This window comes from Lagenorhynchus albirostris, chromosome 2 (genome assembly GCF_949774975.1).
Source record: "Lagenorhynchus albirostris chromosome 2, mLagAlb1.1, whole genome shotgun sequence".
Lineage (NCBI taxonomy): Eukaryota > Metazoa > Chordata > Mammalia > Artiodactyla > Delphinidae > Lagenorhynchus > Lagenorhynchus albirostris.
This window is the reverse complement of record NC_083096.1, coordinates 78,695,271-78,765,571: the sequence shown is the minus strand read 5'-3', so window position 1 is coordinate 78,765,571 and position 70,301 is coordinate 78,695,271. Positions and strand designations below refer to the sequence as shown.

General features: G+C 43.1%; 8 protein-coding genes across 8 annotated transcripts; 4 read left to right on the top strand and 4 right to left on the bottom strand.

The window, feature by feature from the left end:
• Positions 1–28,891: 28,891 nt before the first annotated feature.
• LOC132514427 (histone H2B type 2-F) lies at positions 28,892–30,568 on the bottom strand. The gene has a single exon (XM_060139100.1). It carries the CDS (start codon positions 29,630–29,632, stop codon positions 29,252–29,254), a length of 381 nt encoding a protein of 126 aa, XP_059995083.1. The 5' UTR covers positions 29,633–30,568; the 3' UTR covers positions 28,892–29,251.
• A 166-nt stretch (positions 30,569–30,734) lies between these two features.
• LOC132515465 (uncharacterized) lies at positions 30,735–50,687 on the bottom strand. Its single transcript, XM_060141879.1, has 4 exons — positions 50,178–50,687; positions 49,773–50,121; positions 36,015–36,239; positions 30,735–31,150 (listed from the first exon to the last, which is right to left on the bottom strand). The coding sequence occupies exons 1-4, from the start codon at positions 50,580–50,582 to the stop codon at positions 30,735–30,737; spliced, it is 1,395 nt and encodes a 464-aa protein (XP_059997862.1). The 5' UTR covers positions 50,583–50,687.
• On the top strand, positions 36,022–43,172 carry LOC132514428 (histone H4). The gene is made up of 2 exons (XM_060139101.1): positions 36,022–36,430; positions 43,127–43,172. Exon 1 carries the CDS (start codon positions 36,025–36,027, stop codon positions 36,334–36,336), a length of 312 nt encoding a protein of 103 aa, XP_059995084.1. The 5' UTR covers positions 36,022–36,024; the 3' UTR covers positions 36,337–36,430; positions 43,127–43,172.
• A 995-nt stretch (positions 50,688–51,682) lies between the features above and the next one.
• LOC132514426 (histone H2A type 2-A-like) lies at positions 51,683–52,405 on the bottom strand. The gene has a single exon (XM_060139099.1). The coding sequence runs from the start codon at positions 52,235–52,237 to the stop codon at positions 51,794–51,796; it is 444 nt and encodes a 147-aa protein (XP_059995082.1). The 5' UTR covers positions 52,238–52,405; the 3' UTR covers positions 51,683–51,793.
• Positions 52,406–52,494: 89 nt separating this feature from the next.
• LOC132515989 (histone H2B type 2-E-like) lies at positions 52,495–53,078 on the top strand. The gene has a single exon (XM_060142373.1). The coding sequence runs from the start codon at positions 52,537–52,539 to the stop codon at positions 52,915–52,917; it is 381 nt and encodes a 126-aa protein (XP_059998356.1). The 5' UTR covers positions 52,495–52,536; the 3' UTR covers positions 52,918–53,078.
• Positions 53,079–59,967: 6,889 nt separating this feature from the next.
• Positions 59,968–60,676, bottom strand: LOC132514423 (histone H2B type 2-E-like). Its single transcript, XM_060139096.1, has one exon. The coding sequence runs from the start codon at positions 60,481–60,483 to the stop codon at positions 60,103–60,105; it is 381 nt and encodes a 126-aa protein (XP_059995079.1). The 5' UTR covers positions 60,484–60,676; the 3' UTR covers positions 59,968–60,102.
• On the top strand, positions 60,436–61,337 carry LOC132514419 (histone H2A type 2-A). Its single transcript, XM_060139092.1, has one exon. The coding sequence runs from the start codon at positions 60,834–60,836 to the stop codon at positions 61,224–61,226; it is 393 nt and encodes a 130-aa protein (XP_059995075.1). The 5' UTR covers positions 60,436–60,833; the 3' UTR covers positions 61,227–61,337.
• Positions 61,338–62,303: 966 nt separating this feature from the next.
• On the top strand, positions 62,304–62,848 carry LOC132514424 (histone H3). The gene has a single exon (XM_060139098.1). The coding sequence runs from the start codon at positions 62,438–62,440 to the stop codon at positions 62,846–62,848; it is 411 nt and encodes a 136-aa protein (XP_059995081.1). The 5' UTR covers positions 62,304–62,437.
• The last annotated feature ends 7,453 nt before the right edge of the window (positions 62,849–70,301 follow it).

Below are 70,301 nucleotides of genomic sequence, written 5' to 3'. Positions count from 1 at the left end.
CTGGGAAAATAATTGCAATAGATCAGCGTCTGGAGTTAGTGGTTTCTGGACTTATGTTGGCTTTAAAACATTTACATATTGGAGAAGCACAAGTCTCTGACAGGGCTTGGAAATTAGGAAGCAAGGATAAAAATGAGTCACTGTGCTGGTATACCTGTCCTTTTGACTTTTCAGTTTCACCAAGTCAGTTTCCTAGCAGCTGGGGTAAAGGCCACCAAAAGGCCCCTGTAGGAAGTTCTCTGGAAGAAACATTCTGAAACTTGGTCTTATGGGAATTCTTAGTAGTAATGATCAGAGGTTTCCTAGAAGCACAGAGGTCTTCACACAGGGACAATTTTGGGTTCCTCAGGGGAGAATTTTCATCCTTTAGAGGGAGCTGGGTCCTACCTGCAGTTCTCTTCCATCCCAGACCAAGCTCCAGAAACAGTGGGCTGCTTAATGTGCTGGAATCTGTGCAGTCATTGACTCCAGGGTGTGGACAGGTGGCTCCATTTCTTTGAAGAATCCTGGTAGATGAAGTCGTATGACCTGCTGGTGGTTGTGGGAGAATCAATCTCATGAATTACTGGATGTGTTATGATCTGTGAAGAACACCTTAAACTAAGAATACTGGTGCTTCAATAGCAAGCATTTTATCTCCCACCTGAGTGACCCAAGTTTGAGTGCAGGCCAAAATTTACAACTGTTTTTCTTCTTTCTGCACCATAGTGGCTTCATTACTACCTCTATTAAGTCTTTATTGCAAAGGCAAGTCTCATCAAACATCCAACAGGCAGGGGCAACACAGTCCGCTGAGGTAAGGGAGGGAAATGGACAGTGTTTTGGGAACAAAAATTATTAAAGACCGTTTCTAAACAGTAACGTGACAGCCTTGGAACTGGGATAGGGCTATGATCATGGAAAGATTAGTGCCTGGCATGAGTTACACAACTGTTCCTCTGGGGTGCATCTTCCAAGGCAGGAAGTAAGTTTCCGTGTGTTGCTGGGACATGTAACATTTGGAGCTAAAATCCTTGCTACACTCATGTGTATAACCTCTGACACCATGACATCACCTACTAACAAATGAGTGTCCTAGAATATGAGGAATAACTTTACTGTGTTTCTATCTTTGGAAGTTAGCTTTGGAAAAAGATCAGAAGATTTCCCTCCCTTGTCATGCCTATATTATTCTGATTTTCTCTTGTCATGATGCATGTAAATGTACCCCAAGAGATTTGAGGAACATAGAGGAAGTCTCACCCTCTCCTTTAGGTTGCCATTCCATAAACTTTTCTTGAACCTTCTGTATGTTACACTGGACCAGAAAGATGAGGAATTTGGCCAATAAAGACACTTCTCTCAACAGGTTACTGTACAGGTCACCACAATATCACAAATGGTCAAAATCATACATTAAGTTAACTTTTGGAACCTAGTATCTGAGAAGTCAATTGTTCATTTTGAATTCTAATTATTTACCTCTTCTAACAGCCTATCAGACAATTACAGTCAACAGAGGAATATTCAGAACTTCTGACTTAGTTGGGCATGGCAGATACAGAACAAAAGCTGTTTAGAATGAGAGAGAAACTGAAGGGTAGCTCTAGAAAGTGCTAAAGGCAGTCAAAAGCCAATCAGCTAACAGTTAACAGCATAACTCCCTAACTGACTGACCACATGGCCACTCCTCACAGATGAGACTACATCAAGTGGTAATGTGGACAGTTCACCTGCTGAAACCGAGAACATGTCCACCTTATCTCTATTCTGTCCAAATCTGCCAGCTCCAGAAGGCTGAGAGTTCAAGAGAGTGTAAGACCTCTGCTTCTTTGGTACATGCATAGGAAACACAGGAATTTAGGGGTTAGCCAAACAATAAGGATGGGGAAATTGTCCTCACCAGTTTTGGTGTTCTGAAGAGACAAAATTAAGAGGGAGGAAGGGATAATGTTTGAAGTTCGGTGGGGTGGTGGAAGACTATTCTGGTCCAAATACCTCCTGCTATTGGCCCAGTGATAAGTGAAGCAGTTGGCCTCAGAGAAGCCACATAAATGAGCATTTGATTTACTATGGGAGGCAGAGACGAAAGAGCAGCAGGAAGCTGGACAAGAGCAGGCAAGGAGTTTGGCACTGGCACTGCCATCCATCCATCTGCATGCCAGAGACAGTGTCATCCTGGGTTTTTCCCTACAGTCTCCCCTGAGCCTGGACAGTTAATAACCTAAGATTTGCCTAGGGAAGAAATTCTGAGGGCCTGCTGTGGCATGGGAATCATCCTAAATTATAAGATGACTGTAATTACATACACAAATTTTAAAGATAAGGTATCTTTAAAGATTTATTAGTTTATTATGCCTTTATAGTTGGAGGGTGAAGAAGAAAATATCAAAGTTCTTTGTCTAACAAAATGACTCATGGAGATTAATTTATATATCATTACCCATAATAACCAGTTAGCATAAAAGGCAATTAGAAATGGATGGTTGTATTCCACAAGAGACATATTCTGAAATCATGTTTTTTGCTTTAAAGTCTATTAATGTAGCTACTTTTTGGTTACTATTTTCAGTAAAGCTTGTTTTTTCTCCTTTTGTTTTCAACCTTTCTGTCACTTCATAGTTTCAGTGTATCTCTCGAATACAGCATATAGTTAATTTTTAAATCCAGCCTAGCAATATTTATTTTTTACTGTATAACTTGATCTCCTTATATTTATGTAATTGTTAATATAATTAATTTAAAATCTATCAGCTTTATCTTTTTCTATTTGTCCTCTTTGTTCTGTGTTTCTGTTTCTCTCTTGGGTTTTTTTTTAATTGGTTATCTTTTAAACTATTACAATATTATGTTTTTTATTGTTTTATATATACTTTGCTTCAATTTTTTCCTTCTAAATTTTTAATTGTATTTCACTTCGTTTCTATCCTTTTTGTGATTAGTTTAAAAATTACAATCTTAATCCTTAGTTTATCAAGCATAGTAATAATTATGACCCTTACTGTCATACTGAACAGTGTAAAGACCTTGGGATACTTTTATTATATTTAGTCTCACTCTACGTATATGCTGTTATCATTTGTTATAGTTCTAAGCATTTTTAAACCCCATAAGACTTTTTATGTATTTTTATATGGCCAATGTTAATTTAGATTTATCTATGTATTTACTGTTATCTTTCTCTTTTTTTGTGTCTGTCTTTCCATGTGGAATCATTTTCCTTCTGCTTGAGAAGCATCGTTTAGAGATTTCTTCTGTATGGGTCCCTGGTGAAGAACTGTTTCAGCTTCTTTTCTCTGAAACAGTCTTTATTTTTCTTTAATTACTGAAGACTATTTTTATTAAGTATAGGAGTCTAGAAACAGTTACTATCAGAACATTGAAGATATTTGCATTTGATTTTTGCTTTTCAAAAGTCAGTCAATAGTCTAATTGCTGCTGATTTTAATGTAACCTCTCTTTTTTCTCTGGGTGTTTGTATAATTTTTGTCTTTGTTTTTGATTTTCTGCAATTTTAGTGTGATCGCTCTAGTATTGATGTCCCTTTATTTACCTTGTATGGAATTGGTTGGCCTTCTAGAATCTGTTGGTTTGTGTGTTTCATGTTGTCTCAAACATTACTTCTTCTAATATTTACCCTGTTTTCTCTCTCTTCTACTTCTGAGACTAACTAAAAACTAAGGTAGACCTTCTCACTCTATTTGCTATTTTTTCACTTATGTTTAATATTACTTTTTTCCTTCTTGTTCTTCATTTTTAATTTTTTCTTCTTCCCAATCTACCACTGTACTAATTCTCTTTTCAGCTATGATTGCTCTCCTGTTAAATTCTTCCACTAAGTTTTAAATTTTAGTTATTTTGTTTCAGAATTTCTTTTTTTTTCTACCAAGTGAAGAAAACGTTTCCAGGAAGAGGGAAGGATCAACTGTTGTTGATAGATTAGATAAATGTTGATAGATACATAAATGAAGGTAAGAATTGACCACTGGATTTAGCAAAATTAGTCATTGGTGACCTTGACAAGAGCAGTTGCAGGGGAGTGATGGAGATAAAAGCATGATTTTAGTAAGTTCTAGATCAGAGACTGAATATGCAAATGGACAATAGCCAGATAACAAATAAAAGTAGAACTCTGACCCACAATTTGTAGTAACCAGCCTAGAAAACCGACCCATTATCTACACTAACCAGCCCAGGAAGTCAACCTACTATCTATAAGTCAGAGTTGTAGAAAGTCAACCATTTTCTCAGCAAACAATCCAGGAAGCCAAACAAAAACCCTTGTAATAATCAGTCCCAAATGGCCAGGACTTGATTAATACCTTTAATTTTTGTCCCTGCTTCTAACTTAGGACCAACCAGAGAAGGCCAAAAATGTACCTTTAACCAGTCATATAGGACATCCTGCTTCTACAGCTGGATGCTGGAAGCTGTTAGCCTGCCTACAGCTTCCCCATGCCAGCAGCCTCCAATCACAGCATACCTGAAGCCTTCCCTTTTTTCCATAAAGCTTTCCCAGTCTTCTGCTTGCCTTTGAGTTTCTACTAAACCTAAAGGATGGTGGCTGACACCTTTGCTATAGCAAGTTCTGAATAAATAGCTTTAGCTTATTCTCATTTGGATGGGTTTATCATTTTAGAATTTCTGTTTGACTCTTCTCTAAGTCCGTTTTGTCACTTTTTATAATTTCCATTTTGTGGTTAAAATGTTAAACTAATAAAAAAACAAAATGTTTCCCCTTCTGCATGACAATTTGACCTTTAATTAACCTTCTAGGTCTGTTTTCCTGGAATCTTGGGGTGAAATATCAACTATATTACTAAAATACATTGCATGATAAAAAAAAAGACTCCTGATTGACACCTGGACTTGGAAAAATAAGCATCTGGCGAGAAGGTATACTTTGAGCTTCCTTGAATGCAGTGACTCTTGTAACTTGCATAAACCTTGCATGGACACTGGAAACTACGTTATTGTTACCTGAAAACTGGGTTCACCTCTTGGTGAGTGCTGAGTCAAAAGACAACCGAGCTAAAGACTGAGAGAAGGAATGGTTTGTTGCTTGCAGCAAGTAAGGAGAATACCAGGGATCCTTCCCAAAGCAGTGTCTCCCCTCCCAAGACAGCAAAATTGGGGAAGTTTTAAGCTAAGGGTACATGCATATTCATAAAGGGGGTTGGGCATTCAACAGGATCCAAGCTTTAGTTTATTGAAGTCAGGAGGGTCTGAAAAGGCCAACCTCATCATCCCTTAGGTTCCTGTTGAACTGGTGGTTGAGCTTGGGGGGTGGGGGGTGGTAGGGAGTGTTAAATTCTGCAAATCTGCTCAAGAAAGTGCTTCAGGCTAGTCTTTACCATAGAAACAGAACTGGGAGTCTTTACAAATGATTTATTATCTTTGCTATTGTTACTTCTCTTGCTTGATAACAGTTTGTTCTTTTGTTCCCTTAAGATCATTATTACTGAGACCTGTTCAAGGGCAAGCAGTGTGGCCAGGCTTAGATCACAAAATGGCTTAGGCCAAAAATGGCTTCTATTATGTCAAGAAAGCCATGCCTGGTTTTCTTTCTCCAGGGACCCCCTCCACCCCCCACCCTATCTGCTTACACTGTGAAGTTTTTGCAAGAGATATTGGTTCCTGGGACCTGGAGTTTCAAAGCCAGGGTGGCTCCACTATATCTTTTTCCCTTACACCTCACCCTTCATCTGTCCTGGAATGGAATGTGAGGGGCAGAGAACCAAGATAGTATCTCCTGGGTGGCAGTGCAGACTGCTGCAAGGACTACTTCCACAGAAGAATAATGCCTGAGATTGCCCTGCCAGGAAGCTGTAGTTCTTATCTTTTATCTTTCTGAGTAGACTGGTGCCATGTGTGGCCTATGAAAGTCTTGTGATTCTGAATGTTTAGTTGAAGCTAAGAGAACTCCCCAATAGGCAAAATTCTTCCAAATTTTCAATTAAAACAAAATTTTCTATTGAGGTATAAGAGATATACAACATTATATTAGTTTCAGGTGTACAACATAATGACTCAATATTTTTATATGTTGCAAAATGATCACCACAATGTCTAATTAACATTGATCACAGAATTTTTTTTCTTATGATGAGAAATTTTAAGATTTACTCTCTTAGCAACTTTCAGATATGCAATACAGTACAATTAACTGTAGTTGCCATGCTATATGTTACATCCCCATGACTTATTTTATAATTGGAAGTCTGTGCCTTTTGACTCCCTTCACCCATTTTGCCCACCCCCCACTCTCTACCTCTGGCAACCACCAATCTGTTCTCTGTAACTATAAGCTCCGGGTTTTTTTCTATTAAGATTCTACATAGAAGTGAAATCACATAGTATGTGTCTTCCTCTGTCTGACTTATTTCACTTAGCATAATGTCCTCAAGGTCTATCCATGTTGTTGCAAATGGCAAGATTTCATTCTTTTTTATGGCTGAGTAATATTCCTCTGTGTGTGTGTGTGTGTGTGTGTGTGTGTGTGTGTGCGCGCGCGCATGCGTGTGCGTGCACTGAATTTTCTTTATCCATTAATTTGTTGATGGACACTTATGTTGTTTCCATATCTTGGCTATTGTAAATAATGCTGCAGTGAACATGGGGGGTGCAGGTATCTTTCTGAGTTATAGTATTTTCATATTTTTCACTTGTTTCATGAACAATGTAGACATCATTGTTTACAGTCTTTATGATAACTCCAATATCTCTATTATTTCAAGGGTCAGTTTCTGTTGCCTGATGTGTCTGCTGGTTCTCATGCATAGATCTAGTTTCTTTGTTTTCATTATCTTTGAATATGTGCTACATGTTGTATCTGAAAAAACAGTTTTGTAATAATTTGAGACTTACAATGAAGGCTTTCCTGCCAGGCACCTGGGAACACTCCCAGCCTAGAACAAGCTTAAACCAAGTAAAATGTGTGAAAGATGCTCTAAAGTTAATTGTATTACAGAGGGGATGTTTCATTTCTAGTTCACCTTCATCCTAAGATTATAGCCATTTGGGGTCCTAGCTTTTGATAGGAATGCGTTTCTGGTAGACACCCCAACTTATGCAGAGCCTGATCTTTTATTTCTGCTCTATTAGCCACAGGAGGCTGTCACACCAAATTTGCAGGATCAGGAAGTGCCCTTAGCAAAAAATGTGGCTTCTATTCTTGTATGTCTCTGGCTTCCTGTTTTTCCTTACTTTAGACCTGGTGATTCTTTATCGTCTAATCATCACCTTAAAATACGTTTTCTGTATTTTATCCAACACTTATTTGTTTTCAGAAGGAAGGTTAATTTAAATATTCTAGCCACTATTACCAGAAATGTATCATCAACTTTTAAAATATACTAAATGCCTCAAAAAATAAGGTCATGTTTTACTGCTATGGCTCTTAAATCTAAGTTGCTAACACCACAAGACGGAGTACAAATCACAGTTCAACCATTGTAAAAACTGTCAGACCACTACAAATACAGATTTTATTACAGAAAATTACTACAGAATTTTCTTTCCCCTCTTTTTCTTAACTCATTCCACCTACCAGTCTATTCTGGGCCATGCAATCGAAGGCTTCAGTCTCAAAATCTAACTTTTTTTCCCTATGGATCCTCCAGATGGCAATCCTATACATGTTCAGCCTTTACTTTGGATAAGAAAATCAAGTCACATCATTTAAAATTAAACTGTTTTATTTTTATTATGTAATTAAAAGAGTGTAGTAGACAGATGCAAATGTATATGTTGGCTAGAAATTGAGATAAGTTTTCACAAGTGAGAATCAAGGATGCCACCATAGAACCATCAGCCTCAACTTCACTTGTCTGAATAAGATGGCATAGCCTAGTTTCACCACAACTGAGAGCACACTATGTGGCATTTTCCAGTGTCCTTGAAGTTTTTCGTTACCTACCAGAGGACAGGTCGTGTAGAAATAACAAATGGTGCCAGGTTCCAAGTGCCTTCAAGTGACAGAAATAAAGATTTAAATAAACAGAAGCTGAGTCGGCCAAGGAAAGTGGCTCTGCTGTCAAAGGACTCTAGAGTACAAAAGTAGAGGGTTTACTTAGGATTTCAAGGAAGCGATAGAGAAATCTTCACCAGTTTTTTTTTTTTTTTTTTTTTTCGGTACGTGGGCCTCTCACTGCTATGGTCTCTCCCGTTGTGGAGCACAGACTCCGGACGCGCAGGCCCAGCGGCCATGGCTCACGGACCCAGCTGCTCCGCGGCATGTGGGATCTTCCCGGACCGGGGCACGAACCCGTGTCCCCTGCATCGGCAGGTGGACTCTCAACCACTGCACCACCAGAGAAGCCCATCTTCACCAGTTTTTATCCTTGAGATCCTTTTGGTGGTTGTGACCCTACAGTGGGATAATCCTAGGATCGTTTCCAACCCTAAGGATATCTTAGGACCCAAGAAACCTAATTTCTGGCAATTCTGACTATCATAAAGCCTATTCAATAAGTCATTATCTAATGTTGTATCTGGAAATTGTTATTACTATTGTTTCCTATTTGAATGGTCATCTCATTTCCTGCTTCTAAATGATATCTAGAAATAATGGCTTAGAACCACATTCTCAATTTTTAAGTGAAACGTAGTCTCTGGAGACATCAGACACAATAAAATACTCCCTTAAATGACAGTGAAGTTTATGGACTGGGAATCAGGAAAGCAAGAGTGTTCTCTTAGGAGATAGAGAAATTGATAGAGCAATTGAAATTATGCCATCCATAATTATGTGCTATGTAGGAGGGAAATTCTTGCCTTACCTAACCAGTAGATGGAGCTACCAAGATGAAAAATAAATTTTGATCTGGTTTAGTTCTTTTCTGACCCATATGCTCTTGAAAATTTGAAAACATTTCACTCTTTTTTCTTTTTGTGTTTCAACGTAGATAGTTTCTTTTGATTTATCTTTAAGTTCATTTTTTTTAAGAAGATGTTGGGGTAGGAGTTTATTAATTAATTAATTTATTTTTGCTGTGTTGGGTCTTTGTTTCTGTGCGAGGGCTTTCTCTAGTTGTGGCAAGCGGGGGCCACTCTTCATCGCGGTGCGTGGTCCTCTCACTATCGCAGCCTCTCTTTTTGCGGAGCACAGGCTCCAGATGCGCAGGCTCAGTAGTTGTGGCTCACGGGCCTAGTTGCTCTGCGGCATGTGGGATCCTCCCAGACCAGGGCTCGAACCCATGTCCCCTGCATTAGCAGGCAGATTCTCAACCACTGCACCACCAGGGAAGCCCTTTAAGCTCATTTTTAAGTCAAAATCTTTCAAATATTGGCAGTTTCATATGGCTTAATATAATAGATTAACCTAATGGGCAAAATTCAGATTTGCTTATACACAGCTTAATAATATTTTTTTTAAAAAAAGACTTTGCCAATTTACTTACATTGACAGTGTGTAAAAGTATCCATTTTCTTTCATTCTTTCCAACCTGATATTATCAATAGTTTTTACAAACCTGAAGAGGAGGTTGTGGGAACTCGGGGGGCAGTCTTGTGGGACTGAGCCCTTACCAGGTGGGGTCTGTGCTTTGAGTAATTAGTATCAGAATTGCTTAATGTGGGGGGAAAACTCATACATTTGGTGTCAGGAGTGTTGTGAGCGGAGGAAATAATTTTTTTCTTTTAATATGTGTGAAGGAAAAACCACCCTTAAACTCACTTATCTTGGGGAAGAGGGTGCCAAGAGATCTGACACTGGAAATGGCCTTTCCCCATGTGAGTCTTCTGAACTGAACCAACTGCCATCTATCCGAGCTAGGATAACAATATTCCTAACCAAAACAGGGAGAATAGTGATATGATCCCAGGAAGTCCTTGTACTCCTAGACGTCTAATCTTATCTATTTCATTTGGTCTTATAGTTCATAGTTATTGAAACTGTAGAGACAGAACTGAAGACTGGGCCATGTTTGGGGCAGTGATGTCTCTAAGATCAAAAGAACCAAGACTTGGATCTAGAAGTGAGTAGTGGAAAGGGAAAGTATATGGTTGTAACTTAAGAACCATCTCCATCCTCCCTGAGTTAGTAGTTGTCATCCTCTTACTTATGCTGCTCCTAAGAGATTCCATTCAAGCCTTTGTGGCTCAGCAGTGGGCACAAACATAGCTCTTCTCCTTCCAGAATAGTGTTCAACAGAAAACCTTGACATAAACCATGCATTGTATCTATATTATGCCATCTTCATGGAGTCAGGTGAGAAGGCCAGAGGATCCAATCTGAAATGCTGTGACTTAAACAGGGTCTTTATTGAGTTCTAATATAATATCTTAAATTATAGTTGTAAAAAGAAAAGTCTCCCTCTGTCCCTTTTGACTACAATAAGGCTGTGCTTACCCTCTGAAAAGTCAGAAGAAGATTAATACAACATTTACTGTTATCAAACCAAATGAGTCCGCTCACCCACACGCAGTAAAGCCAATCTACTGACACTGGGTTGTGGTGAAGGAAGGTGCACCATTTATTGTAAGGCACCAGACAAAGAGTCTGGGACAGCTAATGCTCAAAAATCCTTAACTCCCCTATGGGTTTCAGGGAGACATTTTTAAAGGCAACGGGAGGGAGGGGAGTCGCAGGGTGTGTGATCAGCTCTTGCACAATTCTCTGATTGATTGATGGTGAAGTAGCAGAGCTGTGTCACAGGGGTTAACATTATCAATCCTCAGGCTCCAGTAGCTCTGGGGGCTACAGTGCTCATGGTCATCAAGTAGTTAACTTCTTCCATTTGGTGGGGGTTTTAGCATCTGTAAAACAACTCAGGAAATGTGCATCAGATACTGTTATCTATATACTTCAGATAAGAACTAAAGATTCTGTGACTGCCATATGGCCAATCTACTGTTTAAATTCTTATCAGTTCTCCTGGCCCAACTGCTATTTTTGCCACTACATGTTCACATCCTCTCAATCATTAACTCTTGAGTCAGGCTTTTGTGACTCAGGGGCGGCCTGGGAGACTACAGCTTTTCTACAAAAAGGAGGCAGGCAGAGGACAAGGTGGTGAGGGGTGTGTCCCAGGAAAGTTCTATAGGGTCCTGCTCTGTTACGTGCTAAAGAATCTGGAGTTCATTTCTGAAGGTGACAAGGAGTCACCGAAGAATGTTAAAGGGGGAGTGAGTGACTCTCCCACTTACCAGCTGCGTGGCTCTGGGAAAGCCATCTCACCACTGTGAACCTGAGTCTCCTAATGGGTAAAATAGGGATAGATGCCTATTGTCTGGGGTGATGGCAAAGAATGAACTGGCTCATGACCATGAGGCATCCAGCTCAGCCCTGGTATGCAGCAGCTTCTGGGCAGCAGATTAGATTCTGTGTGATCCCTCCCTGTGGAGAAGAAGCTTTAAGGAGGCCAAGCAGGGCTGTTCTGTGGCCCAAGGTCCCTGGTGTGGGATTTGTGGGTGAACACCTTTGAGCAGACTTCCTTCTAGGGCACTGGGAGGACTCCATCGAGGCTGTGCTAGCTGTGCTAACTTACCTCTTGGAGCAGCAGAAGCTGAAACCTTTTTTTTTTTTTTTTAAACACAAGAGAACTCTTAGCTTGGGGTTGGAAACCATCTGCTTTCTTCTATTGGTGAGCTGCAAATTCTAATGATTATAATCTATCAAATATCTACAGAGCACCTATTAATACCTGGAATCTTCTGGCTACTGGAGATATGTCAGGGACCAAGACAGACAAATTTCTGCCCTCATAGGCCTTTCATTCTAGCGGGAAAGGCAAATAAAATACAAGTAAAATGAAACTAATAAAATTTTGGGTAAGTTGTAATGAGTGCCTTGATGGGAAAAAACAAGGATCTGAGTGAGAGAAGAATCGAAGTAGAAAGTCAGGGAAGACTACACTGAAGAGGGGACATTGGAACTCAGACCTAGGGGAAGAAGAGGAACTAGGGTTGCAAATAAGGGAGGGACCAGGAGGAAGCTTTCTGGGTGGAGGGAAAAGCACATGCAGAGGCTGGGAGGTGGGGAGGGGCTTGGTCTGGGATGGGAATTGAAAAACACCAGTGTGCCTGTGTCAAGGGGAGCACGGGGGAGGGGGACTGGACATTCGGAGAGACAGTTTGGCTACATATCACAGGGGTTAAGAATGCAGGCTTGGGGAGTGAGTCATATTTTCTCTGCCACTCATTAGCTATGTGATCTTGGACATGTCACCAACCTCTCCAAACCTCAGTTCTCAACTGGAAAATGGACTCAAAAGGAATACCTGCCTCCTAGGAATATTGTGGCTATAAATGAGTAAATACTTAGCAGAGTGCCTGGCACATAGTAAGTGCCCCACTCCTGTTAACTATAATTATTATTAATAAGTGGAGGGCGGGTTGGAGCCAGACAGACTTGTGTTGAAAACTGGCTCTGCTGCATGATTGCTTTGTGCCATAGAAAGTAAGCCTCCATGCCTTCTGTCTCCTCATCCCCCTGGGGGGGGGGTAGGTTATTATGGGGATTATATGAAGTGATTTATGTGCAGCCATCCTGAAGGTCTTACATGTTTTTAACACAATGCTCTTTTCAGAATAGCTGAGAACAGTTATTGAACATTTAACATCCCATTATGTATTTTTAAGAATGTTTTTGTTTTTCTTTTTGAATCTATGGTCAAATCCAAAATGTAAAAAAAAACATATACAGTTAAAAATCTCCTTCCATCTTGGACTCCTAGCCCTCTGTCTTAGTCTGTTTGGGCTGCTATAAAATAATACCATAGGCTGGGTCACTTGGACACAACAGAAATTTATTTCTCACAGATCTGGAGGCTGGAAAGTCCAAGATCAAGGTGCCTACAGATTTGGTGTCTGGTAAGAGCTCAATTCCTGATCTATAGATGACTATCTTCTTTTTGTGTCATCACATGCAGAGGGTGAGGGTGCTGTCTGGGGTCTCTTCTATAAGGGCACTAATACCACTCATGAGAGCTCCACCTTCATGACTCAACCCTCACCAATGGCCCCACCTCCTAATACCATCACTTTGGGAACTAGATTCCAACATATGAATTTGGGAGGAAACACAAATATTCAGTCTATAGCACCTTCTAATGTCCTTTCCAAAAGATAATTACTATTGGTTGTTTTCTGTCATCTCAGAGACTTTTATGCTTTTATAGGCAAATAAAGGGAGACATCCTTCCCTCTCTCTCCCTTTGTACAGAAATGTTAGCATAATATACACACCATTGCACCTTGCCTTTTTCAAATAACTTATCAGGAGTAGTATTTGCTCCAGAGCTCCTCAGCAGGTCGATCAAGGCTGTCAGGCCTTCATTGCAGTCTGATTTCTTCCTCTGCCCAATCCTATGTCCTCATTCTTCCTTTCACAAGGGTTCATCCCTAATAATCACCTTGTACCCTAAACTCTATCTCAGCCTCTGCTTCCAGAAAGTCCATCCTGAGCATTTTGTATGCCACTGCAACAATTTATAAAGTCTTTGGAGTCTTATAAGACTGTTCAAATAACACTTCTAGGGACACATTTATTTTAACAGAGAACAAAACAAGTTGTTAACATTAGAAAATATGCACCACGGCTCCACTGCACAGGAGAATAAGCTTGATATTCCTGTGAATGTTTTTGGTTTAAAACCTTATCAGATCAGATTTTTTGAGCTGGTTTATGATGCAAAATGTTCTCTCTCCCTCTGTCTGTAAGGGAGACGGAACATCTTCATTTGTTTCTAATTGTACTTTTATGAATTATGAAGGCTTGCATTTTAAGGTCAGGGTTTGCAATTTCACTAGTTAACTCTAGAAGCAAAATGCAAGCCTGCTAATTTTATCTGTAGAATCAAGAAATGGGTCAATAAGATTTTATTCAACACCGGTGAAACAAGCACCATACAGCATTTTATTCTACAGTCACCACCACTCCCTATTGTCACACATATGGATTGCTTTACTCACCAGCATAGGTGTCCCCCAAGAGTATATGAACCCACAGGGATATATAAAGATGTTCTAACAGGTACATTGGCAATGATAGTTTAAGGGAATCAACCCCCAAACATCAACTTCCATAAGCACTCTTTCATTACATTGTGCAGCCTGAGAACATGCCTGTTGTAAATGCTTGAAGCTGGTTCACCTTTTCCACCTCCTCTTTCCCACTCACCCTTCTCCCAGTTTACAAAAGAAAGGCATATCTCTCACCCATCCCAAATCATGATACACTACCCTGGGGATAAAAAAAAATCTCTGAGTGTACCAAAGAGACAAAGGAACTATAAACCAGAGGTAAGTTTTTGTGTCTTTCTCTATTTTATACTTATGGGTGTTAGGGGCAAAGTCAGGTATTAGAAATGGATATGTTAGCCCATGTTGAGATGTTCTGAGTCCTAGTATACTGTAGAGAGGTAGGGCAAATTTCATGACAATTTTTATTTAAAGACCTTGCCTCTTGCTCTGTTATTTAAAAAAAAAAAAAAGATGCTTGGCTCTGAGGTGAAAGTCTTCTGAGAGCAAGGCAAAGAAATTGTAAGTAAGAAATACTGATAACAACCGCACCTTATCTAGGATAACAAACATGCACAGCTCTATACCTGGTCTATTCATCTATGAATTAGGCTGTATAAGAATAGGCTAGGATATGTTAAGGCTCAGACAACTCCAAAATCTCAGCACCTTATACCAACAAAGTTTTGTTGTTTATATTACACTAGGGTCAACTGAGAGGGAGGAAGAAGGCCAGTTGTTGTGTCAGAGTGAAAAGGAGTTCTGGAGCATCTCAAACCAGAAATTAAATGCTCCAGCCCAGAAGTGACACGCAACACTCCCACTTCCAACTCACTGGTCAGAAGTGGTTACATAGCTCCACCCAAACACAAAGAGGATGTAAAATCCTAAAGTAAGCTAAGGCAAGAAGCTGGAAATATTGTGAGAACAGCATAAATGCCATCACAAAGAGTGATATGCAAAAAGCATGCTGGGAAATATCAACTAACTTCAAAGAGCAGTCTTCCTGCATTATCACCATCCTGAGTAAAGAGGTTGATCTCATTCATCCATGACTCAGTCTGTTTCTCAGCTGAACAGTCTGCATGATTTCAAAAAAAACCTGAAAAGCCCTTTTACTTCTAACAGATCAACATTATATCTTCAAGTAAAAGGAATGTATTGAAGGTAAGTTGGTGTTTTCCATTTTCTGTAACAATTTAGAAGGGATTGTTTCATTAACTTTTGCCAAAAAAAAAAAAGAGGGTACTAGATAGCGTAAATCCATATTTATATTTTTACTTGGTTGCAAATCTGCTTGTTATCACTCATCAGTCATTTCTCTTCCTAACTGGGACGTGTTAGTAGATTCTATTGTAAATCAGCTACTTACCAACGGTCATTAATACACTTTTTTAGCTCCACACTTACTGGCTAGAACCGGGCTCCCGGATGGACAGACCACGGCGGTAGCTCTCGGATCCGTCGCGGCGGCGGCGTTGTGCGTATCCCACGGAAGGCCACTGGCGCCACCCTGTGGTCTTCTGTGCACATTGCGACCTTAGCTCTCCACAGAAGCTGCAACCGCCAGTGCGCGCGGGCCCAGCGGCGCGGAGGCTGGCCGGGTGCACGCTTTCTGCAACCTCCCCCCAAAGCCCCGTGAGAAATACTTGCTTCCTCAGAGCCGGCAGGGGCAAGAAATTAGCTCTGGTCAGGTCGGCGGCAGAGGCGGCGGGCGGGTAGAGGAGAGAAAGGGGTTGTGAGTGTCAGATTTGCCCCGGTACCCAAAAAAGCACCCAACTCGGGGGCTGCCCCTTCATATCCGACGTAACTGTTTGCTTGGGGCCGGCAGGTGTGAGAACCCGACTCCCGAATGAGCTGGGTGGGCACCTGCAGTGGAACGGCTCAGCTGAAAAACCCATTCGTAGGTCAGGGGGGATGGAGGGAGGGCTCGATCTTGCTCACGGACCTGGCGGCGGCGCCACCCCACGGGCGCCTGTTGCGGTTGCAGCCTCGGCTGCCGCCTAGCGCAGGTGCTGCCGGGAGGCGCGGGGCGCGCGGGAGTTTGCGCCTGGCGGTGGCCTCCGCGGAGGCCTGGTTAAGGGGGCCACCGGAAGGGGAGGGTCGCTGGCTGTCTGGGCGAGACCTCAAGAATAAAGGCGGCTGGAGGCGGTGGTAGCAGCAGGGAGGGAGCAGGTGGAGAGTACGAGACGGCTGTCCAGTCAAGCCCTGATGAATTCCTTGATGGTTCCACCACCATCAAGAGCCAGGAAGGGACCCCGGGCCGGCAGAACCTGCAGGCCTGTGGGCAGGGAGCCCCCAGGCCCTTCACGGGCTGCTCTGAAATGCATTTGGGAACCATGGAGCTTCTCCCTCAAGGGTCCAAGCCCTGTCCTATCCCGGAAGACAAGTTTCCAGGACTGAGAACAAGGGCCCAGAGGGGATTGATGCAGCTGGCTGGGAGAGAGGAGGAAGGTGGGGTTTTCCTTCCTTCGCCCTCAGACTCAGCAGGGACAACACCCAGGGCCTGTTGGACCTATCGAGGCTTCATCTTAGAAGTTTAGAGCTTCATCTGAGAAGCTCCTGGGCCCATCCTGTAATCCCCAGGTCTGTTCCAGACCTACGCACAACTCTCCAGAGTAGACAGTTACGGAGCTGAACAGGCAACTGGGTGTGAGGAGAGTGGTCGTTTCTCACCTTCCAGGCTCTGTAGGATGAGCCCTAAACTCATTTGGGGACCACAGGAGCTTCTACAAGAGTCCAGGCCCATTTCAGAACACTCAGAAGCTTCCTAGCCTGAGAAGGAATCACCAAAGTGGATCGACTGGTTTTGGGCAAAACAGGAAGAGTTGGTTCCATTCTGGGTCTTTCCTGGCTCCCAAACTCAGCCGGGAGCAAAACCAGTGCCTACTGGATTTAGAAAATTTCCCCCAAGAAGTCAAAGATAGCCAGACCTATCCTGTAATTCCAAGTCTAAGAATTAGACACTGGAGGCATAGCTGGCTGGAAGGTGTCTGGCAGTCCTCACTGCCACCAGAGTTAGTTGGAGACAGACCCTCAGGGGTAGTAAGGGGACAACAGTGGAAGCAAGAAAAAGTTAGGAATTCAGGGGAGAGATAACGGTAGCTTGGACTAACGTGGTAGCAGTAGAGGTGTTAAGTGGTGGTATTTGGAATGTACTTTGTAGGAAGTGTAAAAAAAAAAAAGCTTGCTGATTGATTACATGTAGGGAATATGGGGAAGAGAGGAATCAGGTACAAATCCTAGATTTGGGGCCTGAGCAATAAACTGACTCCATAGATTGAGCTGGGAAACAGCAGGAGCAAATTGGTGGAGCAGGGGAGATAGGAGTAGCAAGAAGCAAAAGTTTTGTATTGAACATCTTAAGATTCCTATTTGACATTTAAGTGTAACTGTTGGGAAAGCAATGGATACATGTGTGGAGCTCAAGGAAGGATCCTGAACTAGAGATAAACTTTTGAGAATCATATATATGTGGTATTCAGAGCCATGGGACTAGAGAGACAATCTAAGTGGAAAGTACAAATAAAAAACAGAAAAAGATCTCACAGCGATAATAGTATAAAAAATGAAAGACCCTAAGAGAGCTGTATATTAAGGTTAGCAATGGAAAGCAGGATGTCAAAAAGAAAATGCTAGTAAGTTGAAAATCTGGAGCCCCATAAGGTCTTTTAGGTATTGACTTCTTTGTTAATGCACACTGGCAGTAAAATTGGAGCCAATAAAATTGTTTGCTGCCCTTTATTCCTCATATCTTTGTTTGTTTCTAAATATGGGGTCAAATCCCCAAAAGGGTAAGAAGTTCATCTTCCTGTCTTCCCCTTTCAGCTTCTTGTCACACTAAGCACGTATTATTCCTTAACCCTTTGGCTTAGGATACGAAAGAATAAATTCTGGAGAAGGAGCATGTGTGGAAGGGAAAGATGCCAAAACACGGTATGTGAGTTAAATGGAGATAGAAAACCTCTAAGAAAGGCTAGAAATAATTGGTTTACACATCCTGGAGAAATAAATTCCCCAAATATGGTGTATTCTGAAAAGATAATTTAATTTTGAGGAAGCAATGGCATGATCTCCAGTGAAACAGCAATCATCTGGAGTCTGGCTGTAACTTTGAGGACAACTTCTGCACGGGCAGGAAAAAAGCCTTGAAGAAAAGAAATAGGTATGTACAATGGGATTGTAAGTATCATATTTATTTTAGAAAATAATATTTTCTAACTTTAAAGAAATAATTTCTTGAAATTTCACAGGCTTTGGGCACAATAAACTAGAATTCAAATCTTAACCTTACACTTAATAACTCCTTGTGTTGCAGTTTCTTATCCCAATTACCTCTCTTTCTACTTTGAAATCTATATTCTGGCTCATAATATCTAACTTTTATGGATTATTTTTATGTACCAAATACTCTTTCATTTGCCTTGCAGGGGTTATTTCGCTTAATCTTAATAATATTTGTTGCTCTCATTGCCCCATAATATTAGTAGGTGGCTTTTAATATTTTTCCATTATCATGATCAATTTATATAATAAGTATTGTCTCTTCCCCCAGTGTCTGGTAAAACTGTCTGGGCCTGGTGCTGTTTTTAAGGGTAGATCTTTGCCTATCTTTTCAGTTCCTCCTATAGCTAATTTTTTATTCAGGTATTCTACTCTTCTTAAGGCAACTTTGATCATTTGTATTGAAAAATGAGTTGTCTACATTTGTAAATATCTGTATCAAAATATACATACCATTTTAATACTTCAATATCTAATTTTGCTGATGTTATTTGTGTAATTTTTCTTTCAATATTAAATTTACCAAAGGATTAACTTTTAAATTTTCTTTCAAAGAACCAGATTTTGGTTTTATTGATTAATTCTGTTTTGGGGAGAGTGGGGAAGTATGATCTATTCCAATGATTTCTATCCTAATTTATTCCTTCTACTTTCCTCAGGTTTTATTGTTCCTTTATTAGCTTTTAAATATAAAGCTTAATTCATTATTTTTAAAAGTTCTTATTTTCTCATAAATGCATTTAAAGCTATGAAGAGGTCCTCTGACTTCTTCATATAGGTTTTAATATATAGTGCTCACTTTGTTTATTTCTAAATACTATATAATTTTTATTTCGATATCTTCTTTAACCATGTGCTTTTCCCTAACAGTATAGATCAAGGAGAGTATTTTTAGTTATTTCATTGCATTATGATTAGTAAATATATCTTGTATGGTTTCAGCTTATTCAACACTTGTTGAGTTTTCATTTGTCATCTCACACATAGTCAGTTTTGAATCAGTATTGCATGTGAATTTCAGTATAAAGTACTTTTTCCATTTTGGATACAAGATGGTATAGGTATAATCTTATACTTATGATTACTTTTGTTAACTATGTTCTTCAAATCCTCTATATCTTGAAACAAGTTTTAGTCGACTTGGTCTTTTAATTCTTGAGCAAGATGTGTCTGTGTTAACATAATCACCACTATGATTGTTGACTTATTAGAAATCTTTGTTGTATGTACACGCGTATGAGTCTATGCATGTGTGTGTACCTGTGTTAGGTGCAAACAATTTTTTTTACACTGTATAATTTAAAAGCTTTATTTCCCCTCCCACAATTAGCAAATGGGTTTCATATTAGTTCAAGTGGAATTTTTCTTCCTACAATCGCCTTTCAAGTGCAAACAATTCTTGATCACTGCTTAATGGATTTCTGCTTTTCTGAATATGAAATATCCCTCTTCTAGTGCTTTATAGTCAGCTTTTATACATATACATTTTGTATATACATATATATTTAAACTTACACTTTTCTAACAACTTCTAGAATAATATCTATATCCTCCTCCTAAATATAACATAAATATTAGTTAGCTTATTTTATTTCTCGCCATGTCAATATCATCTGGAATTTGAAGTCCAGATTTTCTTTTCAATTTTTTAGGATCTACACCAAAGGACGTATATATTTGAAATCACTAACAGTTTTGAGCTCTTGTTTCTTCAAAATAGTAGACAAAATGCGGAGCAGAAACCATACATGTAAAAAACTCTGTAATCACAGTTACGTAAACAAAAATCTTAAAATCCAAACTTGAATCAGTAATCAAAACAGAGGGAGATTTCAATACATGATGGATACAATAAATTAATGCTTCTTGTATGACCCAGGATATCACGAACAATGTCACCTGTATCTCTAACTTCACAGTACTTTGTATCTATCATTTATAGCACATTTCTTTTTAAATTTGTATTACAGGTAACTTGGTATATGTATTATATTTCTTTGTTATTTGAACCTTTTCTGCTTCATTTATTTCATCTCTCTCCTATCACCTGATTTCTAATTTCTCAATAAATTTATTTAATTATGAAATTAGGTGGGTGAATAAATACCAAGTATTCTAAGCCTTAAAGAAATTTTTCTAGAATCTAAACTTATTTAGACTTAGCAATATATTTTACTGGGCACATGGCCCCCTTCTGGTATCGCACATCTTCCCCTTAGAATCTTTTCTGATTCTTGCAGGAATACAACTCCAGAAATTCTTTCAGGGAGGGTCTGAAAAGTCACCCACACTTAGATGATAGTTTGGCTGGATATAGAAATTTAGTTTCAAAATTATTTTCCCTAGATTTAAAAAAATACCGATTGTCTTCTTATATCCAGTGTTGTCCAAATGAAAAGTCTGACATAATTTGATTTCTATTTCTTTGTAAGAATTTTCTCTGGGTGTTTCTAGAATTGTCTCCTTAACTCTTGTGTTTTGAAATTTTATTGCCATGTCTCTAGGTTAAGATACTTTTAGTTCATATCTATATGCTCTGCATTTAATGGGACCTTGCAGTCTGAAGATATATATTCTGTGAAAGTCTCCTTTTCTTTACTTCCTCAGGACCACCATGTATGACACTTGGGTTGTGCACTGCACAACTGCAGGGGATACCATTCACAAAGATTATAATTTAAATGGTGCTCCTGAAGCTGTGCAGTGTACAATCAGCAAACCTTATTTGGTAGACCTGTATTTTATTTTTTACATTATTTCTATTCTCTCCTTCTAAACTCCTACTGGGTGAATTTTGGAACATCTGAATCTATCTTCCATGTCATTTAACTTTTTTTCATATTTTCTACCTTTATATCTTTTTATACAGCATTGTGGGGGGATTTCTAGGCTTCATCTTTCAGCTCCCCTATTTTCTCCCAGTTGTATTGATTCTATTCTGGACTCAGTCCTACTGTTGAATTTTTGTGTCAATAACCAAATTTTAAATTTCCAAGATGTTTACTGTTTTTGCACTCTTCACTCTTAACCCATTTGCCATCTTTTTTGTCAGTTTTCTATCATTTAAGGAATTTGGGGTGCAAAATGGGAAGAATGCAACATATGTTTGGGACACTATCTTGAATTAGTAGATATTTTACTGTACATTAGAGATGAAAAACTTCCATAGCACTCAACAGGAGTTCCCTACTATCAACGGCAACTAACAGTTATTGAAATGTTGTGTCAAGCATCAGTCTAAGAATTTTTATATGTATTTACTCATTCACCTTTCAAAAAAACATTATAAAGTAAGCATTACTATTATTCTCAATTTAAAGATGAGGAAACTAGGGAATTCCCTGGCGGTCCAGTGGTTAGGACTCAGTGCTTTCACTGCCAGGGCCCAGGTTCAATCCCTGGTGGGGGAACTAAGATCCCACAAGCCATGCTGCACTGCATCCCCCCACCAAAAAAAAAAAAAAAAGATGAGGAAAAAGCATAGAAGGTCCAAAAACTTGCCCTAGTCACACCACTGATAAAGAGCAGGGATGGGTTACAAACCAGGTGATCTGTTTTATGAGCCTGCGCTCTTTACTAATACAGTGGCATACTGAGAAGATTTTAAGAACACATCATCCTTCTACGCTGTCAGATTATGTATTTACTTTGACACCTCTGTGCTGTTGTGGGGCCCTGCTACATGGTTATCCACCGACTCAATCTAGAAGACTCAGTCATGCTTGTAATTCATGTACATATATATTACTGTTTTCTCCTGTCAGGAAGAATAGTCAGAGTTGTTTTGTTTTACTCTTATAATCGTTGGGACTTTGCTATTTCCCATTATAAATGATTTGCATATGCTAATCCAGAAAGATTTATCTATTATGCCCCTTCCTGCCTAAACACATCCCACAATCATAAATGCAATGAAATTCCCTTAGACAAATGAAAAGATTCCTTCCTTTTTTTTCCCCTAGGCTAAGAATTGAAATTCCATTTCTACCTTGGTTAACTTTCCTGCTAATCCTAAAATTGTGTTCTCTATGCATACTTGCTGTTTCTGAAAAAAAATTCACTTAAGAATAATTTCTGGGGACTTCCCTGGTGGTCCAGTGGGTAAGACTCCATGCTCCCAATGCAGGCGGCCCGGGTTGGATCCCTGGCTGGGGAACTAGATCCCGCATGCATGCCACAACTAAGAAGTCCGCATACTGCAACTAAGAAGTCTGCATGTGGCAACTGAAAAAAAACAAGATCCCCTATGCCGCAACTAAGACCTGGCACAGCCAAAATATATAAAATTTAAAAATAATAATAATTTCTGTTGCCCAGTTCCTTGATATTAATGTGAAAAAATTGTGAAAATCAAAATTCAAATATTTAAAAAGACATCACAGGAAAAGTTCCCTACAAAGAAGCTCATATAAGCAAAATCATTCTTATTTGATTTTCATATTGCAGCAGGGAGGAGAAGGAAGAAGCCTACGAAAACAAGGACATGCTCCCTCGCTAGAAGTAATCTTATGGTTGATGCATATACAAGTTAATCAGTATGCCTTTCTCCTGCTTATTCTACATGTTATAATAGGGGTCTTGAGTAAGTAGACATGCCAAACTATAGGAAATATACATCTCCAGAGAGAAATTCAAGTAGTTTAAGGCCCATCCCTAGGATTGGGAATTTTATTAAGAACACTGAACAACCTTTGTCCAGGGTTATATCTGTGGTGTGTCTGAACTCTGTTTCACATTCCCTCTTGGCCTAAGGAGTTTTCCTTCAATGCATTTCAAAATGATAATCCCACTAACTGGAAACTAAGACCTACACAAAGCTCAAACATCATTGCCAACAACAACAAAAAATAAAGCTGATATCTTTAGGTATTTTCTGTTCCCCTGAATGTTAAAAACACTGATATCAAAAGAGTGATATGGATTTTCCCCTACCTTCTGATAATTTAAAATTATTGCCTTTGATCATGTAAAACAACAGAGATACATTGTTCCTTATTTCATTTCACAAATCTGCATCCTCCATTTTTTGCTACAAGAATTCCTTCTTCTGGGTGCCTTGTGCTGCCTCAGTCCCAAGATCAACTGAGATCTTGATCTGTCAATCTCTCTCTCTCTCAAAATACTCAGCCAATCCCAAGCCATTACCTCTTTACCATCCTTGGGACAATACGGTCAGCATCCAGGCTTGGATCCTTCAAGGCAAAATGCTAAAGAATTGCTCAAGCTCTATGAGTTCTCTTACTTGGCTCTCTGTTTCTGGTTTTGGCCATCTAAAGCAAAGTTCCTTGGATTGGTTGATAGTGATACTCTCTAGATTCTTATGCTTCTTTTTAGCAGAACCATCTGAAATATCTCATCTATTGTGTAATGAGTTCTTGGTCAAAGAAAAGAAATATTAAGGTCTTGGGACTGCCATCTTACTTGTTTACCACTCCTTGGACTGTAGTTTGAATAAGAAAGTCTTATATTCTTGGGGAAACTTTCATCCCTGAATAGTGACAGGAACAGGAGGTTCATCTTGAAAATACTGAGAGGAAAAACATGAAGTACATTAACAAGCAGAAATGAAGAACTCAGAAGTCATCAACCTGACTCCACCGAGCCCATTTTTGAATTTCTAATTAAACATTTCCCAAATATCTGCACATTCTCCTTTTGGTTATAAGGTGTGTCCTTCTCTGTGCTACCTGATAGTATGCCTACATCATTTCTATTCATTTGGCTTGCTCTTGTGTAAATCCTCAAAATTCAGAGCTTTCAACTCAGAAATCAGAAAGAAGTATTGAGATGAAAGTATTTCAATTTTTTCTGAAAGCATTGATGGGAGGTATTGCAAACATCATCTGATATATATTTTTAAAGGTATTTGCCAAAGATTATATTGGTCTTTACAGAGCACTAGTAACAGACACTAGAAATAAGGTCTTTTATTATTTAATTCATTTTTTTCCCTTTTGGGACACATAGCAGATACTTAAAGATTCTACAGTGTCAGAGGCCCAACAAGTAAATTGTGGCATTGCCTTCTTGGATGTTTTTAAGATAAAGAAGGTCTTACTGCTCTACTGCAAGATGCTTAGGGAGTTGACTCTCAAATCACTAGAAATCTCTTAAAGCACAACTTGTTGGGAAGGAAATGTGCTCTGGAGGTACAAGGGTGCTCGTGCAAGTGCCTTCCCAGCCACAATAATGGGAGAAACACTGATCGAATATTTGCCATGTTCCAGCTGCTGTACTAAGTGCATTAAGTACATTATCTCATTTAATCTTCACAAGTCTTGAGGGTAGGTTCCATTATTTTTCTCGTTTTACAGATGAGGAAATTGAGGTTCAGAAGAGTAAAGAAACTTTCCCAAGGTCATATAGCTCTTAGGTGGGTTAGCTGGGACTCAAAGCTAATGCCCATCACCACTACAGTACACTGCCTTTCAGCCAGTATCTTTTGACTTTTATAATTGGTTTGCTATAAGGGGTCCATGGCTAGAGACCAGGGGCTGGACTGTGACATGATAAATGTATGTTTGATCTCTTCCCCCAGTTTCTAACACAGAGCTCCTAAAACTCTTGTAATTCCCTGAGTGATAGGGGTGCTAAGGACATCATTTGTTCTAATATTTGGTCTTTGACCCCAATTCCTGACATAGAGCTCCTAAATCCCTTGAAATTTCCAGGGTAATAGGAGCATATTTTGTTCTAATGAGACGACTCTTGGTGGACTCCTGGGGAGTTCAGGACAGGGGCTGGTCACCAGAAAGGCCAGGCTATGATTAGAAGATTGAAGCTGTTAACCCACACCCCCCATCCTCCAGGGAAGAGACAGGGACTGGAAGTTGAGTTAATAATCCATCATGCCTACTTGATGAAGCCTCCATAAAAACCCCTAAACTATGAGATTCAGAAAGCTTCTGGGTCAGTGAACATATCCACATGCCAGGAAGCCACATAGACACCCCAATTACACGGGGACAGAAGCTCCTGCACTCAGGACACTTACCCTATGTACATCTTCATCTGGCTGGTCATCTGTATCCTTTACTATATCCTTTATAATAGACTGGTAAATGTAAGTGTTTCCCTGAGTTCTGTAAGCTGTTATAGCAAATTATTGAGTCTGAGGAGGGGGTTGTGGGAACTCCTGATTTGTAGCCAAGACTGACAGAGGTGTGTGTAACCTAGGGACCCACTACTTGTGATTGGCATCTGAAGTTGGTACAGGGGGTGGAGGGGCAATCTTTTTGGACTGAGCCCTTAACCTGTGGGGTCTGCACTAACTTCACGTAGTTAATGTCAGGATTGCTTGGTGTGGAAAACCCACATACTTGGTGGCCAGAAGTACTGAGAATAGTAGAGGAAACAAAAGTTTTCCTTTACTCTCTTACTGCTTCTGAGTTAGTGTAGGTAAGTATCCTTAAATACCCAACAACTTACACTATGAAGCTTCTAAACTGATTTGTGGACCATGGTGTCTGCAACTTCACCTAGACCTTCACTCCATATTGTGCTGTTCCCCATTCAGAGGGCAAAAGATTTTTAAAATCATTTTTTGTTAAAGCCAACTCTTAGAGTTCTGCATCTCATAAATCCAATCCCACTGCCCTCCCTCTCAACCACTCCTTCCCTCATCAATCTATTCATCCCATCAGTATTTACTGAGTGCCCACTCTATTCCAGGTACAGCTCGAGATGATGGGCAAAGTGCAGTGAACAAAACAAAGTACCTACCTTCTTAGGACTTACTCTGAGAAGGTAGGAGGAGAGTCAGACAACGTATTGGTTGGAGAACAGTCTAAATTTTTGTGCCAAATATTAAAAAAAAAAGTGGCTTAAATACAAGTTTATTCATCTCTCACGTCCAGGGTTAGTAGAACAGTTCTGCTATTCTCATCACATGGCTTCTGTTTCTGGGCCCAGAGTGCCTGCCATTGTATCTGTAACCCAGCCAGAGGAGAGTGTAAAAAGGCAAGGGCAGTACATATCTATTCCTTTTTAGGACACAAACTAGAGATAATATGTATCACTTCCATTCATATCTCATTGGCTCAGAACTTTGTCTTATGAACAAACCCAGATGCAAGAAAAACTGGTAAATTAGCCTTTAACTGAGAAGCCATGCACCCATAAAGCAGGGGGTTAAAGTAAGGAAAGAAGAACAGCTTTTATGAGTAGCAGTCTCTGATTCAGTAATAAACAAATAAGTAAATAAATACATTAGTATTCAGATGATACACGGAAGAAAATTTAGCAAGGTATGGGGACAAGGAGTACCAAGAAATGGGGGGAGAGAGGGAGGTGGGCTTGCTATCTTACATAAGTCAAGGAAGAACTGAAGAGTAATGGAAGTTTTGAGCAGAAGCCTAAGAAATGAGGAAGCCAGTCATATAAATATCTGGGGGAAAAGCTTTTCCAGAAGAAATGGCAAGCACAAAGACCCTGAGATAGGAGGGCCTTGGTGTATTCGAGGTAGAGCAGGGAGACAAGTGTGATGAAACAGAACAAACAAAAGGGAGAGTGGTAAGAGAGGAGGTGGATGTGGGCCATTGTATCAGTGTGGACCTTCTCTCTGAAGCCATATGGGGATTTTCAGTTGGGCAGGATGGTGTGGGACCTTCTCTTTGAAGCCATATGGGGATTTTCAGTTGGGCAGGATGGTGTGGGAGTGACATGATCTGACTTAGAGGTTTCAGAAAGTTTACTCTAGCTGGTTTGTGGAAAATAGAGTGAGGGTAGAGGCGGAAGCAAAGAGACCAGTCAGAAAGTCATTGCAAATACCTGGGAGGTGTGATGGTGGCTTGGAGTGGGAAGACAGCAGTGGAAGTGTCGAGTACGGTTGGATATGGGACATGTTAAGCCAACAATATTTTCTGATAAATTTTACTTGGGATGACTGAGAAAAGGCTTATTCCCATGCTTTACTATAGTCATACCCTCTGCAAAAGAAAATGAATCTCACAGGGAACAAGAAAATAAAATTTCTCTCAAGCTAGGATCATGGTGAACAAAGAAAGCTTCAGCAGGTTTGAGATGCTGGGAGCCAAGTACAATGTGACTTAAATTGCTTTGCGGGCAAGAGGGTGGGACAGCCAGAGCTTTCCAATATAATGAAAAACCCTAAAAAATAGGCTATGTGAAAATTTTAAGTTTAAAGAGACATATTAAAGTGAAAAGAAAATGTTACAACCTGGATGAGGAGTACAGAAATAATGACACCGAGTCACAGAATTTAAAGGGAACGATGAAGAATTCCATTTTACAAAAATCAGATGATTAAAAAGTTGAAAGATGTTACAGTGAAAATTGGGTAAAACTAAAACTTAAAAACAACTTCCCAGAGGATACTTGATATATTGGTCGCAAATAAAATTCCAGGTGCACTTCATGGACTTGGGAAGGAGAGCACCTGTATATCCCCATCACCTAGCACAGGGTCTGGCACATGTAAATTCTCACTTATAGAGTGATTTTTCCTACCATAGAATGTGTTGTATAATGATTTCTTTTCTTTCAACTAGAAATTTTAGATTCTCAGTTGAGTCATCTTTCCCTGGTCGCTTGTCTGATAGTCTCTAGGGAAAGATGACTCACTGAGAATCTTAATTTCCCAGTGAAAGAAATCACATACAGCCCACTTTATGCAACTTTTAATTAGATGTAAATTCGAACTCCTACATTACAAATGAATAAAATTCATTTTAAGCATTTAAAAAATTCATTTTAAATTCCCCCAAGTTTAACCAGGAATGGCTTAATTTCAAAACTCGACTGTCAAGTGAATTGGAAGCTAAGACTTTTCCTTTTGCCTCAAGGGTATATTTTATTTGGTAGAATATCCAGCCTTTTTCGGGATTGGTCTTGAGTTATGCAAGTTTTGAACTGAGAGGGCCTTAGAAATTCATCCCACATGTTAACTGCCCTTTTGTACACCATGCCCCCAAAATCTATTCTAAAAATATACACCTGAGAACACTAAAAACCACCTCACCAGTCCCCCACCTCCAACGGGACCTTATCAGGGAACTTCAGGAGAGGCACCTGGAAGTATGTTTCGCAAGCTTGGAGGTGGGCCTTATAACCAGGAGTTACAGAACCAAGACAAGGTCCTTACCCTGGAGAAGATAATTTTCCTGTGGAGGAGTGTAAACAAGCACAGTAAGTTAAGTGCTGCTCAGTTTTCACCAAAAGCAGGGTAGGAGTGGGGAAAGGTTTGACCTAAATGAGGATTAAACCCAGAAGGGAAAATATACTGAAGGAAGGGAAGTCTTTGGGCACTGGGTCTCTCAACCTTGGCGCAAGGGTCAACATCATTCACCAAATAATTCTTGGTAGTGGGGGCTCTCCTAGGCATTATAGGATGTTTAGCAGCATCCCTGGCATCTACCCACTAGATGCCAGTAGCGCCCCTCTCCCCAAGCGATGACAATCAAAAATGTCTCCAGATACTGCCAATATCCCATGGGGAGTGTGATGGAGGGGGTGGGGTGGGAAATCTATCTGGTTGAGGGTAACGGGGCTAGGTAGGCCAACGTACTAAAGCACCTGGTGATGTTGAAAGTTTGTGACAGACACCTAGAGATTTATGTTAAAAACAGATTAAAACATTAAGAAACAGCGGCAACTGGGGAAACTATAGGGCTATCTGTACACTAGAATAAAATGAAACCCAACTCACTTACTAGTTTAATAAGAGACAGCCCTTCCCCGCTCCTCCGTACCTAAGCTCCCATTGAAGACTCAGACTAGGTAGGAACCACCTTAAGGACCAATCACTTGTTACCAGCGACATGACACATACCACTAGGTGGCACCACTGGACCATGGGAGGTCCTAGATTTTAACAGGGCAACCATTCAATCACTGTCCCAATCTAGCCCCAAGTCTAAAAGCACTCGTGATCATGGGCCCACCCTACCCAACCAACAATTAAACCCACCTTTTATCAAGTGTTTACAGCCACTTTCCCCGATAATTTAAGTGGCTCTGAAAAGAGCCTTTGGGGTAAAATAGATGTTCTAGTTCGTCTCGTGCACGCTTACTTCGAACTGGTGTACTTGGTGACCGCCTTGGTGCCTTCCGACACGGCGTGCTTGGCTAACTCGCCGGGCAGCAGCAGGCGCACAGCCGTCTGGATCTCCCGGGACGTGATAGTCGAGCGCTTGTTGTAATGCGCCAGGCGCGACGCTTCGCCCGCGATGCGCTCGAAGATGTCGTTCACGAAGGAGTTCATAATGCCCATGGCCTTCGAAGAAATGCCGGTGTCTGGATGAACCTGCTTCAGCACTTTATATACATAAACAGAATAGCTCTCCTTCCGGCTGCGCTTGCGCTTCTTACCGTCTTTCTTCTGCACTTTCGTGACAGCCTTTTTAGAACCTTTCTTAGGAGCAGGAGCAGATTTCGCTGGATCCGGCATCTTCACACAGGAGAATCCCCACACGCCAGTAGAAGTGATCCCGACTACACCGAAGCAGGCTGGTTACGCGCTACTTATAGAGCCTGTATGCAAATGAAGACTAGCACAGTATTACGTTTTTATTGGTTAATATCCAACAGTGTCGTCATAGAGGGGCGGAGTCCATGTAAATAAGGTTCTGCTTGCGCTCCCTCAGTGGCCCTTAGAACAAATGTCTTGTTAACCAATCAAAATGTTCCATTTCACACTAACCACTAAATTATGTAAAAAGTAGTTTCACCTGTTTGTGGTCTTTTGCTGTTAATTGGTTTTCACTTGTACTTGGAGATCTGAAGTGCCAGCTAAAGACAAGTTAACTTTCTCATTTTTGCATCATTTTACTCCTCTGTACTACTTTGTGGAAGTTTGTTTGATTACGGTTTTTGCAACAATACCTCAGCCCACATTTTCTTTTTTTTTTTTTCGCGGTTTGCGCCTCCTGTCTTATGCAACGAGGAAGATGGGTTCTTACACATCTCGGGACTCTTGCCCCCATTCTTAGTTGAAATCCCGAGTAACTACTTGGGGACCGAGGATCTTATCTAACATCCGGCCTAGTTCTAGTAACTGTACAATCGGGCTGAAAACCCAGATTGCCATCCCAACAGTTATCACATAATGACGGCCTTCTAGAGTGTCACTTAATTTCAGTATTCAGATTTGTGCTAACGTTTTGTACTAGCACTTTGGAACGCGTTACAAATGACTGGTAGAACATATTCTATCCTCTTGCAAAGTTTAGCAAGGTTGGCGCTCTGGACTAAGAAATCAAGCCAGCAAATAAAAGCAGTACTTGACCGACACGACCCAGACCTTGCCTCTGGTGGTCCTTCTAGTGTCTGTCTGCCTTAATTCCATAACCTCACCACCCAACACGTGCGAGACGCCCCGACCCACTTTATCCTTAACACTTGTGCATTAGGAACTCACCAAGCTTAAAGCTGGTGAGTTCCTGTTGTTCTTTATAAAAACGTGGGCGCTCTTTATGAAAACAGCTGCTCTTTATGAAAACGTGGGTGGCTCTGAAAAGAGCCTTTAAATCGTCTAGTTTAAAACGTGTGCCTTAAGCCCGCTCCCCGCGGATGCGGCGGGCCAGCTGGATGTCTTTGGGCATGATGGTCACGCGCTTGGCGTGGATGGCACACAAGTTCGTGTCTTCAAACAGCCCCACCAGATAGGCCTCACTCGCCTCCTGCAGCGCCATCACGGCCGAACTCTGGAAGCGCAGGTCAGTCTTGAAGTCCTGCGCGATCTCGCGCACCAGCCGCTGGAAGGGCAGCTTGCGAATCAGCAGCTCAGTCGACTTCTGGTAGCGCCGGATCTCCCGCAGGGCCACGGTGCCCGGCCGGTAGCGGTGCGGCTTCTTGACGCCGCCAGTGGCCGGCGCGCTCTTGCGGGCCGCCTTGGTGGCCAACTGCTTCCGCGGGGCCTTGCCACCGGTTGACTTCCGGGCAGTCTGCTTCGTACGCGCCATGATAGCTCACTGGTTTTACTCACCAGCCCGTAGGCAGTCTTATTTATAGACATAGCCTCGTCTTGATTGGGCCAGAAAAACTAGGAATTTCCGAAAGTGTAATCTCATTGGCTAGAAATCAATCCTATTTATTGCACAGAAGATTGTTATGCTAATCTTTTATAACCTCCACTTTCCAGTACTTTTCTATAATCTTATCGATCACAGATTTTTCTTTTCAGACCTTTTCTTTAAACTGCTGTAACGTTTGTAAGAGCAATTTATAAAGTGTTTTTACACGCTTGGGATTTATATATTAGCAGGTTCTTTCGAAATGCAAGCATGCCCTAGGTTTCAGCCTGCATTTCCACTTACTAGTTACTGTAACTCCTCTCCCATAGCTAACATTTATTTAGCTTCTGACACCGAGCTAAGCAAGTCAGAGTTACATTATGACTGAGGTTCAACAAAATATGTGGTGGAAGGAACCAAAAACTAAACTTAACGTTTACCCGATTCGGATCTCCGCCAAAGCTGTGTGCTGACTGGTACCAATTTACAGAGTAGAGCCTTCAGCCTTTTCCCCTTGGAATGCGGTTTCCTCCTCCTCAATCCATCAATGGCTAATTTGGTCCTATAGATGGAACGCTTTAAGTAACGGACGATAAGACCAGAAATATTAATTTCTCCTTTACAATGGTGAAGAGTTTTAAATAAAGTTGCTTATCAGTCAGATTTAAATTTAAAGTGTCAAAGCAAATAAATTTTTCGTTGATTACTGAGTTGCTAGCATATTTTCTTCAATAAAGTGTTTTCTAACGCTTAAAGTTTCATATCTTTTCTATTCTCGGTAAGGAAATTGAAGATCCTTTGCCTTTTATTTCATATGCTTTGAAGAATTTTTCAGAAAATTACATGTAATAAAACAGCAGTTATGTAAGGTTACCAATGCTTTAAATTGTAATAACTGACATAAAAACTTTTACTCGTATGCTTATTTGATTAAAAAAAATTATTGCATCCAAATCTTATAAAAACTCAAGCCTGAGAACAAAAGCAGCCCCAAGAGGCTCAAAACTTACCTCTATGGTGTCAGTATGAATGACCATCTTCCTGAAGTCAAAATAAAATAAAAGTGATTTTGAAAGGATTTCCTGAACGTTAAACACAAGGTAGAAACTTATCTTTATAACAATCTGTGATGTATGGCTGCCTTAGAAGTCACCTTTAATAAGAGAATTCTGATTCATATTAGAAGTCTTCTTAGGCAGCAGCAATCTCCTGCTCTAGGGAGAAGAGCTAAACTGTCAGCGCAAAAGTGTAGCTGATGTGAACAACTGTTACCCCCTCCTGTGGTGGTTTTGTAATAATGTCTTACATATACAGAGCACTACTCAGTATTGTAAAACTCTCTACATACACTATCTCATTTAATCCCAGCTGTGTGAAATAGATGTTATTTTCCTCATTTTACAGATAAATAAACTGAGTCTCAGAGAAGTTATGGCTCATCCTGGATAAGCAACAAGGCCTGCGTAATATTCTAAAGCAAAAGAATGAAATTATAATGGATTTCCAGTTTCATCAGGCTTGGGGTATATTTTAAAGCACTGAAGAATCTTCACAACATACGATCGAATTACTCAACTGAACTATTCCCATCGGAAGAGGACACTACCCCAAGGCAGGTGTCGATGACAACCCAAAGCTGCCCAACCAAATGACACATTTCTTTGAAATGTTTTTTTTTTTCCTTTAATGTATGCACTCTTGGCCAAGCTGTATGGATGTGTTCATTTAAACAAGAAAAAGATTCTCAAGCTATTTATATAGAATCTAACAGTAATGGGACTTATATTACCTTTATAGTGTAGAGAATAAGAAAATTCCAAGAGTCTTCCTCTGGCTTAATAAAGAAATTGAATAAGAATTTCTACTCAAGAACAGTGATGCCAATTTAAATATTAACTCCAGGGCAACAAATCAAATAAGATAATCAGAATAGTATATCATTATGGGTCATAGGTAACATTTCTCTGAATATAACAATCTGATATATGGTTGCCTTAGAAGTCATCTTTAATAACAGAATTCTGATTCATATTAGTTCGACTTCACCTATTCTCCACATTGGACAGTAGAGTGATACTCCTGTGAGCATTCCCAATACACCACTTTATCAGAAGCAAGTTTATAATAAAGAAGAACCTCTGCTTTGCTGCAGCTGTGAGGAAGAGGGAATATTTTTCTCCTTTAATATTTCTGAAGTTTCTTTCATCAGAAGTAATAAGAATCTGCAGTTTTGAGACAGCACTGAAATTTCACTATTTAGTACTGACGAGGGGAAGAAAACAGGGATGAGAAGCTTAAATTTTACCATAGGGAATAAACAGGCAAGAGAAAATGTTAGTAAGTGAATTATTAGGCATATAATGTTTTGTATGCACATGTGTTTCTTTTTAATACAAAAGTAATGAACTAAATTAAAATATATGTTTCAGGAAGGCAGTTTGTGTTTAGTTTTTGACTTCAAGCACTGCCAGGGCTTCAATTATCCCATTTTGAGACTGAATCTTTGGTTTGTGGGTTAGTCAGGCCATGTGCCTGCTTCCCTTTCATTTTGAGTAGCTTGCAGCCCTGGACCAAATTGAGAAGCCATGATTTTGAGATTTTTTTCTTACCCCATTCTGAACTAAACTCATTCCCCCAACATCCTACTCATTGATAAACACTTCCTCTTTTCTACCAGTCCTTAACACTACTGCCTGCACTGTACAGTGAGGGGTTGTGTAGGGGAGGAAAATTTTTCCTTGACCCCCTTAGGGTCCCTGGCTGGGTCTGAAAATTAACAAAGACAGATTAACAGGAAAGAGGGGTCAGGTAGGCCTCTTAGGGAGAGTAAATGATTTTTAGGAAAGATGAACGGACCCGTAGAATAGATGGGAGGTATGATAGTTTGTGACAAAGTTTGAGTTTGGTGTTGACTTCTAGTCTCCTCTCCTGTGACAAGAGTTAATCTTCCCTGGTTGATGAAACAACCTGGGGCCGGGATTTCTATCAATTGGGTTCCTTTCCAAGGATCTGACTTTAGGCAGATAAGGGGAGTTCAAAGAAAGTCTGTCCTTGCATTTGCTGTTTTTTCAAAGTATTACGGCTCAAAATAATCAATACACCAAAGCAGCATATTTTGAGGTAGCATGTCCTGGATTCCTACAGTCATGTTTTGGGGTGGCATATGCTACTACCCTTCAACATCTATTGTGAATTCCAGGGTGTTGATTTAGGCATGTGATACAAGGTGGCACCATCCAAAGAGCAGAGAGAGAACCCCATTCTTATGGGGTGGGGGGAGGAGAATATATTCCCTCAGCCCCCACGAGAGTCATACCTTGGAGATTTTAAGTTTAAACATTTTGATTTTGGGAGATTTTGAGTTTAAAATGACTAAAGAACCCCCAGGAGAATCTACATGTCTGGAGCCTAGAAGTTTGGATAAAGATATAGATTTAAGATTCATTAGCATATAGCAGGTTGAGCTAAAGGAGAGCTGAAAGAAGGAACATAAGTTGTTTTTTGTTGTCGTTGTTACTTTTTTTAAATATCAAAAAAATAATAATGTCTCAGAAAAAAACGTAATTATTTCTGACGCAGAAACCATATCTCCTCCTGTATTCTACAGAAGGCCCTGGTAATGAACGTGTTATCAGTAGAATCCCGATTTCATAAGGAAGTTTCTGGTAATGACTCTCAATATGGAGCAGATGTCCTCTTGTGAAACCCAATCCAGCGAACTTTGCTAGCTCCATGTAGGGCCTCAATTTGGGCACTGAATTCTGGCTGAAAACAAGGGTCGGATTTAGAGGATCTGTAGAAACGGAGGTACAGAGGCTCTTCAGTCTTCTTTCTATATATATTGCTTCTTTCAGCAGAGCTTTGCATGACAGTGAGTTGGATTCACTGACCTCCATGTTAGAAGTCTTGCAGTATACAGACCAATTTTCCTAGGATCTGATTTCTCCTAGATGAGGTGAAATTCCATGCCTCATATCAACAAAACAGAGACGAGACTCGGGAATTACGGCGCTCTCCCTGCTTCCGCCTCCACGCACATCCAAGGTGCCGCTGCTCTTGAGATCGCCTACTGGGTCTGTCAGTCTAATTGTGGCAACCGCCTTTGCTGCAGTTTTATGTAACCGTGGTTCCGAAGCCTGGGATCCTTCTGTCGGTGTTGTACACGGCCCTGGTGCTCTGTTCTCCTTTCCGTTTCTGGATTCCATTTGCTCTTCCTCTGGTCATCTCCACAATTCCTTTCTTCCTAGCCTAAATTTAATGCCTTCTGGGGGCACACAGGGAGAGAGACAGAGGCGAAAACAGCGACGGGATCCGGAAGCTGGGATCCGAATTCTCCCGGGGACTCTGGCAAATAGATCTTTTAAAAGATTGGAGTCCGAGAGGGGAGGGGCAATATAAGAGTTAGGGGATTAAGAGATACAAACTACTATATATAAAATAAATAAGCTAGAAGAATCTATCGTACCGCACAGAGAATGTAACTGGTATTTTATAATACCTAAACGGAGTCTAATTTATAAAAATATTGAATCGCTGTCGATACACTTGAAACTGATATAAAATTGTAAATCAACTATACTTCAAAAATAAATAAGTTAAATAAATAAATAAAAATAAACGGTGAGAGTCCGTTGAAGGGAACTGTGGAGGGTGAAGGAGGGATAGGGAAACAGCAGAAAAGAAATGACGAAATGTCGAGGGGGTTGGGCCCATTTAGACAGCTTCCCGCCCGCGCGCTTCCGGTTTTCAATCTGGTCCGCTACTCTTGTATATCAGGGGAAAAAGCCGACTTTGCTTGTCTCAAAGGTGTTTTCAGACCTCGTTCGCTATGTCTGGAAGAGGGAAGGGCGGCAAAGGCTTGGGCAAGGGTGGCGCTAAGCGCCACCGCAAGGTTTTGAGAGATAACATCCAAGGCATCACCAAGCCCGCCATCCGGCGTCTTGCTCGGCGCGGGGGAGTCAAGCGCATCTCCGGCCTCATTTACGAAGAGACCCGAGGTGTGTTGAAGGTGTTCCTGGAGAATGTCATTCGGGACGCGGTCACCTACACGGAGCACGCCAAGCGCAAGACGGTCACTGCCATGGACGTGGTGTACGCGCTCAAACGGCAGGGACGCACCCTGTATGGCTTCGGAGGCTAAGGTGCAGCTTCTGTGCTACGTGACAATCTCAAAGGCCCTTTTTAGGGCCAACCACCCAGTCATCAGAAGAGCTAGACACCTGCCTGAAGTATAGGTAACTTTGAATTTGGGGGCTGGTTAGTAGTGGGATCAGGAGTCTAGGAGGTACCGATGCGCAAAAGTGCTAACAGCCCTGAAAACCCGAGTCACTTACCAAAAGCTGCCTTTCACTTGCCTGCGTCAATTTTTCCTAGCCTGAGAGGCTATATACGTGCTCCAGATTTAAAGCATTTTTCAGTTTGCTTTTGGGCGTGTATCATTTGTAATCGTTGGACCAGACTGGAAAGTGGTGTGTGTGGGTTTCACTTACCAGGTCTACAGTGAGGAGGTGGGCTGGGTGGCTTAATGCTGTGTGCACATTGGGTTATTGTGTCATTACAGTCTGCTCAATTGGAAAGGTGCAAAAGCACTAGCAAAACCAAATCCAGCCACCAACCATTCAAAACTGAAACAAATATAGGTTGTTAGACCAGAGAGGAGCTCATTAATACAATACTTAAGTACATCTGGAAATTATCTGGCTAGCGTATGGAAAGTATTTTTGGTTTCCTGTGTTTTTGGTGTTAAAGGCCCCTCACAATTATCTGCCGAGAGTAGTGCCTGTGCGTGCACGCGTACGCTACATTTAAGGGAGAATTTAGTTTATGAGGTTTGTCTTTCAGTGATAATATTACAAAGAGACAAATGCAGAAGCAACTAAGTATGAACCTTATATAAAATCTGAGCAAACTATATAACCTTAATGTGAAAGCAAGTCTTCAAGAAACAGTTCGGGTATGTGACTTTTCCATTAGGGCCTGTTGTAGCCTAGAGTAAGAGACCGGCAGAAGCATACCCACCATCAATACAGAAAGCACAATTTAATTTTTGACAAGGCAAAAGTAAATTCTCCTTTATATATATATGTGAAGCCATTCTCTATACTATCACTTCTAAATCGCCTTGATTTGAATTGAAATGTAGGTCCACGCCTCTGGTCCTTAAACCTAATTATAGTTTTGCAGCTATTACATTTGCAAGGAAAAGATTTTTTTTAGTGTTCTATCTAGGCTTATGATTTTACAGCTAAATTTGGCTTGTACGTAGCCAAGAAAAAATTCTACAGAAGAAATTCTGTCAGCTCCCCAAAGATAAGCCAGCTATTGCATTATTGGTCTCCACACTCGGCAGCTCTCATTAGCATCAAACACTTGGTGAGCTAGGTTTAAAACATGGTGCTTAGCAATGGAGATGCCAGAAAGTCAAAGCATGTGAGACTTGCCTGTAATAGCTTATTATCAGAATAGGGGATAAAAATAATACATAAATACATACGTATACATGCATACATACTAACATACACAGCCCAAAAGTACATGGTGGCACATATTCGGTATGATGAGAAATGTAGCCGATGATTACTCTAGGAGTCTTAACACTACAGAAGTCACTGGCTGATGGGAAATGAGCAAGCTTGGCTGTGGAGGTGGGGCTTGTGTCAGACTGTTAAGAAGGAACTGACAGACTTCCCTGGTGGTCCAATGGTTAAGACTCGGCGCTCCAATGCAGGGGGTCTGGGTTTGATCCCTGGTCAGGGAACTAGATCCCACATGCTGCAACTAAGACCCGGCACAGACAAATAAATAAATAAATAAATATTTTTTTTTAAAAAAAAAAAGAAGGAACTAAATGCCTGGTATCCTATTAAGAGATACAGTAAAGGGAGGGGGAGGATCAGGGGGTGAGAGGCAAGAATAACATTTGTGAAGATGTCCAAGTGAGAAATAAATAAGAGGATTCTATGGTCAAGATGTTTCGTCGTCCCTTTAGATTAAAATCTCAACTGCAACCGATGGCATTTGTATTTCAAATATCACTGTGATTTTTTTTTTTAACTTTAAAGGCAATGCAGATTGAATATATCTGATCCTCACTGAGATACTCTGGAGAAGGAGATATCAAAAGTTTGAAAAGAAACCAAAGAATAAAGGAAGGGGGTGGGGGAACATGTCCATTATCTAAACTAGTGGTTCTCAAAGTGTGGTCTCTAGTCTAGGAACATCAGATCACCTGGGACTTGTTAGACATGCAAAATCTTGGACTCACTCCAGACCTATTGCATGAGAAACTCTGGGAGGTGAGTCCTAGCAATTTGTATTTTAAGAAACCTTTCAGTTGATTCTGAAACACATTAAAGTTTGAGAATGACTGATCTAGGTAACAGTTTTTCTTTAAATCAAACAAAAATATTTAGAATCTGAGTATATATTACGCTAATTTTTTACCATAATGTTAAATTTTGCTTTCTTTGATGGAAAAGAAAAACATTAGGTGAATGATCCTAATAAAATTTTGTAGGACAAAATATTACAGGAGGAAAAAGTTAAAATAGCTTATTTCCTAAAAGCATTTGGGGCAAAAAAGAAGTATGAATAAAAAATGTAGTTAGCTTGTTTTACTAAATATTATTGGTTTGTGGGTTTTTTTAAATATTATTTTATTTATTCTTTTATACAGCAGGTTCTTATTAGTTATCCATTTTATACATATTAGTGTATACATGTCAATCCCAATCTCCCAGTTCATCACACCAACACCCCACCCCCGCCGCTTTCCCCGCTTGCTGTCCATACGTTTGCTCTCTACTGGTTTGTGTTTTTGACAGTATTGAATTTTGTAATCAGTGGATATGTTTCTTTTATTTATTCCTAAATTTCTCCAAGATCTTGTCCTTTAACCATTAATTATACATCTTCTTTACAGTGATTTTAATAGTGATCCCTGTTCCCACCTCGTCTGCTCCACTAAATACTATTATAATAGGACATGACCGAATCCTCTGTTAGGCATATCCAGCCTGTGAATATTGCCAAATTACAGTATATGCATTATGCATATTTTTGTGTTAATAAATGGCTTTTTTGTTGTTGTTCTTAACTATCTGTAACAGTGAGGAATTAATGCTCTGATTTGCTTTTTTGTTTTGCTTGTTTGTTTTTTAATTTTATCTTATTTGGCCGTGCTGCGGGGCATGTGGGATCTCAATTCCCCTACCAGGGATTGAACCCGTGTCCCCTGCATTGGGAACACAGAGTCTTGACCACTGGACCGCCAGGGAAGTCCCAATGCTCTGATGTGCTAATAAAATAATTTCCTTCCCATTTCTACCCCTGAGTGTCTCAAATACTCTCTGTAAGCCAGCCCTGGCTGCCAAGTCTTTCCTTTCCTGGGTGAATTCAAGACTTCCACTAGGATATATGTATACAAATGATTCTTGCCCGGTCTGCATGTCTACTTCCATTACCATGGTCATAGAGGCACTTAAGTGTCCCACTGGCTAATCAGACTTCACAATGGACCAGTGTGAAGTCTTACCTTTCCTTTCCAGGCTCCCTGTTTCTCTGAATAGCAGCATTATGCTCTAGAAGACTGGATGCTCCTGTCATCTTTCACAACATTCTTATTTGCTTCCTTTGAAACCTTTTACTCTGAGCTTTATATTCTATCTATTGATGAACATGTTATTTCTCTACTTGAGCCAAAAGGATAGAATTATCCTTAATGCAGAATATTACTAGTATATATAAATATGTATGGATGTATAGAGAATTATCAGGAAGAATGTTCACAAAAATTTGAGTGATTTATGGATGTTGGTTTTTGTTATATTCGTTGAACATTTTGAATTGTTTGGTTGTCTTAAAATAAGAATGTACAATTCCCCCCACCCCAGACAATCAGAAGATATAGATAGATAGATACATAGATAGATACATAGATGATACATAGATAGATGATACATAGATAAATAGGAAGATAATCTGGGCTATATGAACCATGGCAAATCTTAATTTTGCCAAAGTTCAATTTTCTCATACGAGTGGCCACCAGCCCTTCATTTCCTTTCTACCACCTCACAATGCAATAAGACTGAATGCAATAACTTCCCAACCATTAAACACAAAATCCAAGTAGCAAAGGAAGAGAAGAGGGGGGGAAAAATCAATCAAAGAAACACAAATCCAAAATCAAAACCTGAGGAAAATTCAATCGTGAGTTCACAAAGTTTAGCCCTGAGCAGGGATTCTGATTGGTCGGAGAGGGCCCACGGCCTTAAGAAAGAAACTTTGCAAGATCAGGAAACACTTAACATTTTGCTCATCCTGTCTAAGAGGGACCGTGAGATTCAGAACTAAATAACAAACTGACCAAATTTAGTTGCTAATGTCCAGAGTCAGTTGTACCAAAACTTTTAGATTGGAAGCTTACAGTTTAGCGATACCTATCAAAAAAAACCCTTCAGATATACTGAAAATGTACCCCAATTATATGCACAAGGATAATAAATTGTAACAGTGTTTTTAGTGGTAAAAATCTGGAAAATACTTAAATATTAATTAATATGAGTCTGAGTAAATAAATTAAGAAATATCCATTATGTGAAAGCTGTGCATCCTTTAAAAAGAATAAAGCAGATTGATTCAGAGGCACTTTTATATCTGTAAGGGTTGAGATAGAAGGACTTCATATATATATATCTCAAGGTCATGCCCCTTGCTTTTTTCACTTTTGTATTAAAAAAAAATATATATATATATATATATACTTTTTTCACTTATATATTTCACTTATATAAAATATATTTTTAAGGAAAAAGAAAACAAAGGGCAGGATAGTGTGTCTTCTGTGTAAATTGTCTTAAAAGAATATTGGTAAATAAATAGAACTGTATTGGTAAATAAATAGAACATTTTTCTGGAAGTACATATTAGAAATCTGTAACAGTTATTACCATTATGAAGAGGAAATAAAGTAGGAGACTGGGAAGAGGAGGATTTTACTTTTCATTTTATTCCTTTCTATACTGTTGGATTCTCTCTCAAGTAAAGTATCACTTTTAGTGTGTGTGTGTGTGTGTGTGTGTGTGTGTGTGTGTGTATCAACAGAAGTAATCTAGAGAGTAGGATTATGAGCCACTTTGTTTTTCCTTTGTAAGTCTTTATTATAAAAAACACTCAATGTTTTCAAAATATAGGAAGGGGATAAACCATCTCAAAATGGCTAGCATAGTGCCTGGCACATGGCAGACAATAAATCTTAGTTAAATCTTACAAAATAGAGTTTTATGAATTGAAAAGGAAAAGAATTTGCTAAAAAGAATTCAATTTTATAAATTGAAAAGGAAAAGAATTCACTACACATATGTCTATTTATCAGCAGGCAATCCTCTGGGTGATTTTCCATACCAGTCTTTTTTTTTTTTTTTAGTTAATGAGGCCTGATGATAGGTCTGCTTCTCAGCTGGGCTCACCACACCCTAAAGAGATGAATCTTGGAGAACCTTGAAATCAGGCAGAGGAGATTAGACACAGTAGAATAGAGCCTGGAGATCTCTGTTGATTCTTGAGCAAGTTGAGAGTGATATTTTGGGAAGGTTAGTCTGGCTGAGGTGTGCAAGGTGGACTGAAGGGGACAGAGAATTAGAAATTGAAATGAGTTAGGAGGCTGTTGCAAGCCTTATAGGGCCCTGGACAAGAATAGTGGCAGCAAGATTGAAGGAGAAAAATAGATGGAGATGGAAGGAGGCACAGTAACCTCTGGTTTCTCTAACCATGAAGTGGCCATTGGCGTTGAATTTAGGTACCACTCTTTGATTTGAATTAATTTTTTTTTAAATTTAGTTACTTTTAATTAATTAATTTATGTCTGCGTTGGGTCTTCCTTGCTGCGCGCGGGCTTCCTCTGGTTGCGGCAAGCAGGGGCTACTCTTCGTTGCAGTGGGCGTGCTTCTCATTGTGGTGGCTTCTCTCTTTGTGGAGCATGGGCTCTGGGCATGGTCTTCAGTAGTTGTGGCGCGAGGGTTCAGTGGATGTGGCTCACGGGCTCTAGAGCGCAGGCTCAGTAGCTGTGGCGCGCGGGCTTAGTTGCTCTGCTGCATGTGGGATCTTCCCGGACCAGGGCTCGAACCCATGTCCCCTGCATTGGCAGGTGGATTCTTAAACCACTGTGCCACCAGGGAAGTCCCTGAATTAACTTTTAAACAAGAGAATAATGAGTAATAGTTCCCATTTATTGAATACCTACTATGTACCATTTATATTGTTTGCATAGTTTACAAATCTTCAGAACAACCCCAAAAGGTAGTTATCCCCATTTTCAAAGCAAGAAACTGACGTTCGTGCAGTTTAAATAACTTGGCATTCTCTGATACATTACGATGCTCCTGAATCTTACTAAAATATTTGCCTAAAATTTGAAAACCCCAAATAATCTGAGGATCTTTAATACATTTGCTACATTTATTTAATAGAACCATATAATGTTGATTCTGGAAAAGACCCAAGAAATCATCTGATCCAATGTCCTCATGATATTTTTCCTCTGCTTTTAGGACAAAACTCTACTCATCTTCCCTTCCCCACCAGATCCCTAAGTGGTGTAGATTCCTGAGAGGCCCCTTCTTTGATCTCCCTATAAGCTCTTCTCAGGCATTCCCACTGGTTCCTCTAGCTCCTCTGGGAAGATAGGAAAATCCAGCCGGTCTCTAGCTCTGCCTCCTGATCCACAATCCCAGCTGCCGGAAGGACATGGCCACTTGCTTCTGCCTGGTGCCAGCTCTGACCCAGTGTGGCCTGAACGCTTCAGCAGCTACCCATCCCAGCCTGCCTATTCCTGTGATGGTGGCCTCATCCTCCCAGTCGCTCAGGCAGGAAGGTCTCAAGACACCTTTGATTACTTTTTGCCATAACCACCTCCTTCTATCCCCATCCAGGTTCAGGCGATCTTCTACCTGCAATAACATCAAAACTTTCCCTCCAGTCCATTGCTGTGGCTGCTTGCCTTGTTCTCCTCACGCTCAGCACCTCTCATCTGCTACACCCCTGAGGCCTGGGATTTGGCCGCTGCTCACTTCTGACTCCTTTTGCACCCCCACTACGGATTAACCCTCTGTGTACACAGCCCTGATTATGTTACCCACCTGCTTAAGGCATTGCCCCGTTTGGGCGTTCCCCAATTTTCTTACTCTCTTGTCCCCATTTCCCTATCTTTTCCCCATCACCCCCCACAGAAAACCATTCTACTATGTTTAAAGTATCTTTTAATTTCTATGTGTGATTGCAAAATCTATTAATCTTTAAAATTTCCATAAATAATATTCTATTAGATCTCATTTCCTTATTTCTCTCAGAACTATGTTTTTAAGATCTGTCCTTATTGTTATGTGCCCATATAATCCACTGTCTCTTACTGCTGCAGAGCGCTCCATGGAGTGTGTCTGCCACATTTTCTCTATCAACTCTTCCAGTGATGAATGCCCACATTGTTTCTGATGTTCCATCATTCTTGTCATGGTCTCTGACAGACCTGTGTGAGAATTTCTTTTGGATGAATACGTACAAACAGAGCTGCTGGTTCCCATGATGTGTAAACTTAATTGGCCTAAGAAGTACCAGGCTGCTCTCCAGAATGGCTGCCCCAGGTCACACCCCACCAGCTGAGCACCAACCACCTAAGCCCTCCATCCTGGCCAACCCTGAGCATTATTCAACTTTCCATGACTGGCCAGAGTATCGAGTGTAAAGTGATTATCTCATTATTGCTTTAATTTGCCTTTCTCTGATTACTAGTATTTATGAGCATCTCTACATATGTATGTTAATTTTGTTGTTTCCTCTTCTATAATCCCTCCCCCTACACTGTTTACAGAGTAAAATTTACCCCCTCCCCAGTTTGGCATTCAAGACCCCCAATAAGCCGGCCTCAAAATCCCACCCCTGAAAAGTCATTTCCCCTTTCTGGCCTTGGACCCTGTGGACCAGCCACCACTCACAATTCTCCTTGTCTTTCTCTTGAACCCCACCTCAAGTTGTCCTACAAGAAGAGCTCCGTGGATCCCTTGGTTAAAACTGACCTTTCCCTCTGACCTTCCAGATAATTCATCTGCACCTTTCTCCACTGCCTACCACGGCTCGCCTTCATTATAGTGCATGTCTTCTCACAGAGCCTAAGGACCTGGTTCCCATTTCTGCAAACTCATATACATGCCTCCAGCTATGAACAGTTGCCAGGCTTCTTGTTTATTTATTTATTTATTTATTTATTTATTTATTTTGGCTGCACCGAGTCTTAGTTGTGGCATTCAGGACCTTTTTAGTTGCAGCATGGGGACTCTTAGTTGCAGCATGCATGTGGGATCTATTTCCCCAACCAGGAATCTAACCCAGACCCCTTGCATTGGGAGCGTGGAGTTTTACCCACTGGGCCACCAGGGAAGTCCCAGCCAGGCTTCTTGTTGAACAAAACAGTAAGAATTTTTTAATTTGAGTGATGATTTTACTTTATTCTTTGTAATTTTTTCTATTGCAGTGGTTTTCAGTTGCAGGTTGTAACCCATGAGCAGGTGATAAAATCAATTTAGAGAATGGGAACCAGTACCTTTTATTAATGAAACAGAATAGGGTTGAAAATATCAAGGTGCATCCCAAACCAAAAAAATATCCTTTTGTATAACTTGTTTCAATTTTTTAGATATGTGTGAATGTGCAGCAGGTAGTAATATAAAATTATATCTTTCTATAGTTTGGAGTCAGCAGAAATCAGAGCTACTATACATATATAGTGATAGTGTATCTCTACATGTAATTATTGTGTGTTTTTCTTCTGACACAATGAATCTAATACAAAAAGAAAACGAAAGACCCAGGCTCAAGTTCCACATCTGCTGTCTTCCAGCTGTATGACCCACGTTCCCAGGTATCTCTCCCTCAGCAGCTTTAGTTTCTTCAGCTATTCAACAGAAATTTTAAACGCCCTTCTTCCCACCCTGGGATACTGTGAAATTGAATGAGAGTGAAAGATGAGCCATAAGCCATCTAGGGATCTGGGTATTCTTACTTCCTGGGGCGCACAGTCTAGAAGCTGGCTGTGTGTTGAAAATTATTCACCAATTTGTATGTGTGTGTGCCTGTCATTCTTTTTTCTATGACATGATTATAACTGTGACTTACATCAATTCACATTAATGTCACTAATATTTACATCACTGATATTAATGATGCTACTAATATTGATTTATGACCATATGTAAGGTTCTGTTCCAAGCACTTTGTATGGGCTGTATTATCTCTTTTCATCCTCACAGCAATCCTGAAGTGGGTGCAATTGGATCCTGCTTTACATATGAGGAAATGGAGATCACAGTCTTTTCTCTTTGCAGCCTTTTCCTGGTTAAGGGTCAGGAGCCCTGGCCCTACGCTGTAAGGGGTCTCAGGTATCAACCCCAGTTCATTGCAGTGAGGACCCTAGACTTCTGTTTCCCAACCCCTTTCTCTCCTCTACTATCCTTCCTCCCCTTCTTTCTGCTCTTTATACATACTTCACTCTCTGCTCCTGACCACACCCCAATCCCATACCATATCCCCAAAAATCCTGTCAGTAGGGCTGAATCTGATGTCTTTGTGGGTATAGAAACAGACACTCCTCCCCAGATGCTCTGCATTCAGGAACAGACTGGGGGCACTGGTGGGAATGTAGCTCAGTGAACTCTTCTCTCAGTTCCTGTCACCAGGAGCAGGCTGTCTGGGACTGGGGCCATTCATGGGCAAGGGATACCTGGGCTTTCCAGGCACCCTGCCCATAGACAGTTTCCTGCTCCCATGTTCTGGGACCCCCCCAAGGACTTTGGAAGTACTTCCCAGATATCCAGTCCAGGCCAGTTCTTGATCTGTAACTTCAAGTACTCCAAGAACTGGGAGCATCTTCTGCTCAGCTCCCTCATATAAGACAAAGAGTTGAAGACCAGGAGAATTGGTCCCTCATCAAGCATTTCTTGACCACCTATGGTGTTCCAGGCACTGCTTGGGTGCTGGTGCCACAGAGATGAACAAGGACCAGTCCTCACCCTGATGAATGATGCCAGCCTAATGCCAAGAGTAGGGAATAGGAAGGGGTGTTAGGATAGGATGAGGGAGAAGCAAGGAGGAGGGCCTAAAGAGATAAAAGCAAAGAGGAGAAAGGGAAGAAAGGATGAGCAGGGATTCTCAGGGTTACCTAAAAAGGGGAGGACATTCTGGAGAGAAGAAATGGAGTGTGTGAAGACATTGTATGCTTGGGGATTGCAGTTGTTCTGAGGGGCTAGAACCTTCTGTTCAGTTGGCAGTGCACCTGAAACCTGGGGAGGCTCTGGGAAATACCAGGAACTAGATGTGTATTAAAATAATTTTTATTGGGATTTTTAAATTTAATAACTATTAATAGAGTAACTAAAAGTAATTGAATACTTATTCTGGACCAGACACTGTGCTAGCTACTTTATAGGAACTGTCACTTTTAATATTTCCAACAACATTATTAGCAAGATACTGTTGTCCCCATTTTACAAATGGGAAAATGAGGCCTACAGAGATTTACTTGCTGAAGTCAGATACCTGTTATATGGGTGAGACCAGGATTCAAACTCAGGTTTGTCTAACTCCAGAGTCCCTACCAGTTATTAACCTGTACTGCTCTGACTGCCATGCAAAGGAAGGTGAACTTTATTCTGAAGGGAATAGAGAGGGAGGCAGAAAATTTTTAAGAATGAAAGTGACAGGCTCAAAAAAAATGCATTTTAAAAAAGACAGCTCTCACACAGAGTGGATGCTTCGTAGCAAAGCAGAGTCAAGTCTGAATATTTAATCCTCTAGAATAGCTGGTGAGGGTGTCAGTTAAGACAGGGACCATAGATGGATGGAGAGAGGGTAATAGACTTGAAAGTCAGGTAGAGGATTTGATAATACTTGCTGACCCATGACATTTGGACGAATGAGAAAAAAAAGGAACTGCTGACCTGAACAGATGGGGGAGAGGGAGTGAAGGTGCCTTTCAGTTAAGATGGGGAATATAGGAGGGAAAAAATAGCTTTGGGAAGCAAGATGATGCAGTTTTGGAAAGAAGCTGAGTTTGAAGTGCCTATTATCCATCCAGAAGGACCTGGCCATCAGGCAGTTAGAAATATTGGTGTAGAGCTCAGGACAGGGGTCTCAGAAGATACCAATTTGGGAGCACTTGACAGAGAGCAGAGATATGGAAAGTAGGGAAGCCGTGATCTCACTTTAGTTTCAAGGAGAGAAGAAAAAAAAAAAACAGCCAAGGTCAGCATGGGTGAAACAACCAGAAATATTGATGCGGCCTGGAAGAGAAAGAGAACATGAGAAGGCTGAGATGAGGACCTGGAGAAGGAGAAGGATGATCAGGAGAGGGTGTGAACCCGAAGGCCAAGTCCTCTTCCAAGGAAGCAAAGGTAGAATCAACAGGGCATGTAGTTTCTCTCTGCACACACCCATGCACCTGTACCCCACTACCCTCACTAAGGCAGAATTAAACCTGAACAAATACTGTTTTTCTATTCCTAAAAATCCCAGGTTTGGGGCAGACTTTCCTTGAAACCAATCTAACCACATAGAACCTAATCACTAAAGGAAAAGCATTTATTTACCTTGCCCTTAATTTTCCTTTAACTCTCAATCTGAGAGTAGAGAATGATTTAAGTACAGAAATGATTAAATGATAAAACTTACATTTTAAATTGTTCTCTTGCATTGATGAACTTCTTTTATGCTGGTCTCCCAAACAAATAGATTTGAAAGATTGCTGTGAGGGTAGGCCTCTACAGTGACAGGAACACAAAATTTTATGCTATTCCTGACTGGATATAAAAAATGCCAGGGCTGATGGCGCAGTGGTTGAGAGTCCGCCTGCCGATGCAGGGGACACGGCTTCGTGCCCCGGTCTGGGAAAATCCCACATGCCACGGAGCGGCTGGACCCGTGAGCCATGGCCACTGAGGCTGCGTGTCCGGAGCCTGTGCTCTGCAACGGGAGAGGCCACAACAGTGAGAGGCCCGCGTACCGCAAAAAAGAAGAAATGCCACTAAACTTCCCTTGAGATTCATACAGAAAGACTTCCTGAATGTTAAGGGTGCCCAGACTGGTAAAATAAAGCAATGTGATCTCAGAGGCAGGCAGAGGATGTGGAGCACTGACACTTGACACGAAATTGCAGTTTTCCGGGGTCTGCTCAGCTGCTCCTGAACCTGAGATGCTAGACAATTCACTCACCAGAGAACCTCAAGCTGTACCTCAGAGAGCCCTATGTCTGTATGTCCCTGAAAGTTTTACCATGAGGATGCATGAGATGACGGGTGCAAAGTTGGTGCCCCACACACCCCTTGAATTCACTACTTCTTAACTCAGAGTACAGACCCAGGCCCTGGATCCACCCTGCATTGGGGGCCTAGGCAGGTAATAAGGGTCTAGGCAGAGACCCAGAGGCATGCTCTGGAAATTGCTGTGACCCTGGAGCAGAAACACACTGCAACCTGTAGCAGGAGGGGCCGCAGTCCCTACACTGCTCCCCCCTTTTCTGACACATCTCAAAAGACATAACTAAAGTTTAAAAAACAAACAAACAAAAAGTAAATATCCTTCCTTTTCCCTCTCCCTTCTGTGAATTCTCACTGATCTCTATAATGAATGCTTTCAATCTGGCACTGTGCTGAGACAAAGCAGGAAACATAAGTCTTGGCCTTTTCCAAGTTCAGATAAGTGACTGAGAAGGTTAAGAGGTGTCACCTAAGACCTGTACAGCCTTTGTGTCTGAGCTCTGTGGAGATGGGCTCTACAAGACCTTGCCCCACGCCACTGCCCACTAGAGGCCTTGCACTTCCACCTCCCAAATGGTACAAGAATCATCTCTAAGGCCTCCATTCTCACTATTTCCTAATGAGAGTAACTTCCTCTCCCCAAAGGAGGACCATGTTCTGCCTGTTTGATCTCTTCCCCAAACTTGAACTCAGAGCCCCACTTCTGTTCTTTCGCTGAGTAATCCAAAACCTGGGGACCGACTTCCCACATGTCTGAATAAAACATGTAGAGACACTACCAAGTCTGGGAAGAGAATCCAAACACAGGTTGAAGCTTTTAGAGATTACTTCGCGAAGTAGAGTGAGTCTCACTGTGAACTCGGCAGAAAAGGAGCAATATGTTTAACGCCCAGCTCACGAAAGTGGGCTTAGGACCTGTACAAACACCCTTCCACCCAACCCCCGGGTTTTGATTAGAAGCAGAGGGTGGGAGTGAGGCCCCAAATTACCGACACTTGAACCCCAAAATACCACACTTTCCCCGGCAGAAACGGGGCGGGACCGACCGAGATGGCGATTTCCCGTCGGAGCCGGAGAGCCACGCGGGGCGGGGCCCTTTCCGGCGGGGGTAAGGAGGTCAGACCTGCGCGCAGCTCTCAGCTGCCTGAAGGCCAGCCCCCGCGCGCTCAAGCCCGCGAATCCTGAGCGTCCCCTAGTGACTCCGCCTGGCCTAACAGCCCGCACCCCCCACCCCCCACCCCCCCACCCCCCCACCCCCCGACCCGGGACAGATTACAGTTCTGGGCCAAGGTCGAGTACGAAGACGCCCTAGAAGAGCCCGACCCTACGGGAGGACCCGTGGCTGCCTCCAAGAAGCGAAACTGGGCGCCCTGGCCGCGCCCAAGAACGCAGCGGCAAGCTCGCCAGGCCAGAGAATCCGACTGACCAAGCTCAAAGATCTTGACACCCCGGAAGGCGGCCAGCAAGCAGGGGACTAGGCCAGATACCTGGCCTTTCTTTAGCCTATCTGTTGGAGCCCAACGCTCTGCCCGCTCTAACAGCCTCTCCTCCCGGGGTATGCGAGGGTCCGCCGGGAGAGCACGGCCAAGTGGCACAGCTTCTTCCAAGTGCAGTTGTGGGTGGCTCTGAAAAGAGCCTTTGGATATGATGGAACCTCGAGCCGAGCGCACACTTCTTAAGCCCGCTCCCCGCGGATGCGGCGGGCCAGCTGGATGTCTTTGGGCATGATAGTCACGCGCTTGGCGTGGATAGCGCACAGGTTCGTGTCTTCAAACAGCCCCACCAAGTAGGCCTCGCTCGCCTCCTGCAGCGCCATCACGGCCGAGCTCTGGAAGCGCAGATCGGTCTTGAAGTCCTGCGCGATCTCGCGCACCAGCCGCTGGAAGGGCAGCTTACGGATCAGCAGCTCGGTCGACTTCTGGTAGCGCCGGATCTCCCGCAGGGCCACGGTGCCCGGCCGGTAGCGGTGCGGCTTCTTGACGCCGCCAGTGGCCGGCGCGCTCTTGCGGGCCGCCTTGGTGGCCAACTGCTTCCGCGGGGCCTTGCCACCGGTCGACTTGCGGGCAGTCTGCTTTGTACGGGCCATAGCGAACCGAGACACGAGCTCACCGGCGCAGCGACGCGCAAGGAGAGGAACCGGGATCCAGCCCGCCGCAGCGGTCTTTATAGGCACAGTCTTTTCCCGATTGGGCGGATCAGTAATTGAAAGTCCCGCGCTGGCTGTCCATTGGCTGTGACGTCATCGGCCCTAGCGCCACTGATTGGCTTGGGCAGAATCCCCCCTACCCCCGCCCACCCGCCTCCCTTTCTACTTTCCAGTTTGCCAACAGTTTTCCCTGGCTTGTTTTTCCTTTCTTTCAGGGTGAGAGTTAGTTTTGAGCGCAACTGTGTCAGAATGTTCCTCCTCAGCCCTTCGCTCCCTTGGAACGCGCTACCCGCGAAACCCTCTTTCTACGCTTTCTAGCTCCCGAATTGAACCTCAACCTTCTGTTTGGCCCCGCCGCCCCCGGAACGCCTTGTTGCCTTCTCAGAGCCCCCTAGCTTAGTTGGCATGACGGATCGTTGGGGGGGTTTTTTGTTTTGTTTTGTTTCCGCCTTTCGGTGCTTTTCGGATCGGAAAGTTATGTGCGGCCCCCTCCGGGCGCAAGATTCCGCCTCCGAAACCCTAAGTAGGGACCTGTATCTCCGCCGCGAAGGCGCCTTTTTTTTCCCCCTTTGACACAGTCGACTCACTTAAGCCAAACCCCAGGTCCGCCACACTCCCGAAAACTGTCCGCTCCCCTAACCGACTGGGGTGAACGGGGCGTGTACGTGTGTGTGAGAGAGGTAACGTCCCCTTGGTACTAGACCTCAAGTGTTCAGCAGAGGCCTGGGGAACAACTATACTATAGAGTTGCTCACTAGGCATCCGACTCCGAGTTAAGGCACCGCGGGTCGCCTGACGGAGCACTTAGAACTGAGTCGACTCTGGCGCCCAAGAGGCTTGCTACCTTCACCCGAGTTAACTAACCTCCCGGATTTACAACCCGTCGCCACCCACCGACCCACCGACCCACCGACCCACCGACCGAAGCATAACACCGGTAGGGTACGCAAAGATTCCAGAGGATGGGCGAATGGCACTCCCTCCCCCTCTGTACCCCGGGGCCGCACGTCTACTACTGAGAAAGCTGAAATTGAGCAAACTAGGTGTTGGAACAACTCTTATTTGAAAACGTGGGTGGCTCTGAAAAGAGCCTTTGATTTCACAGGTGCCCCTTCAGGTAAGGGGCTTGGGAGGGCTTCCGAAGACCGGCCTCACTTGCCCTTCGCCTTGTGGTGGCTCTCCGTCTTCTTGGGGAGCAACACGGCCTGAATGTTCGGCAAGACGCCGCCCTGGGCGATGGTAACTTTGCCCAACAGCTTGTTCAGCTCCTCGTCATTACGAATGGCCAACTGCAGATGACGAGGAATGATGCGCGTCTTCTTGTTGTCTCGGGCCGCGTTGCCCGCCAGCTCCAGGATTTCCGCGGTCAGGTACTCGAGGACTGCCGCCATGTACACCGGCGCGCCGGCTCCCACCCGCTCGGCGTAGTTACCTTTGCGCAGCAAGCGGTGCACTCGCCCCACCGGGAACTGCAGACCTGCGCGGGACGACCGCGACTTGGCCTTGGCGCGAGTCTTGCCTCCTTGTTTGCCACGACCAGACATGACAGCCACTGGCACTGCAAAATACCCCCGTTTAACGGCTAACAAATTCATTCTTAACAGCGCCGCTTCACCCTTTTATAGGCAGAACGGCGCTTGTCTACGGAGCAATTTGATTGGCTAAAACACATCTTTGTCCTGCTGACCAATAGGATAGCTCAACCAGAATCCGCTCATTTACATAACCTCGTCCCCCTCGCAAGAGAGCCGCTGAAAACTCGCGAATCGCAACGCGGCGTAATCCGAACCTTAATTTGCGTACAGCCTCTATAAGTACCGAGTGGCTTCTGGTAACCTCGGTGCCGCTGCTGTGTTTGCGTTCGTGGTGGTCTCTGCAGCTCGTGCTTGCCGTTATGCCTGAGCCGGCAAAATCCGCCCCGGCGTCCAAGAAGGGCTCGAAGAAAGCTGTCACCAAAGCCCAGAAGAAGGACGGCAGGAAGCGCAAGCGCAGCCGCAAGGAGAGCTATTCCATCTATGTGTACAAGGTACTGAAGCAAGTGCACCCGGACACCGGCATCTCGTCTAAGGCCATGGGCATCATGAACTCGTTCGTCAACGACATCTTCGAGCGCATCGCGGGCGAAGCGTCGCGCCTGGCGCATTACAACAAGCGCTCGACCATCACCTCCCGGGAGATCCAGACGGCCGTGCGCCTGCTGCTGCCCGGCGAGCTGGCCAAGCACGCCGTGTCTGAGGGCACCAAGGCGGTCACCAAGTACACCAGCTCCAAGTGAGTGCCTGCCGGGATGCGGCGCGCGCACGAGTTGCCGGGCCGCTCGACTTTCCAAAGGCTCTTTTCAGAGCCACCCACCTTCTCAGTGGAAGAAGCTGTCATGTTGTTTTACACGGGTTTTTTGTAGTCCTACTTGGCTTTTTGGTTTCCTCACCTAGTGAACGTTAATAGCATTCACAGTCGTTAAGTACGAACACAGCCATTTCTTCCAGATAAGTAATGGAGTATTCTTACCTAGTTTGGGAGAAGCTGATGGGGTATAGATAGATGTGCTGCGTTTTGTCAGAACTTTTGAAACTGGCTGTTTCAATGATGTTTTTTATGAACTTAGGTATGCAAGGTGAAGTTGGAATATCAAAGGTGCGACCATCTGGTGTTCCCATCCCAAGTGGTAAAACAGTGGTTGTAATTAATTTTTTGTACTGTGTGCTCGGTGTTTATAAAAAAGGAATAACTCAACTTTCAATTGGTAGTAACAACTTCCTTGCATTTGTGTATCTTGCATTCACAAGCACCTGAGTACCCAGTTTATGTGTAGATTCCCCAATAGGGAAATTGGAGCTTGGTCTTGATACCTAGGAATTAACCATTCTTCTGGTAGGTTCTGTCTGCCTCATCTTAGATCAAATCACATAAAACTTGCCTAATACTCGGTGATAGTGTTCTCCCCAGAGAATTACCTCTTAGAAAAGCTTGCCCAATTTAAAAGACATGTCCATACAATGGAAATAAGATATGCATAATTTCCAAAGCAGGAAAATATTTGAAATGTTGGAGGAGCAAAAAGCCCCAATATAGCTGGGAATGCAGAGGAGACTGGCTTCAGAGGTTAGTGTCAGTGCTTTGGGAACCCTTGGATTGCTTTCTGTAGGGACATGAATAACAGGACCTCATTAACCTTAAAGTAGATCCCTCTGGTTGCTACGGTGAATCAAAGATCCTAGACTGTCCATAGTAGAAGCAAGGGAACCAATTAGGAGGGCTATTACAGTGTTGCAGGCTAGAGCAGTGACTCAATTAAAGTCTCTTTTCCAGACCAGCAGTATTAGAATTACCTGAGAATTTATTAAAGGTGGAATCTTCAGACCCTAATAATTTGTGTTAACGAGCCCTCTGGGTGATTCTGATGCATGCTAAAATGTGAGAACCACTGGGTAGTCTAGACATGCCGGATTGGAGAACAGTAATAATAATGGAGATGGTGAGAAATGTTGCAATTAGGATTATATTTTGGAGGTAGTACTGTGGATAGGAGCAAAACCCCTAGGTTTTTAGCCTGAGCAACTGCGTAAACAGTGGTGCTGTTGATTAGGATTGAATACTGGGAGGAGGGATAGGTTGGGGCATTGAAGGGAGATCCAGAATTCTGATTTAAGATTGAGAACCTTCAATATATGGAGTTGACATTCAACATTCAACTCGATAAATGGAGTTGGCAGTGTGAGAGATGCATCTAGGGCTCAGCGAAGATAACATGAACCTGCTTTTTAAAAAAGTGCACAACCTAAAAATTGAGAAGTATGTTTTATTCGGTGGACTTAGCTGAGGACTTAAGCCTGGGATACAGCCTCTCAGATCCAAGGGACTGTTCCAAAGAGGTAAGGGAGGAGCCAGGATATATAGGAGTTTTTGATGAAAAAAATAACCAAACATGTAGTCGAACATCAAAAGATTACTGGTAATCACAAAAACAGACATCTCAAGTTAATGATTTTAGTGCTTTCCTAGGTATGGGAAGATACAGGAGTTTGGGCTTATTGAAACCATTTCTTTGATATGCACCTTAACTATGTAGGGCCATTATCTTGTTTTTCTCCATCCTGAATCTCCTCAGGGTGCACCGTCAGGGGCGGCTGCAGTGGCTGAGGGCTTTTTGGCCACAACATCTTTTGCTTACTGAAATGGCAGGAGACATTCTTTGTCCACACTGTAAACACAGCACTGGGGATGAAGGCTATCACCTTATTCTTCTAGACTTTATTTCACCTTATATGTTTCCTTAACGTATTCTTTGAGATTTGATTTCGTATGTGTTTATGTAGTATAACTTAGTAGTTGATAGCCCTATAATGTATGTTATTGACTATGTAACATTTTTCTTATTCTGTTTTTCTAATTTTATGCTGATTTTCATTAAGGAGCTCACCTAATCCCTTATGTAGGTGGAGCTCAAACTTGACTGCCCATAGGTACCTGGAGAACTTTTAGAAATACTGATGTCTGGGTGCCATCCCCAGAAATTCTGATTTAAGTGATTTGGGACACAGTCATCACTTGGAATTTTAAAAAAAGTTCCCCAGGTGACTCTAATGAGCAGTCAAGTTTGAGAACCATTGCCACATGTGTTTCCCAGAAAACAGATCTTGTCTACAGTTCTTAGCGTTGGCATGATTGGTTTAAATGTAGTCCTAACCACTTCCCACACTGATTAGCTCAGGAATCTAGACCAATCTAATCAGCACAAACATTTCAGAAATTGAACTACTGGGAATGTAGATTGCTCTTATCTTTTGGTAAAGAATCTTCTTTGCTTTCAAGAGGCTGCAGCAGAATGTAGTGTTATGTGGGTGTGAAGGCAAGAATGATTGTAGGCCACAGGAGGGCAACTGCTGAGAGGAAGAATTGGAAAGCTGAGCCACTCATGGAGTTCAGCCAGCCTCAGAGCCCTACTTGGATCTTGAAATATTTGAGAAATAATAATTTCCCAGAATAAAAGGAAAGATGATAGACCTTTTATCTTGGAAGATCTCAAAGAGGCCAAATAGGGTAGATAAGGAAAAATAGAGGTGCTCCAACTACACATTTGGACTAAATGTCCACGTTTTAAAATCAATATTTGACCAGGGCCAAAGATTAATATTGCCATTAAAATGAAGGACAGTCTAGGATTTTTAAAAATCTGAAATTTTATTTAAAAATTAAATAATTCTATTATTAAAAATTTTAGTTTGCATTAGTTTCTTAGGGCTGCCATAACAAATTCCCACAAACTGAGTGGCTTAAAACAACGGAAATTTATTCTGTCATCATTTCTGGAGGCTAGAAGTCTAAAGTCAATGTGTTGGCAGGCCCCTGTCCCTCTGAAGGCTCTTGGCCAGGATCCTTCCTTGTCTTTCAGCTTCTGGTAGCCCCAGGTATTATTTGGTTTACGACAAACCCTGACATTTGTCTCAGTTTTCTTCCTGTGCATTTCTACATTTTATTATAAGGACACCTGTCATACTGGATTAGAGCCCACCCTAATGACCTTATTTTAACTTGATTACATCTACAAAGACCCTATTTTCAAATAAGGCCACATTCTAAGGCACTGGGGAGTTAGACTTCAACATATCTTTTGAGGGGACACAATTCAACTTATAACAGTAGTCAACAGCTGGGGTAGGCTGAATAGGGCTCCTAAATATGTCCACATCTAAACCCTAGAATCTGTGAACATTACCTTAAAGGTCAAAGGGGACTTTCCTGGTGTGATTTTGAGATAGGGAGATTATGCTGGATTATTTGGGTGGACCCAAATGTAATCACCAGTGTCCTCATGAGAGGCAAAAAAAAGCCAAGGGAGGAAAAAGGTGATGGAAGCAGAGAATTTGAAGATGGTAGGATGCTGGCTTTGAGAATGGAGGCAGGAACCATGAGCCAAGAAATGCTCCTCTAGAACCTGGAAAATGCATGGAAAAGGATTCTCTCCTAGAACCTTTGGAGAGAGCAGTTTTGAGACCTGCCTGGTGAAACTGATTTTTGTGCTTCTGATCTCCAGAACTTTAAGAGAATAAATTTGTTTTAAGCCACCAGTTTATAGTTATTTGTTACAACAGCCGTAGGAAATTAACGCCACACCTTTATAGCAGGGGTCCCCAACTCCCGGGCAGCGGACCAGTGGGGGTCCATGGCTTGTTGGGAACCGGGCCGCATAGCACGAGGTGAGTGGCGGGCGAGCGATGGAAGCTTCAACTGCTGCTCCCCATTGCTCGTGTTACTGCCTGAAACCACCCCCCATGCACGTCTGTGTAAAATTGTCTTCCACAAAACCGGTCCCTGGTGCCAAAAAGGTTGGGGACCGCTGCTTTAAAGGATATTTTTTTGACAATTGGAGAAATTTGAATATAGATTGCATATTGGTTAATATTACTGAATCAATATTAAATTTTTGGCGTGTAATAATGGTACTGTAGTTATATAGGAGAATGTCCTTATTTTTAAGAGAGACATGTAAATAAAGTATTTAGGGAAAAGAATGAAATTTTGCCATTTGCAGGAACATGGATGGACTTGGAGGGCATTATGCTAAGTGAAATAGATCAGAGAAAGATACTGTATAATATTTATATGTGGAATCTAAAAATTACAACAAACTAGTAAATATAACATAAAAGAAGCAGACTCACAGATACAGAGAACAAACTAGTGGTTACCAGTGGAGAGGAGCAATTTAGGGGTGGGGGAGTGGGAAGTACAAACTACTGGGTGTAAGATAGGCTCAAGGATGTATTGTACAACACGGCGAATATAGCCAACATTTTGTAATAACTGTAAATGGAAAGTAACCTTCAAAAATTATATAGGGCTTCCCTGGTGGCATAGTGGTTGAGAGTCCGCCTGCCGATGCAGGGGACACGGGTTCGTGCCCCGGTCCGGGAAGATCCCACATGCCGCGGAGCGGCTAGGCCCGTGAGCCATGGCCGCTGAGCCTGCGCGGCCGGAGCCTGTGCTCCGCAACGGGAGAGGCCACAACAGTGAGAGGCCCGCGTACCGCAAAAAAAAAAAAAAAAAAAAAAAAATTATATAAAAATTAAAAAAAATGTTAAGTAAGGAAAAATGTCACTATGTTTACAACTGATTTTCAAATGGTTCAGAAAATGCAAATGCAGCAAATAGTAACAATTGGTAAAACTAGATGAAGATAATGCTGGTCATTGCAGTTTCTTTCAACTTTTCTAAAGGTTTAAATTTTACAAAACAAAAAATTGAGAAAATTTTAAAAACTTGTAATCAGATTTAAAAAACTAGTACAGAAAACTTTCATAGACGTTAATTATTCCATTTTATTTTTACAGTATAATGTTAACTGATAGAATTTCAACATATGAACATATAAGATTTTTTTACTACATTATATTTAAAAGTCTTATGTATGTTTGAGAGTGATCATCTATATATTAACTAGAACTCTTAATGATATCCTTTGTTCATATTTTGCTACACTTATTAGAGATAACAGTGATTTATGTGGTTGCAATAGCCAAGGGATGCCCAATTAACATTGATTTAGACATTTCATTATTCTGCCTTCTAAGGTTGGAGGTTGAAACTGAAGTTGGATAGGGGATTTTAGTGAAACACTGAGACCAAAGCTAGATATGGAAAAAACCATATCTAGACATGTTATAGCGATTCTAAAAGCGTCCAGAGAAAAAACGATAGATCACCTATAAACGAGCAAGAATCGGGGTTTTAGAATCTACCCCTTTGTCCTTTCTCTTCCTTGAACTCCAGTTCTCATATTTCATATTCCCAACTTGGGAATTTGGTATTTCCTATTTGATATTTCCACCTGGATAGCTACCAGTAGTCTCAAAATTTTGTCCAAGACATTACTCTAGGCTTTCCTCCTCCAAACCTACTTGCCTCTCGTATCAGTAAATTGCAGCTCTTTCCAAGTGCTCAGTCCAAGAACCTGCAGTTAATCCTTGATTCCTCTCTTTCTGTCATAACCTATTTACAATTCATCAGTTTCATTTAAAATATATCTTGACTACTTTTCATCATCTCCACGGCTACCACCCATCTCTCTCCTGAGCTATTACTGTAGCCCTTTTGATATTCTCCCTGCCTCTACTCTTGCTCATCTATAGTCTATTTTTCAACATAGCATCCTGGGTGAGCTTTAGCGTAAGTCGAATAATGTCAGTACTCTTATCAAACTCTCCAAAGGCACTCTAACCTACTTAGAATTAAAGACAAAATCTTTGCAATGGCCTAGAGGCCCTTCAATGGCATACATAATGACTCTCAACTACCTTTCTGATCACGTCTCCCTGCAGATCTTTCCTTTGCTCACTGTGCTTTAACCACAGTGGTCTTGCTTATTCCTTGAACTCCTCAAACTTGTGCCTGCCTCAGGGCCTTTGCACTTGCTGTTTTTGTTCTTAGAATACTCTTCTCCAAGATATCCTATGGCTCACTTTCTTCTTCAGGCCTCTGTTCAAATATTAACCGAAAGGAATAGCAAAGTGAGACACGACGTGTGTCTAGACTAAAAATTGTCTAGATGAAATGTGGATGAAAAATGTCACCTGCCATATCAGTAATCAAAGGATGTTGTGGCCATCAAGCCATCAGCCGCTGCAGCTACCCCAACTGTGCACCCTGAGGGGATTCGGGATGGAGAAAAACAGGATACTGCACCTAGACAGTTAAGGTTCATATCGAATGAATGATTTCAATCAGCCCACTCTTTCACCTTCCCATAGAGAAGTGCTAAATTCATTAACTTGAGATCGTTTTTTTAAATTTTCATTAATTAGAATTCTTTTGACGTTCAACTACCTGGTTTGTTTTTGCAAAACTGGTATATATTCTGGTTCCTCCCACACCGCCTTGGAATAGTCCCTCAGAGCTATCTGAAAGGCTGTCTCGGGCTTAGTCCTCAGCAAGTCACCGAATAAAATTTGATTCTTAACGCAGATTGTTTTTTTTTAGTCGACGTATAGATTTTCTATACGTGCTGGGGCGTGGTCTCAAAGTATTGCGTTTTTTTTTTTAAACGGTGTTACATTTGGTTTTCAGAGCTCAAGAAAAATGAATTTACAATCTAATTGCTGCAGAGCAACCACTGTTTAACTTTTTACCCCATCCTCCTGAGTAGATTTACACTGATCATCACCCATCGCTAACCATTTTACTGGAAAAGGCAAGTTACTTGCATGAGAATGAACAATTACTCTAGCTAGTTCTTGATCGATAGACAAAATCTGGTCCTATCTTGGGTTTTTCCCTTCATCCTAAGGAAAATGGCAAATTTACACTACGAAAAGAGTAAGTGGCACAGAAAAGAACCATAACAGAAAATGAAAATAAATTGGATAACAGCTTCTTCCACTGAGAAGGTGGGTGGCTCTGAAAAGAGCCTTTGGAAAGTCGAGCGGCCCGGCGACTCGTGCGCGCGCCGCATCCCGGCAGGCACTCACTTGGAGCTGGTGTACTTGGTGACCGCCTTGGTGCCCTCAGACACGGCGTGCTTGGCCAGCTCGCCGGGCAGCAGCAGGCGCACGGCCGTCTGGATCTCCCGGGAGGTGATGGTCGAGCGCTTGTTGTAATGCGCCAGGCGCGACGCTTCGCCCGCGATGCGCTCGAAGATGTCGTTGACGAACGAGTTCATGATGCCCATGGCCTTAGACGAGATGCCGGTGTCCGGGTGCACTTGCTTCAGTACCTTGTACACATAGATGGAATAGCTCTCCTTGCGGCTGCGCTTGCGCTTCCTGCCGTCCTTCTTCTGGGCTTTGGTGACAGCTTTCTTCGAGCCCTTCTTGGACGCCGGGGCGGATTTTGCCGGCTCAGGCATAACGGCAAGCACGAGCTGCAGAGACCACCACGAACGCAAACACAGCAGCGGCACCGAGGTTACCGGAAGCCACTCGGTACTTATAGAGGCTGTACGCAAATTAAGGTTCGGATTACGCCGCGTTGCGATTCGCGAGTTTTCAGCGGCTCTCTTGCGAGGGGGACGAGGTTATGTAAATGAGCGGATTCTGGTTGAGCTATCCTATTGGTCAGCAGGACAAAGATGTGTTTTAGCCAATCAAATTGCTCCGTAGACAAGCGCCGTTCTGCCTATAAAAGGGTGAAGCGGCGCTGTTAAGAGTGAATTTGTTAGCCGTTAAACGGGGGTATTTTGCAGTGCCAGTGGCTGTCATGTCTGGTCGTGGCAAACAAGGAGGCAAGACTCGCGCCAAGGCTAAGTCGCGGTCGTCCCGCGCAGGTCTGCAGTTCCCGGTGGGGCGAGTGCACCGCTTGCTGCGCAAAGGTAACTACGCCGAGCGGGTGGGAGCCGGCGCGCCGGTGTACATGGCGGCAGTCCTCGAGTACCTGACCGCGGAAATCCTGGAGCTGGCGGGCAACGCGGCCCGAGACAACAAGAAGACGCGCATCATTCCTCGTCATCTGCAGTTGGCCATTCGTAATGACGAGGAGCTGAACAAGCTGTTGGGCAAAGTTACCATCGCCCAGGGCGGCGTCTTGCCGAACATTCAGGCCGTGTTGCTCCCCAAGAAGACGGAGAGCCACCACAAGGCGAAGGGCAAGTGAGGCCGGTCTTCGGAAGCCCTCCCAAGCCCCTTACCTGAAGGGGCACCTGTGAAATCAAAGGCTCTTTTCAGAGCCACCCACGTTTTCAAATAAGAGTTGTTCCAACACCTAGTTTGCTCAATTTCAGCTTTCTCAGTAGTAGACGTGCGGCCCCGGGGTACAGAGGGGGAGGGAGTGCCATTCGCCCATCCTCTGGAATCTTTGCGTACCCTACCGGTGTTATGCTTCGGTCGGTGGGTCGGTGGGTCGGTGGGTCGGTGGGTGGCGACGGGTTGTAAATCCGGGAGGTTAGTTAACTCGGGTGAAGGTAGCAAGCCTCTTGGGCGCCAGAGTCGACTCAGTTCTAAGTGCTCCGTCAGGCGACCCGCGGTGCCTTAACTCGGAGTCGGATGCCTAGTGAGCAACTCTATAGTATAGTTGTTCCCCAGGCCTCTGCTGAACACTTGAGGTCTAGTACCAAGGGGACGTTACCTCTCTCACACACACGTACACGCCCCGTTCACCCCAGTCGGTTAGGGGAGCGGACAGTTTTCGGGAGTGTGGCGGACCTGGGGTTTGGCTTAAGTGAGTCGACTGTGTCAAAGGGGGAAAAAAAAGGCGCCTTCGCGGCGGAGATACAGGTCCCTACTTAGGGTTTCGGAGGCGGAATCTTGCGCCCGGAGGGGGCCGCACATAACTTTCCGATCCGAAAAGCACCGAAAGGCGGAAACAAAACAAAACAAAAAACCCCCCCAACGATCCGTCATGCCAACTAAGCTAGGGGGCTCTGAGAAGGCAACAAGGCGTTCCGGGGGCGGCGGGGCCAAACAGAAGGTTGAGGTTCAATTCGGGAGCTAGAAAGCGTAGAAAGAGGGTTTCGCGGGTAGCGCGTTCCAAGGGAGCGAAGGGCTGAGGAGGAACATTCTGACACAGTTGCGCTCAAAACTAACTCTCACCCTGAAAGAAAGGAAAAACAAGCCAGGGAAAACTGTTGGCAAACTGGAAAGTAGAAAGGGAGGCGGGTGGGCGGGGGTAGGGGGGATTCTGCCCAAGCCAATCAGTGGCGCTAGGGCCGATGACGTCACAGCCAATGGACAGCCAGCGCGGGACTTTCAATTACTGATCCGCCCAATCGGGAAAAGACTGTGCCTATAAAGACCGCTGCGGCGGGCTGGATCCCGGTTCCTCTCCTTGCGCGTCGCTGCGCCGGTGAGCTCGTGTCTCGGTTCGCTATGGCCCGTACAAAGCAGACTGCCCGCAAGTCGACCGGTGGCAAGGCCCCGCGGAAGCAGTTGGCCACCAAGGCGGCCCGCAAGAGCGCGCCGGCCACTGGCGGCGTCAAGAAGCCGCACCGCTACCGGCCGGGCACCGTGGCCCTGCGGGAGATCCGGCGCTACCAGAAGTCGACCGAGCTGCTGATCCGTAAGCTGCCCTTCCAGCGGCTGGTGCGCGAGATCGCGCAGGACTTCAAGACCGATCTGCGCTTCCAGAGCTCGGCCGTGATGGCGCTGCAGGAGGCGAGCGAGGCCTACTTGGTGGGGCTGTTTGAAGACACGAACCTGTGCGCTATCCACGCCAAGCGCGTGACTATCATGCCCAAAGACATCCAGCTGGCCCGCCGCATCCGCGGGGAGCGGGCTTAAGAAGTGTGCGCTCGGCTCGAGGTTCCATCATATCCAAAGGCTCTTTTCAGAGCCACCCACAACTGCACTTGGAAGAAGCTGTGCCACTTGGCCGTGCTCTCCCGGCGGACCCTCGCATACCCCGGGAGGAGAGGCTGTTAGAGCGGGCAGAGCGTTGGGCTCCAACAGATAGGCTAAAGAAAGGCCAGGTATCTGGCCTAGTCCCCTGCTTGCTGGCCGCCTTCCGGGGTGTCAAGATCTTTGAGTTTGGTCAGTCGGATTCTCTGGCCTGGCGAGCTTGCCGCTGCGTTCTTGGGCGCGGCCAGGGCGCCCAGTTTCGCTTCTTGGAGGCAGCCACGGGTCCTCCCGTAGGGTCGGGCTCTTCTAGGGCGTCTTCGTACTCGACCTTGGCCCAGAACTGTAATCTGTCCCGGCTGGGGGGTGGGGGGTGCGGGCTGTTAGGCCAGGCGGAGTCACTAGGGGACGCTCAGGATTCGCGGGCTTGAGCGCGCGGGGGCTGGCCTTCAGGCAGCTGAGAGCCGCGCCCAGGTCTGACCTCCTCACCCCCGCCGGAAAGGGCCCCGCCCCGCGTGGCTCTCCGGCTCCGGCGGGAAATCGCCATCTCGGTCGGTCCCGCCCCGTTTCTGCCGGGGAAAGTGAGGGATTGTTGCAACCTGCCTGTGTGTTGGTTGTCGGTAATGCCTGGGCATCACTCCTCAGCGAAGAATTTAGCGGAGGCCATTCATCCCCTTACTCCACCTTCTCTCAAAACTCCCGCGCGGGCCTCAAAGATTTCTCCTGTTATTTTAAGCCCTTGACATTCTCACTTTCCTCAGCCTTGCTCCTTTTCTTTCAAATGCCAACCCCACTCAGACAAGTACCGGTAGCTGTGTGCAGGAATAGACCAGAGGACGAAATAGGATCTGGTGTCTGCGGCTTGGCATTCAGTTCAGGCAGTCGGGTGGGTTTGACCGGCCTGAGCCCAAAGGAGTAGCTGTGGGGAAAGGGACAGACGGCCGGGAGCTCAAGGGCCGCCATAACCTAGGCCACTCCCCGGGGACTCGGTCTTGTCGGTATTGTTCTCGGCTCCACAGCAGGAGACTGATTCTTCCTGGAAGACATCCCGAGAGGCATAGGCGTGAGTTCTGTGTAGTTATATGAGAAGTTATCCAGGTCAAGGCGCTCAGAGTTCAAGCTGTGGGAGGCAGTGAACCAATAGAAGGCAGAACAGACCCTGCTCCTCTCCCTTGCACCCATTTGCTGGTCCCAGGATCTGTAAGGGCAGAGATTTTACGTGGTCTCAGAGGGGCAATTCCTGCACCAGATGAGAGCAGAAGTCCAAGGTCTCTTACTGTCTTTTAGGAATGAACCTGTTCAACTGAGGGAGTGGGACAGTATCTTGTAGAGCCCACACTACACAAGACTCAGATAGGAGCTACTTATGTGAGTCTCAGATGATATCTCTTTTTAACCTTGATCATCGCTTGTTTGCACCTGGAAGAGGCCAGAGTTTGTGTTTTTGTTGTCTCAGCACAGTTGATAGATAAAAGCATTACCAGAGATGGGTGAGAATTCACTGAGGGGAATAGAAACTGAAGTAGACATACTTTTGTAAACTTTTTTGCCCTTTGCAAGGAGTGTGGGGAAAAAAAGAGCAATGTGGACTGCAGCTTCTCCTGACAGTGGGTCCCCAGTTTGCAGCCCCAGGCTCACAGAGATTTTCAGAATAGGCCCTGTTATGGGCTGAATTGTGCCCCCCAACAATTCATATGTTGAAGCCCTAATTCCTTGTACCTCAGAATGTAACTGTATTTGGGCATAGGACCTCTAAATAGGCAATTAAGTTTAAAATGGGGTCATTAAGATGGACCCTAAATGAGTCATGTCCTTATAAGAAGAGGCAATCAGGACACAGACAACACAGAAGGATATCCATGTGAGGATACAATGAGAAGGCAGCCATCTGCAAGCCAAAGAGACAGGTCTCAGAAGAAATCCAACCTGCCGACATCTTGATCTTGGACTTCTAACCTCTTGAACTGTGAGAAAATAAAATTAGTTGTTTAAGCCTCCCAGTCTGTGGTATTTTGTTATGGCTGCCCTAGAAAACTAATACAGACCCAGGGTTTCATTCCCTGCTCAGACCAACACTGCAAGATGGGATCCTCAGGATCTGTACTCTGTGAGATATAAGCAGAAGCAGCAGTGACTCAGGGCTGTGCAGGGATGGCACATTTACACCCAGCATCTCATCCACTGAAGTTTGTTTTCAAAGAGGCAGCCTGAAGTTCTCAGACGGTGATTGACTTTCCAGCATGTCTGAGCCATTAGTGGCTCAGCAGACCCCTGAGCACATAGATTTCCATGTTAGGGCTCTTCCTCCCCAGGATCATACTCCCTGAAGGGATACTACATCAGATTTAAGAGAAGATATCTAAGATCTCCCTGTGGCTCTGAAATTTGGGGTCAGCCTGGGCATCTGTCATGGCTAAGGCAGGTCAGGGGTTCCTAGCTTAGCAGGAATGTCTATATCCTGCCTTCACCCCCTCATTTTTCTACCCACGTCTGTCCTCCTACCACAGCAGTAGATTGCTCACTCACCAAACTCAACGCTTGCAGGGTGTGGAAGGATAATGACGAAAGAACGCAGAGAGGGAGGAGCACTGGTCTCTTGCTGGTGGAACAGGGGAGGCCCTCCTTGGTTGGTCTTTCCTGGTTTCCTGTCAAAGGTGAGCCCCTTAAGGGCAGGGCCTTGTCTGCATCATTGATCCCTCTTCCAGGGCTGCTACACAGCCGGGCTCTGGGCCTCAACCATGGAAGTGTTCTCTACTCAGCTGACAGCCCCCTGCCCTCACATGGGGCCAAGAAACAACAGGCAGTGGAAACAGGTGTATACACACTCACTTTCTGAGGAAGTGGGCCTGTCTGACCCAATCCCTTTCACCCAGTGGAGAGTCAGGCCTTGGCAAAACACTGCTGCCTCACCAATCAGCAGCTGTTTGGGGAATTTGCCCCACAAGGCCAAGAAAACAGAATCTGGTTCTCACTGTGAGCCTGTTCTGGGAGGTGTGAAGAGTTCTCCAGTGCCTTCAGGGCTTCCCAAACTGCCACAGGCATTTTAGCTTTGACACCTTTTGGGTAATAGGACAAAGATGATATTCCTGCCACTGTTTTGTGAAGGTCAAATTTCCTAGGCCTAATAGGAAACTTCTGGAATGTCTTCATTGGTTTGAAAACCTAGGGTGAAGTAGTACCCAATTTTTTTAATGTCAATATCAAAATTTAATTATTTTAGGTACTTAAGTAATTTTCCTCTTTCAGATTACAAAAAACAAAATCAAGCAAAAAGAAATTCATGTTCTTTTTAAAAGTTTCATCATGTCCAGCCTGTTTCCAGAAAAAGTTGGTCATGGAACTGGATTGTTTATTGGACTTTGTGTCCTTTAATCAGAGCTGTTGGTGGCCTCAGTTAAGGCAGTGGCTAGGAGTGGACAGAGATACAGTGATGGACTTGAGGGAATTGTAGAAAGTAAATTTGATACGATTTAGGTATTTGGAGAATGCAAGAGAGGAAGGAATCTCTCCTTGGCTTGAGAAGCTAGGAAATAATGGTAGTTTTCACTAAGGTGGAGAATTTAGGGAGAAGAAATTGCTTTTGGAACCAAGAAGCTGCATAAAGTCCCTTCCAACATTGAAGTTGAGATTCCTGTTATCCATCTAGGATACATTCACTAAGAGTTAGGAATATTAATTTAAACAGCAAAGGCGCTCAGCTGGAGCTACTTTGGGGGAAGCCCTTAGCAGATAGATAAGGGTAACAGAAGGCAAGGAATGAGATGAGATCTACCCAGGGGTCAAGGAGAAGAGAATAGGACTGAGGCAGGCATCCTGGGCAAGCAGGACCAGTGATGGGGCTGGTAGATGAAGAGAACACCAAGAGGCAGAAGAAGAGCTGGAAAGAGAAGAGGGCCACCAGGAGAAAGTGTCCCAAGGGGCAACTGTGGTCATCACAGGGACATATTGTACACTGAAGTTCAGAAATAACAACCACTTATGCATTAAGCTCAATCACTTTTGACTATGCTTTATATTTTGTATCTCTTTTAATCACCATGACAACCCTGCAAGGCAAGTAGATGTTCTATCATCCTCATTTTAGACTGGGAAGCTTTGAGTATTTTGCCCAAGCTCTCAGAGCTAGTGAGTGCCAGGGCCAGGGATTCTGACCAAAGTGCTGGGACTCCAAAGTTCATATTAAGCAGAAAACACCAAGTAAAGGGCACGTACTGGAAGCTGGGAAGGGACATGACAGGAGGTGCCTGATTGAACACAGGGTTGAGGGCCTCATTGCTTCAGTGGACTCTCTTCCTCCTGCTTACCCAGAAACCCTGGCTTCTGAATCCTCACTCAAAAGGACCCAGTATCCAGGCCCCTCCCAGCTCTCAGGGAACTCTCAGGAATTTGCAGGCCAACAGCAGGTCTGGAAGGAATTTCCTGCAGGTTGGCTCCAGAAGAGGGCAGAAGGTAGCTTCCCTGGGCTGTAACCCTTGCCCACAGATGGCTAAAGCCAACCATTAGCCTGCTTCTGGTGACCTTTGCTGAGGGCAGAGTTCACCACTAGTGACCTGCTTAATGGGATCAGTGCTTGAAGCGGGGTGCTTTAGGGAGTGGTTCATATTTGTGGTAGACTGAATAACAGCCCCCCATTAGCATGCCTGCATCCTAATCCCTGGAATCTCTGAATGTGTTACCTTATATGGCAAAAGGGACTTTGCCAATGTGATTAAATTAAGGACCCTGAGGCAGGGAGATTATCCTGGATTATCTGGGTGGGCCCTAAATGTAATCACAACAGACCTTATTAGAGGGAGGCACGAGGCTCAGTGGGGAGAAGGTGATGTAATGACAGAAGCAGGGATGGGGTGATGAGGCCAGGAGCCAAGAAATGCCAGCAACCTCTAGAAGTTAGAAGAGACGAGTGGATTCTCCCCATAGAGCCTCCAGAAGGAATCAGTCTTTCCGGCACTTGATTTTAGCCCCTTAAGATTCATTTTTGGCTTCTGGCCTCCAGAACTACAAGAGAATAAATTTGTGTTGTTTTAAGCCACTAAATCTGTGGTAATTTGTTAACGCAGGAATGGGAAACTAATACAGCATCCTGTATTCATGAAAGGCACTAGTTTCTTTTTATTTGTGGGAAGGGAGATTTGAGTGTGATAAGAAGCAGAGTGTGCAGTGTACTTGGAGGAAAGGTGGGAGGGAGGGAAGGGAGATGGCAGAGGAGAAGAAATGGCCTCAAGAATGGGAGACTTGGTACTCCACAGCTATCAGACTGGCCCCTTCATGAGCCCCTTGACCTGCTCAACCCAGAGTTCCTCAGGGCATCTCCATCTTCACAAGTGGCACTGAGGGCCTCTAGACACTGGTTGACCTCTCCCCGCCATGGACGTCTGTAGGGCTCCCTGAGGCCATACCAGGGCAGGAAGAACCCACATTGACTCCGTTGTGGTCTGCAGCAGTGGCAAACTCTTCTTACTCTTCAGGACATCTCACACCCAAACTGCTGCAAGCATGCTGTGTTCTTTTCCTTAGGGCTGCTATAGCAAATTACCACAAACTTGCTAGCTTAAAACAACAGAAATTTATTCTCTCACAGTTCTGGAGATCAGTGGTCTGAAACCAAAGTATCAGCAGGACCATGCTCTCTCCAGAGCTTCTAGGGGAGAATTCTTCCTTGCCTCTTTCAGCTTCCACTGTCTCCTGGCGTTCCTTGGCTTCTGGCAGCATCACTCCAATTTCTGCCTTTGTCTTCACAGGACCTTCTTCCCTGAATCTCTGTGTCCAACTCTCCCTCTCCTTTCACTTATCCCACCCTCAATCCAGGATGATTTCATCTCAAGACCCTTAGTTACATCTGCAAAGACCATATTTCCAAATAAAATCACATTCTGAGCTTCCAGGTAGACATGAATCTGGGGGGAGGACAGTATTCAAACCACTACGGATGCTGAGCCCTGAGCCCCTAGGGCCCTCTGGAAGCAGGCCCAGACTTCCCCTGGTTTCCCTCTGTCTAGGTGCCCATGAACTCTCCACCTCCAAAAGGCCATCTGTCAGTCACTTGCACCTGAGTATTAAAACTAAGAGCAATAGCTTTGCATTTTTACTAATGCTCTCTGTGCCCATGAGTGCGGAGCCTAGAGGAGAGGCTGTATCTCCACGTGGGGAAGTCCAGGCTTCAGGGGCAGTGCAGGGAAATGTCTTTGGCCCTTGGTTAGATGCCTCTGGTAATCATGAGACAGCCTGAACTGTCTGGGCAATAGTAGAATGTTCCCGGATTCATTTGTCTGGGAAAAGCTGGAAGAGAAAAGATATGGAGCTAGAATAGGAGTTCAATGTCTCAGTTTCAATATCTGTAAAATAGTGACAATAAATGTAGACACCTCATAGGATTACCATAGGGATAAAATGAGATAAATACAAGTAATGCAAAAGACTTAGAGCAGAGTTTCAACATGGCAATAAATTAATAATTATTGGTCAATTTAATTAACATTACAATAAACACTAATTGATATAAATCCTAAATCTTTCCTTTGGGAACATTACAATCATGTTGTGGAAAGAAAGACTAATACATAGGAAACAATGGGTACATTATTTAATGTCTAGATGATTAGCATCTTGAGATTCTGCTAGACTGTGGCCCAGACATTAAGAATACTTGGGTTCCTGAGTGCCTTATGAATCACAAAAGCTATTCACTTATGTCCTCTCATTTGATTCCACAAGAACTCAGGAAAGGAAGAAGAGGTTTGTTTCCCTGTCTTACAGTTAAGAAAATTTCTGGTGAAGATGAGACACCTGGGTATGTGGGTCACCCAGCTAAAAAGTGGCCAGGATGGAATTTGAGCCTAAGTTTTGTGTTTTAAAATCTTAAAATTTGTATGGAGACACAATAGACCCCGAATAGCCAAAGCAGTCTTGAGGGAAAAAAACAGAGCTGGAGGAATCAGACTCCCTGACTTCAGACTATATATACTACAAAGCTACAGTAATCAAGACAACAGAGTACTGAGACAAAAAAAGAAATATAGATCAATGGAACAGGATAGAAAGCCCAGAGATAAACCCACACACCTATGGTCAACGAATCTATGACAAAGGAGGCAAGGATATACAATGGAGAAAAGACAGTCTCTTCAATAAGTGGTACTGGGAAAACTGGACAGCTACATGTAAAAGAATGAAATTAGAACACTCCCTAACACCATGCACAAAAATAAACTCAAAATGGATTACAGACCTAAATGTAAGACTGGACACTATAAAACTCTTAGAGGAAAACATAAGAAGAACACTCTATGACATAAATCACAGCAAGATCTTTTTTGATCCACCTCCTAGAGTAATGAAAATAAAAACAAAAATAAACAAATGGGACCTAATGAAACTTAAGAGCTTTTGCAAAGCAAAT

Bases quoted from the DNA above. Each gene is read 5' to 3' on its own strand.
- LOC132514427 (XM_060139100.1), bottom strand. From the start codon at position 29,632: ATGCCGGATCCAGCGAAATCTGCTCCTGCTCCTAAGAAAGGTTCTAAA.
- LOC132514428 (XM_060139101.1), top strand. From the start codon at position 36,025: ATGTCTGGAAGAGGGAAGGGCGGCAAAGGCTTGGGCAAGGGTGGCGCT.
- LOC132515465 (XM_060141879.1), bottom strand. From the start codon at position 50,582: ATGGCCCGTACAAAGCAGACTGCCCGCAAGTCGACCGGTGGCAAGGCC. The intron at 36,240-49,772 runs GTAATCTGTCCC...TGCTCCGTGTAG, and splicing joins CTCGACCTTGGCCCAGAACT to GTGACCGCGTCCCGAATGAC. The intron at 31,151-36,014 runs GTCTGAAAACAC...AAAACCAGTGAG, and splicing joins TTCCAGACATAGCGAACGAG to CTATCATGGCGCGTACGAAG.
- LOC132514426 (XM_060139099.1), bottom strand. From the start codon at position 52,237: ATGAATTTGTTAGCCGTTAAACGGGGGTATTTTGCAGTGCCAGTGGCT.
- LOC132515989 (XM_060142373.1), top strand. From the start codon at position 52,537: ATGCCTGAGCCGGCAAAATCCGCCCCGGCGTCCAAGAAGGGCTCGAAG.
- LOC132514423 (XM_060139096.1), bottom strand. From the start codon at position 60,483: ATGCCTGAGCCGGCAAAATCCGCCCCGGCGTCCAAGAAGGGCTCGAAG.
- LOC132514419 (XM_060139092.1), top strand. From the start codon at position 60,834: ATGTCTGGTCGTGGCAAACAAGGAGGCAAGACTCGCGCCAAGGCTAAG.
- LOC132514424 (XM_060139098.1), top strand. From the start codon at position 62,438: ATGGCCCGTACAAAGCAGACTGCCCGCAAGTCGACCGGTGGCAAGGCC.